The 72,089-nt window shown below is 45.2% G+C and overlaps 1 protein-coding gene across 1 annotated transcript; it reads right to left on the bottom strand.

Annotated features, from left to right (window-relative positions):
- Window positions 1-63,833: 63,833 nt before the first annotated feature.
- Window positions 63,834-71,414, bottom strand: LOC139046884 (submandibular gland secretory Glx-rich protein CA-like). The gene is made up of 3 exons (XM_070520808.1): window positions 70,946-71,414; window positions 69,081-69,426; window positions 63,834-64,316 (listed from the first exon to the last, which is right to left on the bottom strand). Exons 1-3 carry the CDS (start codon window positions 71,315-71,317, stop codon window positions 64,105-64,107), a joined length of 930 nt encoding a protein of 309 aa, XP_070376909.1. The 5' UTR covers window positions 71,318-71,414; the 3' UTR covers window positions 63,834-64,104.
- Window positions 71,415-72,089: the final 675 nt, after the last annotated feature.

Genomic DNA, 72,089 nt, shown 5'->3' with positions numbered 1-72,089 from the left:
CTGTGCCTCATTTATAGCCATTCTTTTTGATGACATACACTAATACCAGATAGAGTCACTGTGCTAGATCAGAAAAGTACGCTCTACACAAACGCGTGTAGAATCTACATAGAAAAGCTTTGAAAGCTTTAGTATTTCTTATCTTCAGTCTGTGTCATTTAACTATTGTAGGAATCTCAGCTATTCCTTCCTCAAAATACTCTAAAACCTACGGACGTCATATACATTCAAGGGCAAATTTGCAGGTATCAGAAGACAATTGCAAGGCTTCAGAGACAGTAGGTGAACAGCCCCAGCACAGTCGAAGTGCTTAATTGGCTGAGATGCCAATATCTTCAAGCTATTGGTCGAGGGAATCACTGTATTGCACGTTGGAGGCGATGATGATGTGGCGTGCCCAATTTTTTATGCAACCAATTGTTTCGGCGAATTGTTATGCAGCGACTCACCTAATTTTGCTACCTTAATTCGTCCTCATTTGCCGAAGCAGAAGAAACACTGTCATATTGTTTCTTTCGAAAACAATCGCACGTTGAGTAAATAATTCGGTGCCCTGCTGGTGTAGCCTTTTTTTTTTCGTTGTCTGAATACTTTTAACACGTTTTGTGTGTTTATGCTCGTGTAAAGTTTCTTTCCATCACGCCATTCATTTTCGGGTATTCTCCATTACTTGCTATTCACAGTTTCGTCCCGTTTTCATGTGTCAGCCATTTTTATCCCATTCTTGCTGCAATAAATTATTTTCTTTTGTTTTTGTGCACTTGGCTTTTCAGGAAGCTGATGGAGGTGGAAGAAACATGACACATTTATTTACCATATTCGCCTTGGTCTGAATTATTAAAACCACAATAACTCAAGCGATGAAGTTCTACTTCCTCATTAACAATTGCCATGATTGCTGCACTAAGTTCAGGCTGTGCTTAGCGCGGCACACGTGCCATGGCAGTCAGCTTTTTCTGAGTACGTATGTTGAGATAGCAGCATGGGCGCTTGCGCTCAGCAGCGCTTCTTGTTCTAGGTTGATATCAGCTTGTTCCTCAATCTCCAGCTCCCACCCTTTGTCTGCACCGACCTGTCACTTCTCTATGCGGCATTTACCGCCTGACTAAGTGGCCAAAGTACCGAAAAAGTAGCACACAGCAACAAGAACATTACTTCTGCCCATTACGTCACCATAGGAAGAAAACTTCTTTCACAAAGGACAGCAAAGCTTGGTGAAGATAGCTGGGACCAATGAACAACCACGAGGTTCATTTTCACGTAACTTGTTTTCTTTTTATGCGAGAAGAACAACTGAGCTTATGAAGCTTGTTACCCCATGGAGTCATGCCTCCCTAATGTGCTTCCGCTCGCGCATCATTCGCTTGGAACGTCAATTGGCTTTGCACTCACCTCGCAGTGAACCAGCTAGACTAATGAGAATGCGAGCTACCCTCAACTGGTAGGGAGAGACAATTCATCACTCTTGGTCCCCCCGTAGGCATATGTTTCCATAACGTGAGGACTGACAACGCGCAGCCTTCTCATGTATATGGCGTCAAAAGCAAGGTTACTCCTCGATCATCTATTTAGGCAGGCAGGCGAATTACTTGACATTTCTAAAATCACATTCGACAGACTTTGAGGCAACGTGTCTTCCTCAGTCACACTGCCGTTGCTGCTGCACGGAATGCTGGCCACATGGCGCAAGCTGCTTTGGCGAACTGTACCGCAACACGAACCTTTCGCAGAAGAGCAGGCGAGGAGTTTTCACCAAGGCATTAATTTTGGAACATACAAAATTTAGGACAAAATAATTACATCTACTGGTCTAATTTCCCAGCAGTGAAGAATCTTAAAATATGGGCTATAATCCCCGAAGTGGTTTATGTTACAGCATTGAAATGAAAAGCTCTTTGAGGCTCTGAATGGCACAGAACAAGGCCACGTGGTTTGCCAGGTCATCCAATTCACGTTTCATAAGCGCTTCAGCACGAGAAGCGGAACTTAACCTAGTTGCGCTTGCCATGCGCAGACGACCTTCTCGGCTAACGTTTTTCTTTTTGCTCACTGTAACAACACGACGTTCACCCAATCGCACATTTTTTCCAGCCCCTCATACTTCAACCCGTATCGATCATGCGCACAAAGTATCGCGCATTTTCGCCCGGACGAAGTACCGAAATTCGCCTTTACTATTCTGTATCAGCGAATGGAACTCTCTGCCCTCCATTATTGCCGATATATCAAATCCTTCAGTATTTCACTCTGCCCTCCTGGATTATCTACAAAATAAAAAACATTGCAACCTCCATATGCCTGTCTCCATTTTACATACAGTCTTGTAACGCTATATGTATGTAGTGTTTTTTAATGTATTTATGATCAGAGTTTTAGTGGCTATTTAAAAAAAAGGGTCTCTTCTCGTCTTCAATATATTTCGTTGATATTTTTGAACTGTGCTAATCTGAAAATCTTGGCTGAAACCAACTTGCTGCTTCTTTTCTCTTGTTTTCTTGTTAGAATTGTTGTCTTCAATTTGTATTGTTCATGAATGATATTTATGCACTCGCTTGAAATCCATCCCCCTCCCCCCGTGCGTAATGCCCATTAGGGCCTTTAGGGTATTGAAATAAAAAAAAATAAATCACCAGAATCACAAATTACCCCTACATCGGTGATTTATAAAGTTAGGAGCCCAGATCTAGGTTTTATAAGCATTCTAGAATTGTAATAATTGTTCCGGTACAGAGAGACAACCAAAAGGATGGAGGACATAACCAGCAATATGTCTGAAAAAGATGTTGCGGATAATCATTCTATCTGCGCACTTCATTAAATACCTGTATTTCTCATAACTTACCCGCTTCCCCTTTTGTTAATAGTAAAAATAAACGAAGAACTGCATTGGCTTCACTTGCTGGACACGTAACACGATGCACAGTATCGCTCTCTCATTAAATCGTGGTAAAGGTTACTATGTGATGATGATTGTTTGCTCACGTGTTTTACTGATTGTTTTTCTTTCCTCTTCTGCTGCAGTGTATGACCTTTCTTGACTGAATTGCACTGAACATAACAAATGCACATTATTAAACTGCTTTTCTTTTTGGAGTGACCGCGGAAACCTCATATTATTTAAATACAGTCGCCCCCGTGCCGCGGAAGTGCCGCACCGTGGAATCGTGGTATGAATGCTGAGAACAGATTCGGAGAACGCGGTCCTGAAAACCGTAAATTCGGATCCAGCCGACCGACAGTCATCATTGGTCCTTGCAAACAAACCCCCATTGAGACTGGAGGCCACGGGGTAGCGGCACTATTTACCAAACCCTTTGGTTTCAAGAGACGCCGCAGAAGTTGTAAATGGCATTTCTCGCCGATACCGTGACGTCAAAATCAAAAAGAGAAGCGTTGCTATAGAAAGGGAGAAACAAGTTTTGTTTTCCCATATCTCTATTTTTAAGATTAGGCCCATCTGCATGGATTGTGGCCTGCCAAAACTTCGAGCATCATCGGCAACCCTATCTGTGGAATGGGCAGTTTGCACTACCACTCGTTTTTCTTTCTCTGTTGGACGTATAATATACCAAATGATATTTATCAGTCTTGGCTCCAATCAGAATCGCAGATCGATCGGCAATAATTTGTAGTCTTGGCTCTAACAACCAATGGGAGAGTTGTTATAATTCCCGTGCTGTATCTTTAATATATTTTCATGAAAACGAATACTGTAAACATGCCGTGTCCTTTCGATTCATATCCATTGCTATCTACGCGGGAAGTTTGCACTCCGACAAAGATTCGAAAAACGAAGTCAGAACCGCACAAACTCTTACTAGAAGCTTTCTTTTCCGGCCGTTGGAGAGCGTGATAGTGCGAATAATCTCCATTTACCCCCCGCGGTAGCGGCAATATGTTTGCTACACTACTTCAGTGCTCATCGCCTGCGAGCAAATATTCGTGGTTATTCATAGTTATATTTCATCGATGGCGCCTTTGACGTGTGTCTGCGTTTCTCTAATTGTGCCATCGAGCTGCAATATCTCCTTAAGCAAACGCAAGCTGCTCATAAACAATTCCTTCTGCTGAATGTTCACCTTGGGATGGTTTCTACTAGTATTTATTTCGCTCCGGTTTGATAACTTACCTTAAAAGACATCAAGAACGTTTTATAATCTCAAATGTCGCAATTCGAATATTACGGTTACACCTAAAGCCTATTACATAGCATGACGACAACTGCAGCTAAACCGGAGCATGCTCAGAGGCTTTTCGAGATTGGGTATGTTAGCAGCTCTAATTATCAGTGGCTCCATTAAAAAGTCCCATGCCTGATCCTTTTCTTTGGGCTTTCGAGATACTAAGGGTCTAGTCTTAAGAGGAACGTTTAGCTCGGGTGACCTATCTAAATACATGTAAAAGCAGTATTAATTTTTCCCGGCAACCCCTGCACCAAAATAGACGAAGTTTCCTGCATTTAAAAGAAAATGTTTGTTACGAATTTTTTATTTAGGCCGTCAATCCTTTATTACAACTGGCAAAAATCGAACATTTTCAGAAAACGAAACTATTAAGTTCATAACTGTAACTCAGCAACGAAAATGACAATGCAATTCTGTTAATTTCACCTAATAGTGCATCGACACTGGACAAAATTGATTTGTTACACATGAATCTCCAAAACATTGGTAATATGCAAATACGGCTTTTGCAGAACCCTTGTAAACAACGTAACGAATTCACATAAGATGTAAAGTGACATATCGAACTTGTCCGCTTTCAATGGTATAATGGATGCCGCTTACAGAACCGCGATATCTGCTCTTGATACAGAGCTATGCATTTGTAAACTTCGTGCTCCTATTTTTTTTTTTTAACATTCGCATTTTTGAAAATTCTGGTAACGAAATTGAGGTCCTAAATTGAATTTCCATTTCGAACAGTAACAAGAATTTAACTTTCTTTCTTAAATGCAACAAATTGCATTAAAATTGGTCCAGGGGTTATTTCAGAAAAACGTTTTTGCGTGTTACATGTATTTCAATTGGCCGCCTCGGATTTGGGCATGAGTTAAACTTCCTCTTAAGTAAACATGCGTTGACCAGGGGCATAACCAGGGTGCTGCGGCTTGTAGCATTGCAGCTCCCTCCCCCCCGCCCCCCGAAATGTTTTAGTGCTGTCATGCACCGCCGACAAAAACAACCCCGGGCGCCGGAAATCATTCTGGATTTTGTCTAGAATGTCCTTTTCACTCTCAAAAAGACATTTCAAGGCGAGCATCGTGAACTGGGGCTAGGTTTCTTGGCAACGACCATGTACCTGGACTCACAAAACGAAATAAGCCCGTCCAAGCACAAAGTTTTAAGGGTGTTTTGATGGCGCGCGGGATCGTCACGGCACCTCGCGGAGGCCGCGGTATGTACTGAGCGCATGGATTTCGATTCGGAAACTTTCTGGGTATAACGTTCTCATAAACTTTTGATGCAAAAGGTTCGTTGACATTTCAAAAGTCCTGCTTTAGATTTTCGATTCCGTAACTTTGTACGTTTAATGTTGTTATAAAGATTTGGCACCAAAGGTGCATTGATTTTCTCAAGTACATTGGACCATACAAAGAGACAAGCCAAATGAACGCACTATGAGACAAGTTGACAAATCATGCAGCGAGGTCCGGCGTGACGAAGCGTTGTGCTGGTTCCTTTGCTACGTCCTGTCACAGAATATAGTATCAACATATTTTTTACACCTGCGCCTAAGGATCCATGTCAAGGCACCAAAGCCAGCAAATGTAAGTACGTGCTTATTTATTTTCTACCTTGACTTTTATTTGCGAGGACACATTGAGCCTCTTCAATTTTTCTTGTTCTCGCTACCCGTGGGCTGCCAGAGGCAGCCACAGTGCATGCATTTTAACTCGATAGCCTTAAGGAGCCCGTGTCGTAGGAAATCAGATGTCGGCGTCGCACGCCGTTTAAGCAAAAAAAAATCGAACCACGCATACTCAGAGCCTCCATGTGACCCAAGGAATTTACTGACCTATTTGTATTTCTCAGTAATGTGGAAAGTTGGGCGGGTTGGCGACTAACTACCATACCTTGGTGGTGAAGCAGCGTACTGACAAGGACAAAGCGAAGGCACGCAAGTGTCCTGCAGCGAGTATAGCGTATTCTTGTGTCTTCGCCTTGTCCTTGTCAGTGCATCACTTCACCAGCAAGGTATGATAAATTTCTCAAGCTGGAAGAATCTCAAGCTCAAGTGGAAGAATCCTAAACTACGACTTACACACAACTACAGACATGATAGCTCTCGAATTGCAATTTGACTATACGAGAAAACATAATTCTCTTACACGAAAAGTCAAAGAAACCCCTTTTCAGCGTTTATACAATTCACAGACCGGTCGCAACGTTCGCCATTTGCGCCCCGCGGCACACGGGTGTCTTGGAGGCCATGGAGCGGCACCCCCGGTTCCCTGCAATGCCTCCAGCTGGCGCTCGCCTCTACCGCATCACGGCTTACACAAGAGGCTGCGTTTCTACCACAAAGCCCGCCTTCATGCATAGTGTTCGCTGCCGGCCTTTCCCGGTAAACATTACGGTTACATACGCTCCAGTTGCCGGGAAGTGTGAGAAGCTGTCGGAGATCTTTGAATGCTGTCGCATTACACTCTTAAAGGCGGAGCTTAAGCGTCCGCCAAATTTTTTCTCACGTTGATTTTTTTCTCACCCCTACCCGAGTGTATTTTTGCCTGGCAGAGTTTTTTACGCTTTCTGGCTAGTAAACAAGAAATGAAACAACGGTCGCTCGCCACTGTAATTGTGGGGACTTGACGGATTGCAACGCGTTCGCTTGAGCGGAACCTCTCCGGAAAGTCTTGTCTCGCCGGTGCAGGATACCGAGCAGTATGCGTATGGTTCTCAGTGGACCAAGCGTCTCACGTTTTGTTTGATATTCCTTCACTAGACACATTAGGTTTACAAGATAGACATTCGACGGTGGCCAACAAGCTTTCCTACACGTTGTTTCATCTCGGTGCCCCCGCCCGCAAAAAAAAAAGACATTGCTGCGGCGCAGCGAATTGTCGCATGGTCAATGTTCGATTTTGTCACTTCTTTTTTTTTGCGGAAAGTAATGGGCCATTCGACGCTTCAGTTGGCGGACACCTTTGTTAAATTATTGCGAGAGCAATTATATGTGCACTCTAGGCGTGATCCTGCCATCGCCGTCACCCTCATGATCTGTATAAAGTCCAAGGGCCATAACATCGTAACCGGGCGCCGCAAGCTGCATGTGGGAGTCACAGCGTAGGGGGGGTATGGGTGATGCAATGATGATGGCTCAGTCCTGTGTGCGCAAGGGTTTTGTATCTGGTTTTCTATTGTACACAGGGATGAGGAGTGGTGGGAGACAAAAGAAAAAAGTAAATTGGCGACGTGTTTGTCGCACACGCTCATCGGCGTTTAGTCGGCATTAAAAGGTGATCGCGCACCACTCATCTCTAAAATGACCTGCACGGCTGTCGTGACTTTCTGTGTGTAAGAGAGTTTCGTCCAGCATCCCATTGTCTTGCATTGTGGGACAGCTCTGTCGTCCTATTTACTTAAGGCATCATCCGGGGATTGTCTGTAGTGATGGAAACAATTATTATTATTATTATTATTGTAATAATAATACAATTCTCCTTTCTTCATTACAATTGCCCCCGTCGAGAAAGGTGGAGCCATCCTAGCGATCTAACAGGTGGGTACAAGAGGGTCGAAGTACGGCTTGAGGCGGTTTACGTGAACAACATCACGTCCACGTCAACGACGGTCGCCTTGCAGCGTAAGAGGCTCAATGACATAGTTTACGGGGGAAGTACGCTCGACGATGCGGTAGGGACCATGATAATTTGGGAGCAGTTTGGACGACAAGCCAGGGGCGCAGGGTGGTACAAGCAGCCACACAAGTGCTCCAGGAGCGAATGTTGCGGCCGGAGAGTGATCATCATCGCGGGCGTTTTTCTGGCGTTGTTGGTCGGCTGTAGTAAAGCGCTTGGCTAGTTGTCGGCAATCTTCAGCGTAACGGGCCGCTGCTGACACGGGCGTGCACTCTGAGGTATCTGGTGCGTATGGCAGCAACGTGTCGATAGTGTGCGTTGGCTGGCGACCGTACAAAAGGAAGAAGGGGGAAAACCCGGTTGTGACTTGCGTAGCGGTGTTATACGCGTATGTCGCAAATGGGAGAACCAGGTCCCAGTTTGATTGATCAGATGCAACATGTGTCGCAAGCATGTCGCCCAGAGTCCGATTAAACCGCTCAGTGAGACCGTTCGTCTGAGGGTGGTAGGCAGTACACGTCCGATGTACAATTTTGCACTGGTGGAGAAGTGCTTGAATTGCATCGGAGAGAAATACGCGGCCACGGTCACTGAGGAGTTCGCGAGGAGGACCATGCCGAAGCACAAAACGCCTCAGGATGAAAGAGGCGACGTCCTGTGCTGTCGCCGTGGGAAGAGCAGCGGTTTCGGCGTATCGTGTAAGGTGGTCGACAGCAATGATAGCCCATCGGTTTCCGGCCGTGGTCAAAGGTAAAGGTCCATAAAGGTCAATTCCAACGCGGTCGAATGGGCGTTCTGGGCATGGAAGGGGCTGCAATGAACCTGCGGTAGGATGCGGTGGTTGTTTTCGTCGCTGACACTCGTGGCAGCCGCGAATGAACTTGCGGACAAAGCGAAACATTCCGCGCCAGTAGTACCTTTTCCGTAAGCGTTCATAGGTCTTGAAGACACCACCGTGAGCACACTGCGGGTCGGAGTGAAAGGAAGCACAGATTGTAGAGCGAAGCGTTCGAGGGATAACTAGGAGCCACTTCCTACCATCTGGCGAGTAGTTGCGCCGGTACAAGAGGCCATCACGGATGCTGAAGTGCGAAGCTTGGCGTCGCAGAGTTCGAGTGGTCGAAAGAGTGGGTGCCCCGGATAAAATGTCAAGAAGCGAAGCGATCCAGGGATCGTGGCGCTGTGCAGAGGAGACGGTGGCGACGTCAAGAGCTGACAATGGAAGGTCTATAGTGGATATGGACGCAGTTTCGGTGGATAGTGGTGACCGCGACAGTGCATCAGCATCGGCATGCTTGCGTCCGGAACGATATATAACGCGGATGTCAAACTCTTGAAGTCGAAGAGCCCAGCGGGCAAGGCGACCTGACGGATCCTTCAACGAAGACAACCAACATAATGCATGATGGTCCGTAACTACATCAAACGGGCGGCCATATAAGTAAGGGCGGAACTTGACAAGCGCCCAGACTATTGCCAAGCATTCTTTCTCGGTGACGCTATAGTTTGATTCAGCCTTGGTGAGCGTTCTGCTGGCGTATGCGACGACATACTCTGCGAACCCAGGCTTTCGTTGCGCGAGAACAGCACCGAGGCCGACACCGCTGGCGTCTGTGTGCACCACAGTTGCGGCCGTAGGATCGTAGTGGCGCAGTATAGGTGGTGACGTCAGGAGACGGCGAAGGGTGGAGAAGGCCTGGTCACACTCAGAAGACCATGACGAGATATTGGAGGCGCTGCTTAGTAGTTGGGTCAAAGGCGCAATTATAGAGGCGAAGTTGCGCACAAACCGACGAAAGTAGGAACATAACCCTATGAAGCTTCGTAACTGCTTTAGAGTCGTCGGTTTGGGGAAGTCAGTCACGGCACGTAATTTAGCTGGGTCCGGAAGCACACCATCCTTTGATACAACGTGACCAAGAATTGTAAGTTTTCGCGCAGCAAAACGGCACTTCTTGAGATTTAGTTGCAGCTGAGCGGTTTTCAGACACGTCAGGACATGGTTGAGGCGTTCTAGATGGGTTGCGAAATCTGGCGCAAAGACAACAATGTCGTCGAGATAGCAGAGACACATGTGCCACTTCAAACCCCGCAGAACCGAGTCCATCATGCGTTCGAAGGTGGCAGGCGCATTGCAGAGGCCGAAAGGCATGACATTGAATTCATATAGACCGTCAGGCGTGACGAAGGCTGTCTTTGAACGGTCGGCCTCTGCTAAAGGTACCTGCCAATACCCGGAACGCAAATCTAACGACGAAAAAAACTCGGCACCTTGTAGGCAATCAAGGGCATCGTCAATTCTGGGTAAAGGGTACACGTCTTTTCGAGTGACCTTGTTTAGGCGCCGGTAATCCACGCAGAAGCGAATCGATCCATCCTTTTTTTTAACGAGAACCACAGGGGATGCCCACGGGCTTTGTGAAGGGCGAATAACGTCGCGTTTAAGCATATCGTCAACCTGTTCGGTAATAACTTGACGTTCCGCGGTGGAGACGCGGTAAGGGCGTTGTCGCACTGGCGAGTTGGAGCCGGTGTCGATGTTGTGAACAATGGTAGAAGTTCGGCCAAGGGCACGTTGGGCAACATCGAAGGAGTCGCGGAACTTGTAGAGCAGCTGGAGAAGAGCAGTGCGTTCAAATGGGGACAGTCCGTCTGCGATGGACGAATCGAATAGGTCAGCAGCTGGAACATCAGAAGGGGTAAGAGCACTGATGACGTCGAGGTCGCGTCGAGCTGAATCTTGCTGCACGGAAAAAATTTCGCCGACATCAATGGGTTGCACGCATCCAAGGGATTCACCTTTAAGCAGTCTGATGGGATATGGAAGAGGATTTGTGAGGCAGAGAGCGCTTGTTCCATTCGAAATAGAGAGGGTCGAATAAGGCAAAAGAAGTGGCTTCCGATTTAGAAGAAGGCATGATGGTTCAAAGAATGCAGCTTCATCAGATATGCTGTTGCAGAATACGGGGAGCAAAACAGCTGCTGTCGGCGGAATTTCTGTGTCTTCTGTGACGACTATTTTGTGTGCGGCTTGATGAGCGGGGTAGTAGGACTCGTCACACAAGGGGAAGAGCTCAAGTTCAGATCTGGCACAATCAATAATGGCGTGATTATACGATAGAAAGTCCCAGCCAAGTATAATGTCGTGCGAGCAAGAGGAAAGGACGATAAGCTCGACAATGTAGTGTTCTTTAGCTATAATAAGTCGAGCAGTGCAGGCAGCTATAGACCGAACAGGGTCTCCATTCGCTGTACGTAAGGGCATCATCTCAAGAGGCGTGGTCACCTTCCGAAGCTTGCGGCAAAGTGTGGCGTCTATAACAGAAACGGCAGCACCGGTATCGACAAGAGCATATGCACGGAAGCCTTCTACGAAAACTTCGACAATATTCGACGGCAAAGTTCGAGGACTTGAGCATTTCGACAGCGCAGTTCTTGCCTCACGAACTGCGGAGGCTAGTTTCCCTCATTTTCAGGGGCTGGTCGACGACGCATGGGCGACAAGGAGCGGCGACGGGGTGAAGGTGAGCGACGAGACGTGGGTTGCGGATTGTCACGTGAAGACGTGCTTGGTTGGGGACCCGGATCTTCATAACGAGAGCGGGGACGATCTATGTAGTTCGGTGAACGGGCGTCTGAATATCCTGGCGCGCGACGGCGGCAGAATCGGGCGATATGACCAGGGCCACCGCACGCAAAACAGATCGGCCGGTTGTCGCGCGTTCGCCAGGGATTTGCAGGGATGGGAGCAGACCATGTCACGGACGGCTGAATCGGGGCTGCAGCATACGACACACCATGGGGCGGTGAGGGCTGTTGAAGCTGCTGCCGCTTTACTACCTCAGCGTAACTAAGAGGCGCGGCGACAGGTTGCTGCTGAATGGGCACCGGCATGGCCTCGGAAATCTGCTCTTGAATGACGTGTCGAAGCACGGGAGCCAACGGGATTGGTCGCTGCAGTTGCTGCTGTTGTGGGAGCTCCTGACGCTGAGCAAACGGCAGGAGAGACAACTGACGGGCCACCTCCTCACGCACAAATTCTTTCATTTGTGCGATAAGGTATGGCTGGGCAGGCATGATGTCCAGTGCAGCGAGCGCTTGATTGTACGTCTGAGATGAACGTCGGGTGAGAGCCCGCTGCCTTCTCAACTCGTCGTAGCTGTGGCACAGAGTTACATCAGACACTGTGCCAGGAGACTTCGCAAGAAGCATCTGAAAGACATTGTCGTCGACGCCCTTCATGATGTGCTGTATTTTGGCACTTTCGCTCATTGAGGCATCGGCGCGCCTGCAGAGATCGAGTACGTCCTCAATATAGGCGGTAAATGTTTCATTCGGTTCCTGTGCCCGTGTGCGCAGCCGTTGCTCGGCGCGTAACTTCCGCACGGCAGGGCGACCGAAAACGGCAGATATTGCCTCCTTGAAAGCAGACCAGTTTTCAAATTCCGATTCGTGGTTCGTATACGACAGCTTCGCCACGCCAGCCAAGTAAAAGTTCGCGGTACTCAACTTAGTAGCGTCATCCCACTTGTTGGGTCCACTAACTTTTTCGTAGGACGACAGCCAGTCCTCGACGTCCTGGTCTTCCGTACCCGAAAATACCGGGGGGTCTCGCTGGCGAACCGGGCCAGGGCAAACGGCGGCCGGGAGAGATGGCGGCGGTTGGGCTGCGTCAGCTTGCATGGTCGAGTGCAACGTACGGGATCGGAGTTCCAGGGTGTCGGCGATGAGCGTACCCCGCACGATCCACCAAATGTAAAGAGGTTTATTGGACGAGTCCAACAAACGGGCGGTAGCTCGGAACAGTGAGCGCGGAGAGCAAGATGGTGGTCTTCGAACGCCGGACTCGTGCCCTCTGTTCTTGATGATGATCGGTATGCCATTCTCCTCCTTTCTTCATTACATTATTATTATTATTATTATTATTATTATTATTATTATTATTATTATTATTATTATTATTATTACTCGCTTCCATTGCCCACTCAAACTTGTTTCACTTTCTTCACTTTCTCTGCACAGCTCTTAATGTATTAATTGTTCCTGCCCACCAATAAATTTTTCGGACTCCGTGAAGTATTTGGGCATATCGTTTGATTCTAGTCTTCTTTTTTCTACTCACTTATCTTACATATTTGCCAAACTTCGTAAAGTCGTCTGTTTACTGTACCGCATCAAAGTATTTTTACCCTTGTCTGTTAGGAAACTTTAGGTCCACTCAGTAGCCTACAGTGTGCTCAGATATGGGATTACAACGTACGTACATTGTTCTGGTACCTGGCATCAACGTGTAGATAGGTTGCTAAAGTGTATGTTAAAAAGTGTTACCCATGACGTATACAGACCACAAGAGATGAACCTTTTTCAGATGCTAATAATGCCGAACATGCGCTCACTGTTTGTTTAAACAGTGGTACTGAAACACTTCTGGACGGATACCTTTAAAGACCGCACCGTGCCTTGCCGTCGTTTACTTAGTGCAGCTGCTTTTTCAGTTCCTCACACACTTACCAGATTTGGCAGATATACTCGAGCCTTTTATGTTCCAGATATATTCAGTGCTCTTGCTTCTGAAATTTGTTCCGGTATGTCTGTACGCGACATTCGTAAAAATTTACAGGCATTGTACACCGATTACTATCGCCGTCATATTTTTATTTTCCCTGTTATTGTGAAACGTGTCTTCGCTCTCTGGCTGTAGTTTTTTTGTTGTTGTTTCTGGGGATTCTTTCTCTATTTTTTTTGCCTTGTACTTTGTCGCTCGCTACCTTAGTTTTCAATGTCACTTTTATTTTTATTTCTTAAAGAAGAAAGAAAGAAAAGTAAGTAACTCAGTCTTCTTGCTGACTGCCGGGTTTCGCGTGACAAGCCACTGTGATGGCTTAGGCGAACCCGATTTCTGTACTTGTACTCGCAGATTTGATAATAGGTTATTATTATTATTATTATTATTATTATTATTATTATTATTATTATTATTATTATTATTATTATTATTATTATTATTATTATTCGTTTTGAAGACATATGGACATGTAACAGGAAAATGGAAGCGTCGAGCAGGCTGGCAACTGCAACCGGAAGGAGCACGACGCATGCCTACTCTTCACAAGGGACGTGACAGCAACACATAAACGGAAACAAGAGCAGCTGCAGACGATCAAACCGCTACGGATACCCTGTGGCTCGATGTTGAGGATTTGATCCCGGTCATGGCAGCCGCATTTCGATTGGGGCTAAACACGAAGAAATGCAAGTGCATTTAGATTTAGGCGCACTTTAAGGAAGCCTAAGGTCCGTAGCCTAAGAAGCCTAAGATCCGTAGTTCCTAGCCGCGGCGTCCCTCATAATTGAGCCTTGGTTCTGGCACGTAAGGAACCCTGAATTTGTTTTTTCAAACGACGTGCAGTGCATGAGACCCCAACAAGGGCAAACATACACCGATCCACACGAGTTTTAAACATTTTGAGTAATTGAGTAATTGAGCAATTGTATGTCCGCTTTCTTGATTCGTGGATGCCGTGTTCTTGCGAAACATGGTAGAATATTGATGGCTTAAAGAATGCCAATCAGAAAATTCATAAACAAAGATAAGAACGATAGAAAGAGAGAACACCACTAAGAAAACGAATAAAAGTGTGCACGACAAAAATGTGTCTAAATATCCTCTTCGGCTGGCTTAATGCCCATTTGCAATGTATCTTGCCTTATTTATAGAAAAGCCCTGAACAATACGTAACGCTCTTAGCATATTTAGAATGAATGGGTAATTATTTATCTTGCGTTTTTTGAGAAGTTACCCCCACAGTGCTATGAGTCCATGTCAGAGTGAGTGTATTCTTTCGTCCTTCAGATCAGACCAACCTTGAATGAGTAAAGATGAGCAATGTCTACGTAAAGGGGCGCTAATAAATAGATGGCTCGTATGTATGTGTCTTAGTGTTCATGCCACTTCTCTAGTTTCCTAGTATGTCATTTATTTTTTACTGCAGCAAATTTTTTTCTCATTTCTCTTTAGCGACCAGCCATGTTTCACAATTTCGTCTTCTCCACATATAACAGGGCTGGAAAGAATACAAATCCGGTATCCGCACTTAGACATGATTTGATAGACGCTTGATTTCTATCCTTGTAGTTATTTTTTAGGAAGATTATTCAACCGGCCAGACTTCATAAGCGATATATATTCAATATGTTCTGTGAATGATGCGCTCCCTCTACGACTGCTGCATAGGTCATTCGCTGATGGTGAGTTTGAAGAGAGACTGGCTTTCTTGTCAGAAATGCTCAAAGGTTTTTCTTTCTTGGTGCTTTAGTTTGTCCGCTTACCAGTGGCGTAGCCAGAAATTGTGTTCGGGGGGGGCTACGCAACTGGCCCCATGTGTGTGTGTATATATATATATATATATATATATATATATATATATATATATATATATATATATATATATATATACATGAGGCCAGTGCCGTAGCCAGAAATTTTGTTGGAGGTAGCTTTAGCTCGGGTGCTCCTATTTAAATACATGTAGAAGGGGAATTCGTTTTTCCCTGCAACCACTTCACCAAATTTGAGGAGGTTTGTTCCATTTAAAAGAAAAACCTTAATTCTAGTGACTACTGGTTTCGAATTTTTCATTTAGGTGGTCAATTATTTATTAAAAATTGCCCAAATCAAAAATTTTCAGAAAACGAAACTATCAAGTTTAAAAGTCCGTGACTCAACAATGAAAAATGATATCACAATTCTGTGAATTGCACCTAATAGTACATCTACAGCGGACAAAATAGATATGTTACACATCAATCTCAAAAAAATTTAGCATTGTGGAAATACGGCTTGTGCAGAACCCTTGTACACAGCGTAACCAATTCACGTAAGATACAAATTGACATTGCAAACTTGTCCAATTTGACTGTTATAATAGATGCCGTTTACAGAACCACAATGTCTGTTCTTCATGCATAGCTATTAGTTTGTAAACATCGTGCTTCTATCTTTTAGGCTTTGGAATTTTTCAAAATATTTTTAAAAAATTCAGGCCCTAAATAGAAGTTGTGTTTCCAACAGAACTAGGATTTAAGTTTCTCTCTCAAATGCAACCAATTTCAATAAAAGCGATTAGCAGGATTATCTAAGAAAAGCGTTTCTGCGTTTTACGAGTATTTGAATAGGCCGCGTCGGATTGGGCCCGAGCTAAAGCTTCTTCTTAAACAATTAGTCAAGGGACCAAATCCATGAATAATAACTGCACTGTCATTGCCAAAGATGCTGCAAACGAATTCTTGAACCCTACGCACAGTCAAAACAACAAAATATGTATTTTTTCATAAAAGAATATACTCTTATGTGCCAAACATTTTGCCCAAAATAACTGATATCAATTCTTCCATATCTTTGTCTATTTATTAAGTAAAGAAAATATCACATGAACTTTAGAACTATATCAGTTCGAAACCAGGAAAGCAGTGCATGCCGCTGATATGAAAAATTAAAAGGCAATGAACTGAACAAGTTGAGGACAAATATGTTAATGAAACTTTGTCATTCAAGAACCGTGCTTACATTCTTGTATATATGCAATGGCCAGTGAAAAATCTCAATGACGCTGTAATTTGTTTTAATGTATTAGGCAGGAGCAGCTGTCACCGGTCGTGTATCGTGAGTAATTGCACCGAAATTATAGTCGCAACAGAGGGCACGTATAAAAAGCAGGAATTATGTAAGATATACGAGGGCAAGTCAAATGAATGTGAGCCAACAATGGGGTACTTTATTTAAAAGTGGTCTTCATGAGAATTTAGACATTTGTCCCATTGACTAACGAGTCGCGTGATTCCCGTCTTATAAAACTCCTTGGGTTGCTGCTTCAAAAAGTCCGTATCTGGTTCCCTTGAGCTGTTTTTTCGGTTGCCCCAAAATGTAGAAGTCGCAAGGTGACAGGTCAGAGCTGTATGGCGGATGCTGCAGTATTTCCCACTTGAACTTTGCCAGTTTTGTATTAACCACATAAGCGACGTGGGGACAGGCATTGTCGTGGAACAAGATGACCCCATTCGTCAATTTTCCACGTTGTTCGTTCTTCATTGCGACGCGCTGCCGTTCTGGCGTTTCACAATATCGGAAACAATTGATAGCCTCTCAAGATTTAGCAAATTCTATCAGTAATGGACCCTGACGGCCGAAAAAAAAGTCAACAACACCTTTCCAGTGGAAATGGTGGCCTTTGCGTTCTTTGGGCGTGGTAAATTCGAATGTTTCCACTGTAAGCTTTGCCGTCGTGTTTCAGGCTCGTAGTAGTGGCACCAAGGTTCGTCCCCGATCACAATTGCAAACAAGAAGTCGTCATCCTCATTGTGATACCTGATCAGATGAGTCAAGGCAGCGCGAAACTTCTCCGTCTTCTCGCGATGGATCAAAATCTTGGGGATCCATTGCGCACCAAAGAGCCGATAACCGAGAAGCTACTGAATTATGGCGTGAACCGAACCGTGACTGATGTTCAGACCGTCTGCCAGTTCATCGATGCTTATCCTCCGTTCTTGTTTCATCAGCTCATGAACCTTTGAAATTGTGTGGGGGCTGATTGCACGATGGTTTTGGCCCGGTCTTGGAATGCCTTTACAACGTCCCGTTTGCTCCAACGCTTCACAGTGGTCAATGAGATGCCGTGTTCAACGTAAACGGCAGCCACACGGCGATTAATTTCTGTTTTGAAAACACCTTTGGCTGTCAAAAACTTCGCGACACCGAGCTGTTCAATTTTTGAAGTGTCCATTATGTGACGCAACCATAATCAACCCAGTGTATGAGAGAATGAAAGAACATTTATCTTCACACCTGCGTGTAACTTTTGTAAATGAGACATGCCGTTCTCCTACGCGCATGCCTCGCAGATAATGAACCGAACCATTATTGCGCGGTTAGGGTAGGTCCACTTTCATTTGACTCGCCCTCGTACATTAGAAATGCAAAGATACAGTGGGATATACAAATGCGAAAATATGGCTTGATAAAGGACAAAAAGTGTCACTGGAAACAAAGTTCACAGCTTGTGTACACAAAACCTCGCAACAAGATATTTAAGTATACGTATAAGTCTCCGATGAGTCTATGTATGTAAGAAAAAGTAACTGTATATAATGCGTCAAACAAGGAAAATAAACATGTTGCACAATCATAGATTCACAGAATCCTAGATTCCGCCCCCATTCCATCCACTCCCCCCGATGTATTGCGCGCGACGGAAGGCGGCGCGCTTCCTGCCCGCTTTTTTCCTTTGCGCACACAAGACTGAGCCACCATCGTAGGCTCACCCATTCCACCTCCCCTCCTACGCTTTCACTCGCACATACAGCATGCAGCGCGTGGTCACGATGTTATCACCCTTGGACTTTATACGAAACATGAGGGCGACGGCGACGGCAGGAATGCGCCTGGAGTGTCCATATAATTGCTTTCGCAATAATATATTAAACGTATCCGGCAACTGAAGCGTCCCGTCGCCCATTACTTTCCGCAAAAGAAGTATCAAAATGAAATTTTCACCATGCGACAATTCGCTGCGCCGCAACAATGAATTCTTTTTCTGTGGGGCGGAGGCACCCAAATGAAAAAAAAAACGCATAGGAAAGTATGTTGGCCAGAATCGAATGCCTACATCGGGCACCTAATGGGGCTACGGAATCAATACCGAAGAAAACATGAGACGCTTGGCCCACTGAGAACCATACGCATACTGCTCAGTATCCTACACCGGCGAAACAAGACTTTCCGGAAAGGTTCCGCTCAAGGAATGCGGTGCAATCCTTCGAGTCCCCACAGTGATGGCGGCGAGCGACCATTCTTTTTTTTTCTTGTCTGCTGGCCAGAAAGCTTCCAAAACTCTGTCAGGTGAAAATCCACTCGGCCAAAGCAAACCGAACGCCCACCGAAGTGCACCGCGCGGTGGTCGGTGCCATACGAGAAAAACGTATGCGCTCTGGCTGGCTCTGGCAGCCCGCGGGTAGGGTAGCGAGAACAAAAAAAAAAAAAAAAAATTGAAGAAGTTCAATGTGTCCTCGCGAATAAAAGTCAAAGTAGAAAAAATAAATAAGAACGTAGTTACTTTGGCTGGCTTTAGTGTCTTGACATGGATGTTATGGCGTAGGTTAAAAAAAATGTTGATATTTTTTATGTGACATGACGGCACAAATGAACCACCCCAACGCATCGTCTCATTGGACCTCGCTGCGTGCTTTGTCAACTCGTCTGCTAGTGTGTTGATTTGGCTTGTCTCGTTGTATGTTCCGATGTAAGACTTTAGAAAAGGCAGTGGGCCTTTGGTGTCAAATGTTTATAACAACATTAAACCCACAAAGTTCCGCAATAGAAAATTTAAAGCACAACTTTGGAAATGTCAGTGCACGTTTCACATCAAGAGCTTATGAGATTTATACCCATAAAGTTTCGCAATTGATATCCATGCGCTCCATAGATTCCGTGGCCTCAGTGAGATGCCGCGGCGATCCCGCTCCCCATCAAAGCGCCCTTGAAACTTTGTGCTCGGATGGCACTGCTTGGCGTTATGTGACTGCCGGTGTATGGGCGTTGTCACGAAATCCAGCCCGAGTTCGCAATCTTCGCGGTTAAATGTCTTTTCGAGCGTCAAAAAGATATTCTAGACAAAATCCAGAGTCATTTCCGGCGCCGGGGGTCGCTTTGGTCGGCGGTGCATGGACAGCACGAAAAAATTTCGGGGGGGGCTCAAGCCCCATAAGCCCCCCCCCCCCCCCCACCTGGCTACGCCCCTGCCGCTTACCCTAGATGAGTTGTCCCAGCTAACGGGTTAGCAAAGCTTGTTGCGTTTTAAATCCGTTTCAAATTACCCGAGTAATTACTTCGAATATTATGTTGGTTGCAAAACGGAATAGATGACCGAACACACTCGAGGTGTCGAGTCATACCATAGAAAGAACATGAATTTCTTTGGTGCTAATTTTTTTTTTTTTGAAAGCTTGGGCAACTTTAGCTGGTACACCCAAAACGGGAAAATAGGCTATGCATTTTTCCTCGCAACGTAGAAAAGTCCAGTAGTGCTGCACTTCTGCCACGCATAGTTTCACAGTGTCGCGAGAGGCCCAAGTGTTAGGCATACGGAGCCGGGGTTCACTCCACCACGAGTCCGGGTGGCAAACGATGGGATTTTTTTGTTGTTGTTTTGGCCGACCTCTCGGCATTTCGTGTCATTAAACTTCTTTCTCTCTCTTGTTGTTGTTGTTGAGTTCTCGGAGAGCCTGCGTTGTGTCGAGGAATTAGTGCATGGCATGGAATCGCGGTACGGATGCTAATAACAGATGGGGAGAACGCGGTCTTGGAAACACCGACTTCGGATTCCACCGACCGACAGTCATCATTGGTCCCCGCAAAACAAAACTCCGTGTGAGACTAGTGCGCCCGGTGTTGCGAAGCCGTCTACAAAACCCTTTGCTTCCAAGAGACGCCGGTAAAGTTCGGAATGGCCTAGCATTATATCGTGTGGGCCTAGCGCTTCTCGCCGATGCCGTGACGTGAGAATAAAATTCGAAGCGTGGTTGTAGCAAAGAATAATATAGTTTTCTTCTCCAATATCCTAATCTTTAAGGGTAGGCCCATCCCCGCGGACGGTGGGCTACCAAAATTTTGGCCCTCATCGGCAATTTTGTCTCGGGAACAGGCCATTGGCGCTAGCACTCTTTTTTCTTTCTCTGTTGGGCGTATAATAATCCAAATGATATTTATCACTCTCGGCTCAAGTCAGAACTGCAGATTTATCGGCAAGGCTTTGTAGTCTTGGCTCTAAGAGCCAAAATCAAATCTGAACAATTATAATCCACGTACTTTATCTCTCATGTATTTAGACAAAAGCGTTTACCTGTAACCATGTTTTTGTCGTTCTGGTCTTTATCGCTTCCTGCCTACGTTCCATCATGGCTGCCGGTTATCATCCGGGGAACTTTGCGCTCCTTCAAAGAATGGAACGAAGCCAGAACCGCACACACCATTATAGAGCCATGAGGTTATTTTTTCCTGCCGCTCAATATCATGACTGTGGACATAATCTCGATTCACCCCGCGTCGTGGTTTAACGGCTATGTTGTTTAGGTATAGTGGCGACATGTTTGTTGCTACTTTACTTCAGTTCTCATCGCCTTGAAGCGAATAATCATCCTCATTGATCGTTATTCATCGCTATAATTATTTCATCGATGTCGCCTGTGGCGTATGCGTGTATTCTTTGTAAATGTGCTTTCGCGCGGCAATATGCCGTAATGCAAAGGCCAAGTTGCCCATCAACAAGTCCTTCTGCCTAATATTCATCGTGGGATGGGTTACGCTAGAATTTCTTTCACTTCATATTGAGACCTTACGTTAAAGGGCTCGAGGAACGTATTATAATCTCAGACCTCGCTATTCGCATGTTACGGTGGCCGTTATGCTGTTTAGGCATAGAGATAACAACTTCAGCTAAGCCAGAGCATCCACAGAGGCTTTTCGGGATTGCGCTTGTTAACAGCTCTACTGTGAAAACGGCTCCATCGACAGAGAAGAGGCGCGTCCTATGACCTTTGTGAAAAGCACGACTCAACTCCAGCATCTACGAATATAAAAATTTGTGGTGCTCCCTTTGTAATGAAATTATACATATTAGCGATGTAATTTAATGGGCGTTATACCAACTTGAGGTCTTGGTGTTTTCGAGGTACGAAGGGCTTTGATTAATTTAAACTTATGTTGCCTATATAGTACACCACTTATTCACTAAATAAATGTAACTTCAAACGGCACTGTGTGTGGTGCCATCTGTTCCTTTGCATGGATGGATGGATCGATGTTATGAGCGTCCCCTTTCGAACGGGGTGGTGGGTTGTGCCACCACGCTCTTGCTATTATAATGCCTAATGTTCTACCGAGGTTAAATTGAACAAAGAAGAAAAACACTATGAACTCCCACAGCGAAATTTTCTGATCCCCAATTGCGAACTTTGCTTTTGTACGTCACCATTTTTCGTCGTTTCTCTACTTTTCTTGCACCAATCCTCAAATCGCCTCTTACTAATCTCTATTGCGGACATGTTTGCCTTTTCCCCTGCGCTCGTTGAACCCAAGGGTTTCAAGGAGGCCAGTGGTGCAGAAATCGACTGCTGCGCAGATGTCTTCACATTCTAATAAATCCTGCTCCATCGTTTCTCTAGCTTTACCATAGTAGGCACGTGCTTCTTCTTCCTTCTTATATCGCGCTTTCTAGGTGCGTGTTTTAAGGCATCCCGATCTCGCCTCGAAAAGTAATGAGCTTCCCTTTGAGTTATCATAAATTGTTTCTTTCCTGATTTCTTTTTTTCCTCCTAAGTAGTTACTTATGGCAGGTTTCTTTTCCAGTGTCACCACCCATGAGATTATTTCAGCCTCTCTGACTTTCTGCTTGACGTTCTTTGTTGCTGTGTTGCCCACCCTACAGGCCGCATGCTTGCTGGTAAGCTTCCGAGTTCTTTTCCTTCATTGTGAATAAATGTTTTTCCTGTACAGATACCTCAACACTTTCCCAGCCCATTTACTTTTTTCCATGTAATAAATTTTGCTGCGAGCTTCCCTCACTTCAAAACTAGTCCAGTCCATATCACCATGCACAGCTTCATTTGTAGTCTTCCCGTGAGCGCCCAATTCGAGGCGAATCACTCACCTTTGGTTCCCATTGAGTCCTGATTTAAAGCAAACAACCGCATTTCCAAACGCATGTCCTGGAATCATTACACCTTTCCACATACCCCGGAGCACCTCGTGCCTATTGTATCCCCATAGTGCTCTGTGCTTCATTAGGGCTACAGTTCTCTTCCGCTTTACTGTTATTGTTTTTTCCTTTGTTTCCATATATATATATATACATATATTGCCTTCATTTGTACATAAACCAATGTATTTATAATTTATATTCTCATACCCAAGGTAATTCCTGGCCCTGTATTTCCACTGTCTGTTCACTGTTTTCATTTAAAACCACAACACCTGGTATTCTAACACTAAATGTTCAACCTAAACTGTTGCCTTCCTGTCCGTAGATATTAGCCAGACATTGAAAATTCCTTTGCTTGTTAGCTAGAAACACTATGCCGTCCGCATAAAATAAACCTGGAAGCAGCTGCTCAACTATTGTACCTCCCTGTTTCTAGCAGAGATTAAACCCGATATTACTTTATTCCAGCTCACTCTCCATCCTCACCATGTACATAATAAACAGCAGCGGGGATAAAGGGCTCTCCTGCTTGGCTAAGCCGGCGCACCATCCATGGAGAGATTCAGCGACGAAGCGCCGGCGAAAGCAGTCGTTAAAGGCGCGTTTTTAGTCCGACGTACTCCGACGCAGGGCGCGTCGGAGCGCGTTGGCCGCGTCCGGTTGCGTCGGCTGCACCAGTGCTTCGAACCATCGGCCGAACTATAGACGCTGTTGTTGTCACCAACATGACGTAACGTGTGCGCGCGCTCAGGCTACGTCAGGCTAAGACCTTTGTCCCTCGCCTAGCCACATGGTAGCGCAGCGGCGAGGCTCCGAGCGAGCGTAGCTGCTACACCTCTCCACAGCGGACCACGAGGCGTGGCGTCACACCTGCCAGACTTGCGCTCTGGCGGCTCAAGGTCATTGCGATGCGATGAATGACCTTTCGCTCAAACATTAACCAATGATTACGAGCGCATCGCAGTATGAAAGTCTGCGGTAGCGAAGAGAGCGCGAACACGAAACTTGAAGTGAAGGTTACAGTGAAAGCCGGAGACGATACGCATATTGGCCTCGAGCTCCACCACTGGAAAAGCTGGCGCCACCGTCGGCGTGACGTGCTAGGAGGGATCACGTGGACATAGCGGCCGCGTCGGCTGCTTCGGGCGCGCCGAAGCGAGCTGAAAACGAGTTTAAATTCCCTCGTACGCTGCGGTCCTCATTTAGTGGCGAAATTTTCCCGCTTCGAGTGTCTCCTTCACAACGCTTCAAAGTGCTACAACAGGTAATGGCTGCCTTTGAAGGCGCGCAACATGGTCGGCTACTGCTCGGTGCCGCAGGGCCGGACGCACGCAACGGAGGCCGGTGTCAGCCTTATTCACATGTAGCCGCAGGACAAGACGCTGCATGAAGCTTGGCTCGCGAAACATAAAACCGGCAAACAGTCATCGGCTACAACTCGGGTATGCAGCAAGCACAGACGCGAGGAAGATTTCTGCTACGGCGCCCGGTCTGCGATGTTCTGAAAACGCGCACTGAGACGCTCGCCCGAGTCCGCTGCCCGACTAATGTCATGACGGTTTGGTCTATGAACTTGTCGATGCTATAGATACTGGCAAGTTCAGTGGAGTGGAAAGGCAGCGGTTAGAAGCACATTTAAAAAAAGCATGGCATATGGTCATGTTTGTGTTATGAATTTATGCACTGGATTACAAAAAAGGAGCAACGGGAAATTGCACGCTGAGAACACCGATAAACATACAGTGCGACGCAACTCGAGGAATAATATTGAAAGGTCAAAGAATTTAGAAGAAAGAGAGATTCAATCGTCACGACGACACATTAGGCGTCGAAGTCTCTACAATGAAATTATTTTTGAACAGCTCTGATAGCGCCCACACAACAAGGTTGCTTGTATACTGTCAAATGCTCATATTCTGCGGCCTAAAGCTCATGACACGGTGAGAAAACGCGCGTGCGGAGAAATCGAAACAGTGCGCGGACAAGCATGCAGACGAGCAGTCGGTCGCTGCGAATCTCCGCGATCGCTGCATTGAGGCTTCGTTCTATTACGCTCCATTTAGTTATACAAACACTATAAGAACCTATTTCACATAGTTTGCTATCAGCGTTTACCTACCTTTCACGCAAGCAGCCGGTTCGGGAGACTCCATATCGCGGCAACCACGCGCAGTGGCGTTCACTGAACGTATTCGGTAAAGAGATAGCGTCTGTACACGATTGTGTGCTTTCAGTTTGCCCAAGATTATTATTTAGACACTAAGAAACTTCTCTCGTTTCGAAAGTACATTACAAAAATGTCCGGGAGAGCTCGCGCGTGGTGTTTTCAGTGACCGCTGACAGCAAAACCTATGAGGAGCATGCCACGTGATCCCTCATACTACGCCAGCGAGGCGCTTCCGATAGATGGCGACTCCGTAACTCCTCGCCGCCAATAGGAAAGATGGCGATAGCGGAGAAAGCGCGATTACGAAAGGGGAGGAGAAGGGTATAGCGAAAGTAGGGCGAAAGTGGAGGAGGGGAGTACGGCGAGAGGTTGAAGAAAGCGGAGTGCCGCACAAGACGCTGCCACGCCAACTACTCGCTACTCGCTGATGGCGGCACAATAGCGTGTGCCATCACCCGGTCGCCGATTACGTCATAACTGCGACATGCGTTGAGCACGTCCACCTGTGCCATATATAGAAACACAGCGCTGGCGTGGCCTTCGAACTCAATGCGCATGCGCGAATGCGCCGCCGCCACCACAGAATGCAGTACGCGGGAGACACGCGTGGCCGTGTTCACGCTTTCTTTCTCAACAATGGGCGACGCGCAAGTGGTTTTTTGGCCGCTGCTGTTATGCGAGCTGCCCAAGCAAACGCCCAGCGCCGCCGACGCCAGAATCAAGAGGTTTGCGCCGCCGTTGCAGAATCTAAGCTACGCGGCCGAACATACATCGTTCCATTTCTCCGACCATTAAGGACAGGGAAATGAACGTGTCTTGAGGAAGGAGTGTGTGTGTAAAGTAAAAGTGTGGCCTCCGTATGCATACCAGGGGCTGAAGGGGAGGGGGGCTGAAGGGGCTTCAGCCCCGCCTCCCTCCCCGAGTTATGCGCCGCCGACCAAAACAACCCCGGCGCTGGAAATCATTCTTTTCTTTTTCTAGAATGTCTTTTTTATGCTCGAAAAAAGATTTCCGCGCGAACATTGCGAACTCGGGCTGAATTTCGTGGCAACCCCCATGCACCTGGAGTCATATAACGCAAGGAGCTCCATCCGAGCACAAAGTTTGAAGGCTGTTTTGATGGCGAGCGGACTCGTCGCGGCATCTCGCGGAGGGCGCGGAATCTACGGAGCGAGCGAATTTCGATTCTGAACTTTATAGGCATAAAGTTCTCATAAACGTTTCATGCGAACGGTGCACTGACATTTCCAAAGTCGTGCTTTAGATGTTCAATTCCGGAATTTTGTAGGTTTAATGTTCTTATGAACATTTGGTGCTAAAGGTGCATCGACTTTTCTAAGTATACACTATCATACAAGTTGGCAAAGCACGCAGCGATGTCCTATGAGACGAAGCATTATGGTGGTTCATTTGCGCCGTCATGTCACACAAAATAATATCAGAATTTTTTTTCACCTGCGCCAAAGCATCGATGTCAAGACAGTATAGCCAGCAAACGTAACTACGTTCTTATATATTTTTTTCTACTTTGACTTTTATTCGCGAGGACATATAGAGCCTCTTCAATTTTCTTGGTCTGGCTATTCGCGGGCTGCCCGAGACAGCCAGAGCGCATGCGTTTTTCTCGTATTGCCCCGACCACCGCGCGGCGCACTTTGGTGTGCGTTCGTTTTTCTCTAGCCGAGTGGATTTTGGCACTGCCAGGGTTTTGGACGCTTTCTGGCTAGCAAGCAAGAAAAAAACAATCGTTGCTCGCCGCCATCACTGTCGTGACTCGATGGATTGCAACGCGTTCGCTTGTGAGTACCGCCTTCACTTTGATGTTATTGCCACCCCACAGGGAAGTCTTTGTCTCGCCGGTGTAGGATGCCGAGCAGTATGCGTATGGTTCTCTGTGAACCAAGTGTCTCACGTTTCCTTCGATGTTCCTTCAGTAGCAATATTAAGTGCCCAAAGTAGGCATTAGATTGCGGCCAACAAGCTTTCCTTTACGTTCTTTTTTTGTCACTTCGGTGCCCCCCCCCCCCCCCTCCCCACCAAAGAAAAGAAGGCATTGTTGCGGCGTAGCGAATTGTCGAATAGCGAAAGTTCAATTTCGTTACTTCCTTTTTGCCGAAAGTGACGGGCCACGGGACTCTGATACCCTCATTACATTATTGCGATAGCAATTGTATGGACACTTCAGGCGCATTCCTGCCGTCGCGGTCACCATCATGTTTCGTGTAAACTACAAGAGCTGAAATGGAAAGCTTGACGACAGCCCCTCTGATCAGAAAAATACACGTTGCATAAGCGCGAAGCGACTGCATGATTTCAAGGGCGGAACGACTACTACTACAATCAAGAACATCGGAGTGCAAGGCTAAGGTCCATATGGTGGAAAATTAAACCTCCTATGCCCGTCACCGACTAGAGTTCCTGTTCCCTGCAAAAGAGAGAGAGAAAGCAAAGACGGGAAAGGTAGGGAGGTCAACCAGAAGAGCACGCGGTTTGCTACCCTACACTGGGCGTGTGGGGAATGGGAATAGAAAGAGGGAAAATGGAGAGAGTAAGCAGTGAGTGCGTGTGGGAGGAACACTATACAAAGGGACACTATAAATGGCCTCTTAAGCCGGTGCACTTCAAGTATTGAACGAGCGCACGAATCGCTTTTCGTGCCACTGACGGGTGTGGCCACTGTCCGAGTATATTTGACTTGGTGAACGGTCTTGAGTTCACTCAGTGTAAAGTTGCCCGTATAGAGAAGAGTTGTACATCGTAGTGAGGGCAGGTACACAATAGGTGCTTGATGATTTCCACGCACCCACAGGAGTCGCACATCGCGCTGTCGGCCATTCCCAATTTGGTTCAATACAGTTACACGCTAGCTTTCAAGCAAGAGTGAGAACATAAAATAACGACGTCATGCACCATACCAAGCTGGAGAGGCTGCGACCATCCTGAAACGGTACGTCCCAAAGTTTACCAAGAGAGGCTATAGATGATCTTTTTTCCTGTAAGCCCGACAAAGTGGAACTCTCGGTACTGAGCCATGGTCTAAACTTCAGCGCAGTGCCTACACGAGATTCTAAATAGCTGATTATTGCCATTGAAAAGGCTGTAAACCAAGTCGATGCCACTAGACGTGAAAAAGTTCGCACGCGTTTTATTAACGTGCTTTCTAGGCTTCAAAACCATTCTTCAAACTCCGCGCTGTCGCTGGAGGAACATGAAGCTAACGACCAGCTTCAAAATAATCCAGTCACCGTCATTCTTCCAGTTCATAAAGGAAGCACAACTGTTTTGCTTGATATTGGTGACTACACTAAAAAGATGCTGGCCCTGGTTAGTAACGCGAACCTGTACTAAGCTGACGAGGGATCCCACAGAAAAACTGCAAAGGGACTTCCAAAAACTTCTAGCTGACGTCTTCCATTTGGTCAACACCCAGCAAAAATCGCGCTATTACCGACTACGTTGTCACAACGGATCAGCTCCTGCGCTTTATGGCCTACCAAAGATACAGAAACAAGGTGCTCCTGTGCGACCCATTGTCGACTACACTCGGTAACCTCTGTACAAGCTTTCCGGTTTCTTGCACTGGATCATTTCTCCACTCGTTGAAAAAGGCGGCACTCACGTACGCAATTCTGGCGACTTTATTGAAAACATACGGCATGTGCTTCCTGCTCATTATGACGTCATGGTCTTATTGGACGTTAAGTCACTATTCACAAGCGTTCCAATAGAATTGTCTGTGAAGGTTTGTACCACTGCCTTCGAAGCTTACAGATCGCGGCCCGATAGGTCTCCGATTGACGTTCCAGAATTGCAAATTACATATCACAAAATTAAGAACCAAATATCAGAAGGGTAGAAAGACAGACCACCACTAAGAAAACGAATAAAAGTGTGCACGACAAAAATTCGTGTAAATATCCCCTTGGGCTGTCTTAGTGCCCATTTGCAGTGAAGTTTTCCTTATTCATAGAAAAGCCCTGAACAATGACGTAACGCTCTTAGCATCTTCAGAATGAACGGGTAATTATTTAATTTGCATATTTTGAGAAGTTCTTCCCACACTGCTATGAGTCCTTTTGAGAGTCAGTGTATTCTTTCGTCCTTCAGATCAGACCAACGTTGGCTGAGCAAACATAAGCAACCTCTACGTAAAAGGGCGCTAATGAAGAGATGGTTCGTGAGTATGTGTGGTAGTTTTCATGCGACTTCTCTAGTTTCTTATTATGTCGTTTATTTCTTACTGCAGCACATTTTTTTTCTCATTTTTCTGTAGCGGCCAGTCATGTTTCACTATCTCGTCTTATCCACATATAACCGCGCAGAAAAGAATAAAAATCTGGTATTCACACTTAGACGCGATTTGATAGAAGCCTAATTTCTAGCTTTGTAGTTCTGTTTTCTGAAGATCATTCAACCGGCCAGTCATCACGAGACCTATATTCTCAATATCTTCTGCGAATGAGGCACTCCCTCTGCGACTTCTGCACAGCTCAGTCTCTGTCGCTGAGTTTGAAGGAAGTCTGGCTTTGTTGTCACAAAAGCTCAAAGGTATTTGTTTCTTGGCGGTTTAGTTTGTTCGCTTACCTTGCATGAGGTGTCTCAGCTAGCGGGTCAGCAACGCTGTTGTTTGTTGTGTTCTAAATACGTTTCAAATTAGCGATTAATTACTACAAACATTACGTTGATTGCGAAATAGAATAGATGAACGAACACACTACAGGCGTCCGGTCATGCCACAGAAAGAACCAGGTTGTCTTTGGTGTTCATTTTTTTAAAAAGCTTGGGCAACTTTAGCTGGTACAGCCATTACGGGTAAACAGACTGCATTTCACCTCGTAACATAGAAAAGTCCAGTAAGGCCGCACTTCTGCTACGTATACTTTCACAGCGTCGTTAGTGGCGCAAGTGTTACGCATAGGGAGCAGGGTTTCACTCCACTACGAGTCCGGGATGCAAACGGTGGGATTTTCTGTTGTTTTTGTTATTTTGTTGTTGTTGTTGTTGAGCACTCGGAGCGCCCGCGTTGTCTCGAGGAATTAGTGCATGGCGTGGAATCGCGGTACGGATGCGAAGAACAGATGCGGAGGACGCGGTCTTGGAAACAGCGACTTTGGATTCCGCCGACCGACAGTCATCATTCGTTCCCGCAAACAAACTTCCAGTGAGACTGTTGCTCACGGTGTTGCGGTGCCGTCTACCAAACCTTTTGCGTGCACGAGACGCCGTTCAAGTTCGGAATGGTGAGCCATTATATGGTGTGGGCCTAGCGTTCCTCGCCGATGCCGTGACGTGAGAATAAAATGTGAAGCGTTGCTGCAGAAAAGGATAAAATTGGTTTGTTTTCTAGTACCTTTATTTTTACGAGTAGTGCCATCCCCCTGGACTGTGGGCTACCAAACTTTTGGCCCTCGTGGGTAATTTTGTCTTGCAAACAGGCCATTGGCGTTACCACTCTGTTTTCTTTCTCTGTTGGAAGTATAACAATCGAAGTGATATTTATCTGTCTGAACTCAAATCATTATTGCAGATCGATCTGCGAGGCTTTGTAGTCTTGCCTCTAACAACCAATAGCAGACCTGAAGAGTTATAGACCACGTTCGTTATCTCTCATTTATTTACACGAAAACGTTTGCCTGTAAACACGCCTTGTCCTTCTGGTCTATATCGCTTGCTGTCTACGTTTTATCCAGGTTCCCGATTATCATCCGGGTAACTTTGCACCCCTTCGAAGAATGGAACGAAGCCAGAACCACACAAACCATTATTAGAGCCATGACGTTTTCTTTCCTGCCTTTCGAAATCATGACAGTGGACATAATCTCCATTTGCCCCGCGTGGTGGCTTAACGGCTGTAGTGTTTAGCTAGTGGCAACATGTTTGTTGCTACATTACTTCAATGCTCATCGCCTTCAAGCGTATATTCATCCTGATTAATCGTTATTCATCGTTATATTTCATCGATGGCGCCCGTGACGTATGTGTGCGTTTTCCTTGTAATTGTGCTTTCGCACGGCGACACGTCGTAAAGCAAACGCCAAGTTGCCCATCAACAAGTCCGTCGGCTTAATGTTGATCATCTGATGGGTTCTGCTGGAATTTCTTTTACATTATAGTGAGACCTTACGTTAAAGGGCATGACGAATGCTTTATATACTCCGACCTCGCTATTCGAATGTTACGGTTACCCCTAACGCTATTTAAACATGGAGACGACAACTGCAGCTGAACCAGAGCATGTATGGAGGCTTTTAGAGATTGTGTTTGTTAACAGCTCTAACGTAGAAATGGCTCCACCAACAACCTTTCGGTATAGGTCGTCGCGCTTGTGCAAAGCATGGCTCAACGCCATTATGAAAAGTAGCAATGTAACTTAATGGGCGTTATTCCAACTAAATGTCTTTATGTTTTCAAGGTATGGATGGCTTTGATTTAGGTAAACTTATCTTGCATGTTATGTACACCACTAGCCAATTAAATAAACGTAACTTCAGATGCCACTGTGTTGTGCTTTCGAAGTACGAAGGGCTTTGATTTATTTAAACTTATGTTGCCTATAATGTACACCACTAATCCAGCAAATAAATGTAACTTCAGACGGCTCTTTGTGTGGTGCCATCTGGTCCTTTGAATGAATGGATGTTATGAGCGTCCCCTTTGGAACGGTGTGGAGCGTTGCACCACCAAGCTCATGCTATTTACTACCTAATGTCTTACCAAGATTAAAAAAGAAAAAAATCACTATGAACTCCCACAACCGAATTTTCCGACCCCCTATAGCGAACTTTGCTTTTGTACGTCTCGGTTTTTTGTCGTATCCCTACTTTTCTTCGACCAATCTACCAATCGCCCGTTACTAATCTCTATCGCTGACATATTTACTTTCCCACGGCTGTCGCTGGACCGAAGGCTTCAAGTAAGCCAGTGATGCCTATATCTACCGCTGAGTGGACGTCTTCACAATCTGATAAAACATGCTTCATCAAGTATCAGAGACGGTCAGCGCCCTCTGTCGAGCATGACCGGTAATTCTGTGTGTGCTCCTATCACTTGTCCGCACTTTCACCTATTCACGTCACACTATTGACACCGTTTTGCCAACTGATGTTGCGTCGTTTCTTTACACCTATTAATAATTTGTACACGATTCATAAGAAAAGTACCAGGTAAACCTGGCGTATTGAGCGCTCTTTTTTCAAGTATTGACGTTTTCATAGCGAACAGCGTCAACTGTTTCTCTAGCGTGTGGCGTGGAAGTACGATGCCACGCGCGACCGCGTCTGCAATGATCTTGCGCGGGAGTTCACGCACAATTAGCACAGCCCAGCGAGAATTAGTGCGAAGCCCAGAGTCCTCACGTTGAAATGGTGCGTACACTTCTGAAAGATTTAGCTCGGGGGATGGTACATGAATACATTGAAAAGTAGAAATCAATTGAGAGTGCAGCTCTTGTGTAACCGCTATAACGTTCATCATCGGCCTCGGCGTCGGCGTAGGGTAAAGAATGCAAAGGATGAAAGACAGCAGAACGAACGAGCCCACGGAACCAACCACAGTGAAGCACGCATGTTGCAAGGTTCCTAGCAGCAACACCAGATGGCTCTCGCGTCCGCGCATCAGCGGCAGTGGCGCAGTCGGCGGTAGGAGCTAAGACAAAAAAAAATTAGCTGAGGTTTAACTGTTGTAGCTCTAGTTCTGACGAGCGAAAAGACCCTTTGGCTTAGTTTTTCAAGCGCTCTGCGCACAGTGTTCCGTTAAATTTACGCCACTTTCTTTCTTTCTTTCTTTATTGATTTATTTAAGACAATGAACAGATTGTCTTAGGGGACACGGCTAAAGGCAAAACATTTGCCTGACTAGGCCGTGCCACCCGTACATTGGCAGCAACATGGCAGTGGCAGGCTTTCAGGAGGTCACACATGAAATTAAAGTAGTACACATTTTCAACACTTGAGTACACAATTCGCGTAAGAAGAAAGAAAAAAAAAGGTTAAAGTTTATACAGTTTTCTAATCAATTGAAGCACAACAACGACAGGAAAAAAAAAGTATTTACGAAATTTTGCATACCTGTAGCTTAAAGGTTAAAGTTTACACAGTTTTCTAAAAACAACAACAAGAAACATGATCAAAATTTTCTATACCTGTAGTTCAACATTTATATTATTCTACGGATAGTAACAATTCTTTTACCGTTTTCTTAAAGCTTTGCTTCGAAATTCCAGAATTCAGCAGGTCCAATACCAAGGGGTAGTCGTTTAGAAAGTTAGGAAGTTGAACTGCTAGTTTTTGATCTCCGTATTTTCGTCTCTCGCAAACGTTTCACACGCTGCCGAATGGATTGTCCGTGAAGTCGCGGGGAAAGCTGGCCGTCGCAGTCGAGCTTGCCGCCACTCGAAGTGTGAAGTTCAACGAACGTTCGTTGTGGGTGGCGTTGCTTGCCCCGACGGCTTCGTCTCCTTCTTGCTGTAGTTCGTGTTGCCAAAGGAAGGAGGCGGTTGCAGTAGCTTCGAACTCGGCATGCTTCCGCGCTTGGGAAGCTTCTCTATAACGTGCTAATCTGGCCTCCTTTTGCTCCGTGCTTTCGGCAGGTAACTTTGCCTTTGCTTGAGATTTCTCAGGATGCCGTCTAGCTATATCTACTGGATGAGTGGGCTCAGCCTATCGTTTGCGTGGAAGCGTATGCACAGACGGCCCAGCCGGAGCGCCATCCATGGAGACATTCAGCGACGATGCGCCGGCGAAGCAGTCGTTAAAGGCACCCGTATAGTCCGACGTTAGAGGCGAGAGGGCTAGCGTCTTTCGACGCTGGGCGCGTCTGAGCGCGTTGGCCGTGTCCGGTTACGCGGGCTGCGCCAGTGCAATCTTAGGCAAAGTTACACCCATTGGTGTGTATCTCTGCCACACAACAGCAATCATCATCTGCCTTGCTTGTGTTTCCGTTCTTGAAAACGCCGCGCCTGCTACTTTCCTGTCGGGCATGCCATGTTATACTGATAACGCGCATGCACGTTCGTTACGGGGAAGTACCGGGCTAACCGCGTCAAAGAAAGGAAATGCGGACAAGACAGATGACGATTATCGGGCAATATTCAAAAATGTGGTATAAGCTATGTGTTATATAAGAGAAGGAGAGCAACCGATATTTAAATATAAATTATGTGCATATAAGAGAAGGAGGGCAACCGAGGAGCTTGATATGGTTATTCATGGGCACACAATTTATGGTTACGATATATATGATATGATATGATATATATAAAGTTCGCGTGTTTGTATGATACCATAGGGCAAAGGAGGCTGAGCCACATACGGCCACTATGGCTGTGATTGGCACATACTGGCTAAAACTCCCAGGGATAGGGCCGCTGTCTTGTACACGCTCGAAAAGCCGATCTTCGATTTCGCCTCGCGCGATTGTACATGCTGCGCCGATATCTCGGCCTGGGCCAATCTAGTCTAATCGCGTGGGGTGAAACCGAACGTCGGCTTTTCGAACGTGTACAAGACAGCGGCCAAGATCTGTACTAAACATGAACGCCCAAGTTAGCGGATGGATTCATAGAGGCCGCGGTAGCACACCTGGTAGTGCAACGCACGTGTTTGTCTGTGTAACACCGCGCAAGTTCACATGAAAGCCTCAAAAGACAGCATACAGCCTGCCTATCCTACGAAATATCATTTCAAGCTGACATTGAAAAGTTTTGTGTTCGCCTCTAAAATAAATAATAATTGTCACCGGCCGTGACAGCCCAGCGGTCATTGCGGTGTACCGCTTGACTCGAAGTCGGTGCGTTCATCTCCTGCTGCAGCGGCCACACTCCGAGAATGTAAGCACGCTCGCTTACAGCGCGTTGGATGCACGGGGTCAATAGAGACTTTTAGCGTGTCCGCTATTCCGGTAAACCGGGGCGGTTTTGGCGGATTACCGGATGGTCGGGGGCGTAAAAGTGAGCTGCCGGAGTGGTGCAGCCGCCTGGTGTTGTAGAGCTCAATCAGACATACACAGAGCTAAAATTGCAGTAACCTACTTTATTCTGCTTCGCTGCTGGTGCACATTTTCGGCAGCGGCGTAATTCTCTTCACAATTACACCGCTCTCGAAAACTTACACCCCAGCTAAGAAGAACATGGTAATTGGCTCTGTGTTTAGGTGGTTGACCTTTGCACCACCAGCTGGCGCCACCAATTAGGCCGCTCACGTTTACGCCCCCAACCAACCAGTAATCCGCCCAAACCGCGCCAGTTTGCCGGAATAGCGGACGCGCTAAAAGTCTCTAATATGATCCGCCGTTCCCGGTACGTCGCGCTGCATGATCAGATCATGCTATTCCCACGCAAACTCGCAGAACTTTTTTTTTATTTATTTCGAGGTAACTGTCACTCTCAATCTTAGAGCGCAACTGGCGGTATGCTTACTTCTTGCTTCAAGCCGTTAATGTGAAACCAACTATAGGCGAAACTCTCCTCTTGGGAAAATCTGCCCGTAGAAGGGCCGCTTACCCGATAGAAACAAAAGAAAAAGAATTTCCAGCAGCTAAGGAATTCACAACGCAAGAACACACAGATCTTAACGAAAAATTACTATTTCTATCTGTGCTAAATTACAGTTATATATATAATTATATTACTAATATAATTACTGTATAATTTTAACATATCTTACGTTAGTTATAATAATTATATTTTTAATTGTAACACGTTCCTGAAAAGGTAGGATAAATGTAATCGTATATATATTCGCCTAATTTACGGCAAGTACCTTATAAGATACGTATACCTCAAGATTGGAATAATTGCTAAAATTGTACCGATTCCTAAGTCAGGGCATGCTCACACCCTTACAAAAATTTTTATAGAAAATCCATAGACAGTCCATAGACATTTGTCTATGAAGTCTATAGACTGTCTATAGACATTTCTTTAGACTGGTCTATAGGCAGTCTATAGATTTATGGCCGCACACTTTTTATAGACTGGTCTATAAAAAGTCTGAGTTTATAGACTGTCTATAGACATTTCTTTAGACTAGTCTATAGACAGTCTATAGACTTATGGCCGCACACTTTTTATAGACTAGTCTATAAAAAGTCTGAGTCTATAGACTGTCTATACACAGTCTATAGACTGTCTGTAGACTTATGGCCATACAATTTTATAGACTAGTCTATAAAAAGTCTGAGTCTATAGATTGTCTATAGACTTTCGATAGACTTATGGCCATACACTTTTTATAGACTAGTCTATAAGAAGTCTAAGTCTATAGACTGTCTATAGACCGTCTATAAACTTATGGCCATACACTTTTTATGGACATTTTATAGACAAGTCTACAAAGAGTGTATAAGGCCATAACTCCATAGCGGCTATCTACAAGTTAGTTTACATTTTTCATTACATGCGGTAGCAAAACGTTTTGAATGTATTTCATTTCATTTTATAGATATGAAATGCATGGAATGCAGATATTATGCATGTGCACCTGTTCCTTTTCATCTGCACTTATGCATTACCAATAGTAGATTAATAAAGCTCCTGAACCAGCTGTACTTTCATATATGTTGCATAAACAGAAAGAATTTATATAGTGCTGAATCATGCAGTGCAAAAAATAAAACAAATGCACCGGCAATACATTAACCGTTTTTATTGCTCGATATAATACATGAATTCCTTAAATTCTTGTCTTATGCTATTATGGAAACAGATTAAATATTTACACTACTCCTTGGCAAGCATGGTCGCCAGGCTGGCCTTGACCTTTGTGTCATTAGTCCCAAAGGTGCTGCAGGTGTATGCTGCAAATAAGTACATGCAGCAATATGAGGAAAAAATAACAGATGTGTATTCTTTGTGTGTTCATTAAGCAGCTGAATATATTTACTCAAACCATCTAAGTCAATACAAATCAGTACCTTTATGCAATGTTCTATTGCATGGTATGGTGAACAATTAAACAGTCACAACTGCTGCTCGTGTCAGCAACAGTATGTTCCCTTTTATGACAAGTTCATATATGATGCATTAATGTACTTATCCCAAATGGTCCCTATATTTATTGCGGAAACGTTACCCAGTTGGGCTGTCTGTACAGTTTTTTTGGCTGTTAGTTAAGTATGCCCGTGCAGAGGGATGTTTTCAGGAGACGTGACTGGAATATTCCCAGTATCATGCCTAAGATTGTAATTTATTTTGCTTAGTACACATTGAAATGTATTTCTCATACTTTTAAATGAGTGGGTCATTGGCCATAACTTCAACAGATGGCGGATGGGTTGATTGTATTGATATGGTACCTTAATTTCTTGCAGGTAATGAGGCCTCTTGGGCATGCTAACAGGTTTCCAAGTTAGGTATACCACATGAGCACCCGAAATACCACAGGAGCACTTTGTGTCATGGCACGACAGATATGCACCTCCTAGGAAACAGAACTTATAGTATAGTTCAGATGAATTCTATCACAGTAAATTATTTAAGGTGCTTTGAAAGATGAAAATTTTTTCTAGGCTATCGAGGTTCAGGACGTTTAGTTAACGCAAAAAAAAAACGTATTGAGTAAGAAATGCCTTGTCAGTGTGCTTGACTTTCTTTTTTTTTTCAATAAATAGAACCAATTTCCTTCAATTTTTATGAAGTGAAACGTTTTAAAAATATATTTAACACAGAGACTTTCTGGAAACTTTGACATGTAACAAGACAGCATAGCTATGTGGCCAATTTAAAGTTTCCCGATCTTTTTCCAAGCCTTTCCTGGCTGTTTTCATGAAAATTTTCTGGCAATCTATGACGCCTGCAGCTTAAGTGCAATAAAAAATACTATGGTTTAATGCTTGCCAAGTAGTGCCAGTGCATAATATTTAGATAAAACGAATAACACGTCAGTCACTTAACATGTAGTATTAGATGCAACTGACTTGAATCCCTTGTTTAATAAAGCTGACAAGGGCTTCGGCAAGTTCGTAATTGATGGCCACACGAGTACAGCACGGAAGACACAGAGACACGCGTAAAACAAATGCAACAATGTGAGGGAAAACTATACAATGAGTTATTTTTACGGTTCAATAGTAGTTTTCTATATAATTTGCTCTCACCACTTATGCCTCTAGTTGACTTTGTTTACCTATGACTAAAGACTACATGGCAATATTAATCGGTACCATTATGATGTTTCGTTATATTATAGTATGATAAGCAGTTAGACAACCATAATGGTAGCCGGTGTTAGCAACGGTACGTTTCGTTTCAAGACAGGTTCATGTGACACACAGTGTACTCATAAAAATGAAAGAAATGTGAGACTCCCAAACGATTCCTATAATAATTGTTGAAACAAAGATACCCTGCTGGACTGTGCACATTTTTCAGGTGTTAATGCAATGTGCCCGTGCCGATCGAACATGCTCAGCATACTGACTGCAGTTTTGAACAATCACGTTAACATTTGCAATTTATTTCCGCTTAGAACAGTCTGCATTGTCTCTTTTCTCATACTTCGAGATGAATACATTTGCCACACTTTCAGTAGAATGCGCATGAATGGGGGCGTACTGATCAGGTCACTTATCAACTAAAACATGTTACGATCTCTTAGGTGTGTTAATAAGGGTAGAACAAATGCAATGTCCACTGAATTATTTGAATAATCTGTGCGTTATCTACTAAGAAAAGACCACCAAATTGATAATCTGGCTCTTTTTTCTTTTGTACAGCGCATATAGTATGCAGTCTGTCCAAGACGACGGCACTACATGCAACAGTAATGAAAACCGGAACACTTAATGCGCACGACAAGGGCTTCATACCGTGCACGACTGGCACAATGCGAATCTGCGCCAGCAGCTGCCTAGAGATTAAGAGCACGTAAACTGCATAACCCCAAAGCATCGAAAGGCGCTTAACGCTTTTCATATAGCTCGAAAGATAACTTCTGCTGCTAAACTGTTTAAAAAAGAGACAAAAAACAAATCTTCCAACTACCGTCAAACGCAATGCCTTCAGTCTGAAACGTGTAAAGGTGCTTCCCGGAGCGACTAAGTTATTGTGCTCCAATTTTTTCGGCTAAGTTGCGAAGCTGCGAGTGACTGAGCTTATCGCAGGTTTCATGCTCCAAAAGCGTTTGTGGTTGCATATAAATCGATTGGGTGAATCTAGAGATTTTCGCTTGACATTTCTTCAAGTCTCGTGTTTTGCTTGCGGTAACTTCCCAAAATTATTTAGATTGGTTGCCAGAAACCTTAAAAATACTGCTACCTTAAAAACAATGCGAAAACGGCAATGCACACACTGCTGATGCATGCCCCGCAAACACGGCCTTTCATCCGAGTACGTTAGCAGTTATTTAACTATACGTGTCTGTCAGAACATTCTTGATGCTAACACAATTTCGAGATATATACGTAAAGCGTGTCACGAGAATTTCACTACACATGCGGCGCAGCATTCATCGTGGCCGGATCAAGCGCCACGAAATGAGATCTACCACACTGGCTGCCCAACATACACAATCCGCTTAGTGGTAGCTCAATATCAAGTTAAAACATGGTGTAGCTTCCTTCTTTACGCACCTAAACTATTATGCGAAAATCAACAAGCCCGAGCGATCGCTCGCCGTAAAACATTCCGTATAGTAGAAGCGAGAACAAGAGCGCGTTATGAAACCATGTCAACGACAAACCGACACTATACCCGAGTCGCCTGCGCTACATGCAGCCGCTTCGCGCTACGAAATGCGCTCACATAATCATGAGCTATTGACGCAAAACATCTTTGCTAAAGCTTACCGTTCAGTGTAGTTGACGTGTGATGCCACAAAGATGACACGCATACACACACAACCAACGTTGAGGCGGACACCGCACACCGGTACAACCGTATACGTGCCTGGCGCACTCGTTGAGATGGCGCACCGCCGCGCATGCGCAAGATCTCCGCGCATGCGCAGGAGCTCCGCGCACGAGAGCGCGCGCGCTCGGAGAAGTGTGAGCGCCTTTTCCTCCTTCATTTTTTTTTTCGCTCTCTCTCTGCGCGCCATGCGCGCCGGAACGGGTGGCTTATTCATCTTTATCACCATTATTCATCTTTTTTCGTGGACGAAGGAAATGCGCTGGCAGGTTGTATGACAAATGCTGTGGGCTATCGTATGAGACTGGAACGCTAACTTGAATGCGCTGTTAGTAAAAGCCATTACAGGGCCCTTCAAAGGTTTCAGACGCATTATTACCAGCGTCGATTAGTAATACAGCGTACTTGTAGCATATCTTCCAGCGTACCACCAAATGTGATGCCCGCACGTATGTTAGTGCTAATTTTCTGTTCCGGTGATAGGTCAAAGCAATCAGTACAGCATTGAGGTACTCATATGCGTGGCTGCCCAGGCATACCGCCGGCGAAATACTGGGTGGGCTCTGATAATTTGGCACCTATTTTAAGTGAATGAGAAACTTTGATGGGTTTATAGTGCAGGATATCAGTCAACAAAAAACCGCCCTATGTTAGTGACGCAGCCGAGGTATGAAGAAAATGTGAAAAGTATCCGAGAATCGGACGACACACAACGCGAACACCACATGCGCGACATCGGTTCATCGCACATTCACAAAGTCCGCGTTGTCAGCTACAAAAATTACGAGTGTCCTTGCTGTTAGCTCGATGCCTGTTTGGAATCCACTTGTAGCTGAAGCTGGCGTTCATAACATCTATTATAACAATTGGATCGGCGTTTTGCTTTCTTTATTCTACTGCCGCAAAAGTGATGCGACAACTGTGAAGACTGTCTTGGGATTGCCGAGACCGACTACGTAGATCATATCATGTGGTCAACAAATGCGGAGGTATACACTATGTGTATACTAATGTCTACAAATAGGCTCTACAGCAATCTCAGCAGTATACAACTTCAGTGGCTTATATCAAACGCAGCTACGTATTATCCTCCGGTACCTGCGCTTGGTTACAGCGTACACGGGTTGGGCCCAGATTAACGATGTTTGTCTATTGTTAATCTATAGACATGCAATACCACGACAACTCAGAGGCAGACCAGGTGGTGAATTCACCACCTGGTCTGCCGGCTTTCGCGACTTATTCACCACCTTTGCCACATCATCACCATCTGACCTTCACCAGCTGGTCTCGCGAAGTGTACGTCCGGGAAGCAGCCAGGATTAGGGCCTTCGGGTGCCTGGAAGACCTTTCTGACTCGGACGTTGCCTGTTCCGCCGCGATCCTCGTTCGGTGCAGCTGCACCGAATGACGACTAGCAGTCTGCACGGTTTGCCCGCCGCGCCGGGGTTGCACGCGGTGCCGGTCGCGCATGAACCAGTGCCATATCATCGCCTTCGCAGAGGGCGGGGAGTATGGGAACTCGGCATTACATATTATCGACTCTCTTATATAGACATTCAATACACCAGGAGAGAAAAAGAAATAGAAACCTTAGCCGACTATTATTATTAACTGTCTAATATAGAGAGTCTATAGACAGAGTATGGACAAAAATAAATAGAGACTGTATCGGCTTTCGTCTATAGGTAGTCTATATAGAGGGGAAGCAGACAAAAAAGAAACAAACACCTTATCGACTTTTTTCTATAGACCGTCCATAATCTACGAGTAGACGAAAACAAATAGAAACCTTATCGACTTTCGTCTTTAGAAAGTCTGTAGACAAAGTATGGACAAAAATAGATAGAGACCGTATCCACTTTCGTCTATAGGTAGTCCATAGAGGGGAAGGATAAAAAAAAAACACCTTATCGACTTTTTTCTATAGACTGTCTATAGACTGCGAGTAGACACAAAGAAATAGAAACCTTATCGACTTTCGTCAAATAAAAGTCTATAGACAAAGTATAGCCGCCGTGGTTGCTCAGTGGCTATGGTGTTAGGCTGCTGAGCACGAGGTCGCGGGATCGAATCCCGGCCACGGCGGTCGCATTTCGATGGGGGCGAAATGCGAAAACACCGGTGTACTTAGATTTAGGTGCACGTTAAAGAACCCCAGGTGGTCGAAATTTCCGCAATCCTCCACTACGGCGTGCCTCATAATCAGAAAGTGGTTTTGGCAGGTAAACCCCATAGTTTAATTTAATTTTATAGACAAAGTATGGACAAAAATAGATAGAGACCGTAATCCACTTTTGTCTATAGGTAGTCCATAGAGGGGAAGGATACAATAAAGAAACAAACTCCTTATCGACTTTTTTCTATAAACTGTCTATAGACTGCGAGTAGACAAAAGAAATAGAAACCTTATCGACTTTCGTCTGTAGAAAGTCTATAGACAAAGTATGGACAAAAATAGATAGAAGCTGTATCGACTTTCGTCTATAAGTAGTCCATAGAAGGGAAGTAGGCAAAAAAGAGCAAACACCTTATCGACTTTTTTCTATAGACCGTCTATAGACTGCGTATAGACAAAAAGAAATAGAAACTTTATCGACTTTCGTCTATAGACAGTCTACAGACTTTGTATCAACAAAAGGCCAAATATATAGAAAGGAAAGGTCGTCTATAAGAAGTCTATAGACTTTCTATAGACAGTCTAAAGTCATTTTTGTAAGGGATATACCATCTAACTACAGACCAACTTTACTTACCAGGACGTCATGTAAAATTTTGGAACACATTGTTCTCAAGCACTTAACTACATGTTTCGAAGAAAATTTTCCAGAATATGTCCAACATGGTTTTAGAAGAAGTCTATCGACAGTCGCTCAACTAAAATAGGTGGTACAGGGTCTTGCTTGAAGTATTATTAATCGTAATAAAACTGACCTACTTTTGCTAGATTTTGGTAAAGCGTTTTAGTATGTGTGCCATACTAAATTAACCGGCAAAATTACACCCGTAATTGGCAAAGGGCCAATTACTGCATGAATAAAAATATTCCTATCTCACAGATCGCAATTTGCAGTGATCTAAAGCATCTCGTCTACTCCTGTGCCTGCTATTTCAGTTGTCCTACAGGGCTCAGTATTAGGTCGCCTGTTATTATTGGTTTTCATCAATGGCATTCGAAATAACATTTACTGTAAAATAAACTCCTTTCTGACGACTACATAATATGCAGAGGAATACGTAGTCTTGAGGATCACTTTCTGTCGAATAACACACAAAAAAAATGAACGAATGCTGCGACAACTGGCAAATGACCATTAATACAAGCAAAACGGTTTGCATGAAAGTAACGAGAAAAATTAGCGGGTCTTTTAAGATTTCTCCTAAGAGGGTGAACGGTGAAAGTTTACTCTTCCTCCTCGTACCATTAGCCTCTTTCTCTTTGCCTCTTCTCTTTCTCTTCTTTCTTTTAGTCATTACTCCCCACTACTAAGCATTTTAGTCATTTCTAATCGATTGCGGTCATTACGAGTCGTCGTTAGACATGTTGGTCATGTCGTAGTCATTAGAAGTCATTTCAGTCACTATTGGTCATTACTGGTCATTACTAAGCATCTTAAGTCATTTGAATCAACTGCGGTCATTACAAGCCGTCGTTATACATATTGGTCATATCGTAGTCATTAGTAGTTATTACAAGTCATTAGCAGTCATTATTAGTCATTACTAGTTGTCATCAACCTCTACAAATCTCCATTATAACGTTATCATTCACTAAATGTCACTATCAATTATTTTTCATTCTTTAATCTGGCTTCATATGGCGTGATGATGCTTCGGCTGACACTCCAGCGGTCAGGTCTGCTCACACAATCTTCACCATGAGCCTAGAAAGGCTTTCACCTTAAAAATAGACCCATTGCTTCTTGCCTACACACTTAACGGTGGCCTCTTGACTAGAGTTCAACGGCCCAAGTATGTTAGTCTAACAATAACGCCTGTCTAACTGGGCAACGCATTTTAACATTACTTTTTTATGCATTACAAAAATGTTTTTTCTCTCAAAAGGTGCCTACGGCTGCCATAAACTAACGTCAAGCTTTTAACTTGCACAGCACTCGTGCGAAATTTTTTTTAGTATGCTAAGGTCGTACGCTTCCCATACACTAAAACTAATAGATCTAAAGTGAAAAAGATCCAGAGAAAAGTAATTAGGTTTGTCCGCACAAAATAACGTCGCAGTGTTTCACCTACTGTTCTACCGACACACTCAGGGCTTGTAACGCTGGCGCTTCGAGCACAAGGAGCCGGTCTAAAATTTTAGCAGGCAATACTACACAACCGAATAAAAATAGGTGCTTCTGCATACCTCACCTGGTCTAAATCCGGTGCAGGTCGTATAAATCGTCCGTATACAATAAATAATTTCCTTCGTAATAACGATACTTTTTCAGTTTTCTTTTCTTTTAGTTCGTGTTGTTCGCAAGCGGATTAACCTAGATGCATATGTAACTAACACAGTATCGCAGTCTGATTGTTTAAAGTTAATGTAAGATGCAGTAAGCCGTCAGAAAAGATACATTTGATGTACTTCTAATCGCCACAAGTTCACAAGTAGATCTCAAGTTCACCAGTAGATCTAAAGTGAAAAAGATCCAGAGAAAAGTAATTAGGTTTGTCCGCACAAAATAACGTCGCAGTGTTTCACCTACTGTTCTACCGACACACTCAGGGCTTGTAACGCTGGCGCTTCGAGCACAAGGAGCCGGTCTAAAATTTTAGCAGGCAATACTACACAACCGAATAAAAATAGGTGCTTCTGCATACCTCACCTGGTCTAAATCCGGTGCAGGTCGTATTAATCGTCCGTATACAATAAATAATTTCCTTCGTAATAACGATACTTCTTCAGTTTTCTTTTCTTTTAGTTCGTGTTGTTCGCAAGCGGATTAACCTAGATGCATATGTAACTAACACAGTATCGCAGTCTGATTGTTTAAAGTTAATGTAAGATGCAGTAAGCCGTCAGAAAAGATACATTTGATGTACTTCTAATCGCCACAAGTTCACAAGTAGATCTCAAGTTCACCAGTAGATCTAAAGTGAAAAAGATCCAGAGAAAAGTAATTAGGTTTGTCCGCACAAAATAACGTCGCAGTGTTTCACCTACTGTTCTACCGACACAATCAGGGCTTGTAACGCTGGCGCTTCGAGCACAAGGAGCCGGTCTAAAATTTTAGCAGGCAATACTACACAACCGAATAAAAATAGGTGCTTCTGCATACCTCACCTGGTCTAAATCCGGTGCAGGTCGTATTAATCGTCCGTATACGATAAATAATTTCCTTCGTAATAACGATACTTCTTCAGTTTTCTTTTCTTTTAGTTCGTGTTGTTCGCAAGCGGATTAACCTAGGTGCATATGTAACTAACACAGTATCGCAGTCTGATTGTTCAAAGTTAATGTAATATGCAGTAAGCCATCTGAAAAAATACATTTGATGTACTTCTAATCGTCACAAGTTCACGTTTTCTGGACTGTAGCTAATTTTTACTTCCTAAATTTGTTTCTCTGTTTTTCTGACATTATAATAATTTTTACTGACATCTTACATGAAGTGCACTATTTTGATGACTTGCTGTTTTTACTGATAGTATTACTGGTGTAAATAGGTGCACTGAAATTGTTTGATATATTTCCATGTCGAAAAACAGTTTCTCATGTTTAGATAATTTTACCGTTTGTCATATAAAACATGCATTGCATGCATAAACATATGCCCACTTGCCATGGTGCAGATATCAGGCTGGCAGCTTTATAGATAATAATAAATAGCGAGCATTGAAGGAGGCGGGGGAAGACATTTGACCCAACGACACCTCAAGGAGCGCCTATTCGACCCATAGCTCCTTTTGTCGACCCTGTGCCCCACCACATTCTTCCCGTATATCCTAGGCCCGATACTAACTACATGTTAGAGCGCGATTCTAAGACGGCCGCTCCTAAAGGTTGAGCGTCGACGTCCCTCAGCGTAACCGGGCGAACGCGGTCGTGCCACTGCTCGCGCATTCGTCGTCGTCGTCTTTTTCCTCAGCTGGATCCGATGTCACTCATGATGCTGGCGTTCCCATACTGCTCCTTTCCCTGCGAAGGCGCTCACGGCCAACTGCCTAGCCGTGCGGTGACCAATTCGGTGTGGAATTCTTTGCATCAACACATGGCGAAATGGAAACACGCAGACAGCTGGGCTCAAATTTCGCATTAGGGTGCACTGTAATCATCGGCATTTTCTTTAATTTTTATTTTGTTTTCAGTAAAGACGGTCGTGTCAATATTACAGGACCATATGGTCCTTTGATAAGTGCTGAAGAATGGTATAGACAACGAGCTTATTGGGATTAGCCACCACAACATTTCAAAAGGGATGCTCCTAATATCTATGGAACCGTTCGCCCATCAATAATAATAATAATAATAATAATAATAATAATAATAATAATAATAATAATAATAATAATAATAATAATAATAATAATAATAATAATAATCATGATGATGATAATGATGATGATGATGATGATGATGATGATGGTGGTGGTGGTGGTGGTGGTGGTGATGATGATGATGATGATGTCTTTCATTTCAACAGAACGCACATGAAAGGTTCCATCCATTCATTAAGCCTACGTTGAGTGTCCAGTGGACGAACGCTCTCGACTACGGGGAGTTAATCTCTCCGAGTTAATCTCTCCCGTCCGGGCGACGCAATTTCGCAACGAGTCAAAACACACACACTCACTACGTGGTCCTGGGAGGCGAGGCTCTCCGAACTGGACCTGGGAAGCCAACTGGCGACCCTCGACCAGGCCCGGCGAGCCGCGATCGCCAGTGGAGCCCTGTCAGAGGGAACCACCCAGGAATAAACCGCGCAACGGTTTCTGCAATAATAAAGTTCCTCCTCCTCCTCCGAGTTTTACGCGAGCGACGAAAACAGAAAGTGGCTGCTGCAGACTCAGCGCTCAGTGCAGACGAGGAGCGAAACAGACGTCGAAGACGAAAAAGAAAAAACAGAAGACGGAGCGGCGAAAGCAATTTAGACGCACAACGAGTTCTGCTGATGAGCTGCCGAGCACAGACGTCGAGTCAGCGACGCTCGACGTTGAAAGCGATCCGCACTGATGAGCAGCGTGGTTAGTGGATTCCACGCCTACAATGTGGTAGGCTCCACGTGGTGTGGCAAGAGCTTAATTTACGCGCTCGCACGTTATGGCGAAGCATTCTTTGCCCGATGCCCTACATTCTACGGGACGATGGTATCTGCCTCATTTGGGATTTTTTTTTCGATAAGGACGCTTACGCGTCCAATGATGAAATTTTACCGCGGGTCACTTGCTCGTAAGCCCGATGCTCCAAAAGTTTCAGGCCATATACACCCGCATACTTTGCCCCAAGGCAGGTGATGACACGTTGGTCGTGCGGAATTTTAATGAGTTCTAGGAACCGTCGACTACGTTCAACTGGCTCCTGGCTCGATAATATGCGTGCCCACTGAGGCGTCGAGGTTTGAAGAAACGCTGTTGCACCGACTGTGGCTTGGCGTCGCGTTTATCGAGTCACGCTCAATCTCAATCAGATGGACCGCGAGGCGTAATTGTGATATTTCCGGCTCTAAAGAAACAATCGCGCATCTTATTAATTTTTTTTTCAGGCTTGAGTGCCCGACTATAGACATCCTGCACCTAACTTAGTGCATGTGAAAGTGCGGTATTGACCCATGTATTTCTCTCTCTCTCTTTCACTCCCTATTCCCCTCCCACGTGCAGGGTAGCAAACTGGGCTCAGCCTGGTTAGCCTCCCTGCCTTTCCTTCTCTCTTTCTCTCTCTCTCTCTTCTGCGCAACTGCCATCGTTATAGTGCGGAAAGGCAGGGGCTGCATACTGCGTTAGAGGCACTGGACAGCCGGCCACTGTCAGACTAAAAGGCACCAGGACATAGGTCCGAACTGACGTTTAAGTTGAAGGCAACTAGAGCGCCAGTGGGATTCTTGTGGTCTACGGGCGCGCGAGACGGGCTGCGATAGCGATGTGTGCCACCACAGAATATCGTGTGCGGATTTCCGTTTCATAGCTCATCTCTCTCCCTTCCCATCTCTTTAATTACTTTAGCCCCACGCAGGCTGGCAAACGACACTGTATTTTTTTCAAATCAGGTTCATTTTTTCTATATAGAAATGGAGGGAAGTCTACAGAAAAAGCGAAAACTAGTTCACATGACAAAGGTTCAGTTGCCTGTTTACGTGACAGACAGCTGTGGTGACTAAGGAAAAAAATGCAAATAGTAATACAATCCAGTCGCAATTATTATACAAGTTATGAATAACATAACGTTACTTTATGAATAACATAATGGTATGCAAAAAGGATATCAAGCATATGGCAATGTAATTCAATTTAATTCGAGACAATTATACAAAACATACAAATATATAACACAAGGTGCCCTACTGTTGCATAACAAGGTCCTAAAGTATTTTTTATTTACATTTGCTATTTCAGTCTCATTCTCATGCCCATAATTCAGGAGAAAAGGAAGATTGCGTCGAAGAATCTGCGTGCAATAAGATGTTCGGGATTGCGGCATGCTCCAAATATCTGTGAAACGTGTGGGTTAAATGCGTGTCTGCAATGTTAAGTGAGCAATAGAATCTAGCGTCTTGTCAGGGGTGATAATATTATGGTCATATGTAATTGCCGGCGTATATGCGCGAAGAATGCGAAACATTAGGCTCCCTCTCTTTCCTTCTTTTTTTCTCTCTCTCTCTTTCTCTCTCTAGAGTTAAAAGTGCTTTAGCTAACACGAACTAGTACTGTATCCTCGTGTTTTCGTTAATGTGTATATAAGTAACACCTAATGAATAACTTATTTTGCTACAAATCGATCACACGTATTCGTTACACTATTGTTCTGATGCTTTAGCTACGTGTCTTGCTTATGATGGCGTTCTAATTCTGCATTCTCGCTTTCAATACTCTCCTTCTTTATGCTGTACCCTGTCACGTTTATTTCATCCTTCCCTCCATAACGATAAATTAGTCAACCTTTGCTGCTAGAGGCGAAAAGTGTCAAGCACCTAACAGTGGTGCTTTTTCCTCGATGTGAAAAAGATCTTACGGGAGTTTCGCCCAGGAAGCTATCGTATAAGTTTGCTAGAAGCTACTGCAATCGGGGGGCGAATGTTCATGCAGCTTCTTCGAGCAGAATGAAACGTGGCCCAACCACACTGCTATTGCTCCTCTAGCTACCTTCCGCAGCATTAGGCCCCACCTTATTCCCTTCGCCCTCGTCGGACTTGCTGAGACTCTATCTGCCACAGCGTGGCTTTCCATAAATACGCTGTGTGCAGCGTTTTCGTGTGCTTCTGAAACGTTCTCATTGGCAGCGCTTAAGAACCCCACCCACTCCTTCCGCATGTCATCTACATTAACGGCCAGGTCATCTATAGGAAGTGCCTTCGCCTCCTAAGCGTGGTCGTCGATCGCGATCTCCTCGTCTTGTTATGCGTCCGTAATAAATATCGCAATATGATTAACTATTCGGGATTTCTTATTTCCGACAAATACGCGACAGCCTCCTCGACCGATGCCCCATTTTACAAGGTTGGAATCTTTCAATCAACTACATGTGCCAAGAAATACTTGCCAACTGGTTTCAAAAATGCAAGAAAGGTTGTCGCATACGGTGATTGTTTGTTATAATATTATCCTAACTTGCGGTAGCACATTGCTATTGGTAAGAATAGTTATTGCCAGCACTTTTACGCTACAGATTTGTCCGATGATTTTCTTCACTTCTGTTGCTATTTTTCACCGAAGTAAATCTATGGATTGGTGTCGAAGGTGACGTGGACATGTCTTGATACACTGGCAGAAGAAACAAACAATAAAAAAGCAATGAAAGCATACATTGAAGGTACGTATTTTGTCACGTATCGTAGCGTCTTTTATGTACCAGGTGTCCATTTTATTAATTTAATTTAAAAAAATGGCCTTCCCAAATCGAACATTTCTACTCCTTCAGCTGTGTTGCTCCAAGACGTTAATTTCACTTGCATGTGTAGTCTGAACACACACGTGAATAGCTAACACATTTTTGTTGAATAACTTGTAACTAATCGCTTTAGTGCACATATTACAAATTGCGAATTAACGATGGCATATTCCTAAAGTACTTCCTCGTGAGACAATCTTTTTAAGCACGCCACTGTTATGAGATGGGTGCCACGACACTAATGGCAAGACGCACTGTTTTTCATAAACATTTTTTTTTCACCAGCTCAATTTTTAAGCACTGCAGGACAACTTTGCCTGCATGAAGCACCAGCGCGTTAAATTGCGCATGCAAACGTCGAACCCCGAGCCTGCCTCAAAATTCTTTGCGTCTTCTGAACTCTCCAGTTGCAATTCGTAAACCGCAGTATTTGCCCGTGCAATAAATAATGTTTCCCAATTGGTCAATTATTCGCCTATCAGGCAGGTCATGTCCACCTCCTTTATCAATACGTGTAAAATAATACGTGAAAAGCAATACGACTGCCCCATCTGTCGCAAGCCTTTTTTTTATGTTGCTAAAAAAGAAACGCCTGGTGTTGTAACAGAGGGCAACGTAAGGCATTACACGCGATTACGCATTACGCACGATCTCTATAGTGTACTCTGAGCTATTCGTTCCTCCCAGAAAAGTAATTTGAATTAAGTCTAGGCAGAGAGAGGCGGGTAATGAAAGCTGGAAGGGCCAGTTTGAGGCCGTGGGTTACGCTGACTACGCAATCCGCGCGTGCAATCTTACTCAACTGAGTTGAGCAGTCGTGAAGAGCTAGATGCAGTGACTTTGGCTTGTCAAGCTGAGCCTTTCACACCACTCGTATAGCGTTCTAAAGCAATCGTCAGAGATAACCGCGGGAAAGCTGCATACGTCGTCTGAATATATTGCAGAATTCTTGAGAGCCAATGTGCCTCACTGAAAATTTAATCAGCGAGCGCAAGGGTTCTGTAAACCACTAGTTCGTTTGCTTGGTGCATCGGCCTCCTTGTCGAGACAACCGGATAACTTGGTTGTCCAAGTGATTCTATTCCTCTGGCTCTAACTCGATGAAGCCACCAGCCACTTCCCGCAGGGAAAGTAATCATCAACATCAAGTTCTTGGTGAGAATCATTATTCTTTATTTCATTTTTCTGCAGTGGAGGTGATTGCGCAGTTGATGGTCGCAGTCAGAGAGAGAGAGAGACCGACTGGTCCGAGCACAAGTGTCTTTGTGAAAGCCCGCTTACGTACGAGTTCCAATTCAGCCTGCACTCAACATTTTTTTTCTCGTTTCTTTCTTTTCTTTTTTTTTGCTAAGAATTCTCGCCTCGACGACAAGTGTCTTGTTTCGTGAAACACGTAAACCATTCGACACGTGCAGCTGATGTCAATTTCGCTGATGTCTTCGTGCTGACATCTTAACCTTTCAATACAGAGCCTGTAGACACGAATCACTTCTATCCATTGGCTGTCGAGCACAAATTGTTTGAGCATGCGATAATCGTTTGAGCATGCGTCATGCTTGATTCATGTCGAAAAATAAAAGGAATTGCTATATTTGTAATAGCGTTAGGGTCTACTCGAGAATGATCCCGCTCTGCTCCGAAATTTTTCACAACGCTAGTAGTAGCCGCCCATCGTGGACGCGGCGCACCTCTTTGTTTGCTTCGGGCCTTCTCGTCTGCTTTTCAGACTGCGTAGCCCAGGCAGACAACTGACTGACTGACCATCATCTGCTTACCCGTCCCTTTCCATCAAATCTCACAACAGAACTCGCCAAATTCGACATAGGTCAAAGCGCCAGCCTTTCTAACAAAATTGACATTCATTCATTCATTCATTCATTCATTCATTCATTCATTCATTCATTCATTCATTCATTCATTCATTCATTCATTTTTTAATGCGGGCGCACACAATAAATATGGAACCTGCGAAGCGTGGTACTGTGTCTGGACTACATAATGAGAATATAAGTTTATCGCACTGACTAGCCCTTGAAACGAGCATAAAATAGCTACTAGTATGCACGTAACCTATTTCTGTTATTTTTGTTTTCTCAGAAATAAATTTGCCGTTTTTTAAGAGCCTGCATACTTCTAGAGACGCATTACTGCTGGGTACGTGCCCACGCATGCATACATGAACGCTACGCTCCGTAGCACACACACGCCACAAAGACATTAACAGTTGTGCAATAACGTTAAGTGCAGAATGCTTATATCACATAGAACAACCATTCCCTACCAAAGCGAACATGTTTCGCATTGCTTAGGCGTCAAATGGAGTTTCCTCTATGAATTTTTATCTTATTTTAGTGGACACCAGTGCGAACAAGCCGGATGTAGTTGTTCTAGTGTTCCACTGTTTCGAACTTACTCGTGATGTTGGCGAAGACGACCTCACACTTTTATTTCTTGTTTGCATTTGTTTGTGCAAGAGGCTCGCGAACGCCTGGTGGAACTCTCTAAAGCGAACTATACGGATTTCGACTCTCTCCTTTGTTGACATTGCGGTCAGCTTATTTGCTTAATAATGTACAAGCGATCAAATGAACACAGCCTGACAGCAAGGTGTTGTCGAGTCTCGTACTAAAATTTGCAGTGGGCACAAGACGCAGTGATCGGAAAAATTAAATTATACGGTTTTACGTGCCAAAAGCACTTTCTGATTATGAGGCACGCCGTAGTGGAGGACTCCGGAAATCCGGAAAGCTTCAACGCGGCTCGAGGGAGGCAGGTTTAGATCGGCGTGCTTTCCCTCATGGTTTCATGTAGCCATGATGCACAGGAATCGAGGAGCCGGCCAGTCGGCATCGTCTAACAGAGTCTATGAGCTTAACGAGGCTCTATCTTATCGCGGCACCAGAGAACGCCGGCTGCTCTCACGATTCGAAGCAGTGCAAGCGGCATACAGGCAAAAAAAATTACATATACAAAAAAAAACGTCAACTGCTGTTCCGAGCGGTCGTGGAACAGCTGCTGCTGAAAATCGTTGACCTGCCGGCGCTTCCTGCGCTGGCTTTCTGCGTAGAGCACGTCTATAATATCACGGACATGTTGCCCATATGTATTCCATGTCCTTGGCTTCAGTCTTTCAGCAGCCGAAATAACACACGCCTCATGCGCGCATTTGTGTAGTATATGCAAGAGCAAGTTGAAAGTACACATGCACTGCACACCCCTGTTCCACTGCGACCAAGGGCTTTATTTGTCATAGGATTGCGCATGTAGAATTTCAGACGACCAAACGTCGACGATCGGGCTCACATTGTGACGTCATCCCGATACGCCCTGTGTGTACCTGAGCCACAGACACGCGGCGAGATAAGCGCAATGCTTTCATTTTCTTTAACCAGTTCTCACACAAGTTATGTGACCATTTTGGCTGTATATATTTCACGACTGTACATTACAATGGATCATTCTTGGTCATGGGACGACGCGCGTCTGTCTGACTGTCTGAAAGAAATAAGTAGATAATGAAAATAGCAATATTTTTTGCAATGTACCTGAATCTATTGATTCCCTTTTTTAATGCTGTCAGCGATTTCCAAGTCAATGAAACATTTTAGAAGTATGATTTCGACAACTGCCCTACCTCTCACTGACAATTATTCTCTCACACGAGAAATTGTCACTGTGATTCTACAACAGGGACGCCTTTATAGTAATTTACCTGTTTATTAGAGACACAGAACGAGTACCTTAATAAACGTCCAAACTTATCAATGTATTCTTTCATTCTATTTCTTCATTTTAGGTTATTTTACAAACTTATTCTTGCTTTGTTCACAATTATGCATTTTTCTCTTATGTACATGGTAGTATTCAAAACATTTTTGACTTTTCATACTAATAAAAAGGTCACAGTTTCGCCCGAAAGGCGACGCATCGATCGCGATAGCTAATTAGTAGACCGCCATTATAAGTAAGGATAGTAGATTTACCGGCCGCATAAACTTATAAACACTCGCTTACTAACTAAACTAATAAGCATGGTGTCAGCGCACACAAACATGCAGACATCACACTCGATGACACGCGGACACTCACTGTCGGAAATCTGGCGTGAGGAAGCGGGGCAGCAGCAGCGAGCGAAGGGACCTTCGTGCCGTGTATCGCTTCAATACAAACTGAGCGGCGAGAACACAGCCCACGCAAAGCTACGAGTCATCGGCCCACCTTGACTGTGCCCCTAAGGCAGATCGCTTTCAAGATAAAACCCGCGTGACCGTGTGTGGCCGCGCCATCGCAGTTGCTTCCGATATACAACGCCCCACCCCCTCCGGCTCCTCTCCTCCCGGTTCTTCGCGCGCGATCATCATCATCATCATCATCATCATCATCATCATCATCATCACCACCACCATCATCATCATCATCAGCCTGGTTACGCCCACTGCAGGGCAAAGGCTTCTCCCATACTTCTCCATGCCATGCCATACCTGCAAACTTCTTAATCTCATCCGCCCACCTAACTTTCTGCCGCCCTCTGCTACGCTTCCCTTCCCTTGGAATCCATTCCGTAACCCTTAATGACCTTCTTTCTTAATGACCATAACGCTTAATGACCATCACCCTTAATGACCGTCTTCCATCGCGCGCGAAGGAAGACGGTGCAATTCCTCCTCGCTTTCCTCGCTTGCGTACGCGAGATTGATCCGCGATCGTCGGCTCACTCTCGCGTGCTTCCACTCGCACGTACAGCATACGGGGCGCCACGACGGTGTTATCGCCCTTGGACTTCATACGGAACACCACGGCGACGGCAATGACGACGACATAAAATGCACCTGGAGTGTCTATATAATTACTGTTGTAATAAAATACAGCTATATTTATCGCCAGCTTCATGGATAATTATGTGAAATTGGTGAGCCGCCGTTGCGAAATAAAAATAAAGTCGCAATTTCGCCCGAACGGCGAAGCATTCATTGCAATATCAAATTAGTAGATAGTTATACGAACCAATGATAATACTTTTATCAGCCGTGGTAACAAGTGAACATTCGCTTCTATACGCGCTTACGAACATTCGCTTCTATACGCGTCTGCGAACTAGGGGGTTTTCCTGTGATGATAATTACTATATTCAAGCTAAATGTAGAAATTAAGAAAAATTGAACAATAAGCATGGAAGATTATCAATTATAGGTAACGTTATTGGTCACTCACCAACGAAGACGACGGTGAGTGATCAGCGTGACATGTTTTGGAGGATTATCATCACCACGCCAACACCACTGCGGCCACCACCACCACCAACATCATCAGCAGCAGCGGCAGCAGTGGCAACGTCATCATAGTCCTTATCGTCATCCTCAGTGTGGGCAATCTGACTAACGCAGGCCTCTATAACTGCTGCAGTGAGAAGAAGTAGCAAATGTTTGTGCCTGGACTTCCGTAGTTCAAATAGTCTGTCTTACAGAAAAACAAAACGTTATTTTCCCTTACCGCTTCAGTTCTTTGCCATTTGATTTGAAGACCAACTGGGTGAAGCTTTCAGGCAGAAAAACGTCCACTGAGCAACCACGGCGGATGCCGAACCCTATAATTGATATCAATGGGGAACGGCTTTCTGTGAGCCGTGAATATAAATTTTTAGGTATCATTTTATACTGCAGGGTAACTATTGTCCCGCACCTGAAATATCTCAACGCGAAATGCCTTAAGACTATGAACCTCCTGAAGCTCTTATCACGCACCGCCTGGGGAGGCGACAGGAGATGCCTTATAGTCTTCTATAGAGCCTATAGTGCAGGGGAAAAGAAACTGAGCGTAAAACGTACTTTCATTCTGCTTATCATCAGCATAGTCCACTTTTCCCTGCATTTTTTTTTTGAGTATCGAACCAATTGTTATCTTTTTAGATGAAGTTAGCATGCATCTTAGGAATCATTTGGCCGGGTCATGTATACCACAGCCTCGTCTTTGAGGCTGTAGCTGCACGGACAAAAGTTTTTAAAGCACGTGCCTCTACGCTCTTGCTTTATTTCAAAAGCAGTGTAGTGGCAGCAGCGGTTGTATGCATCCTAATATATCACTTCTTCGTATACCGAAAAATTTGTCCTTCCTTACCATCAGTCATGGTCATTATTTTGATGCTTACATATATTACACACTTTACAGCGACCCGTTTTCAAGCCTCCTTACAGCCATATCACAGCTACATTTACAACTCATGTTGATGACTTCATATGTATTACTTACACATTTCATTACCGTACGTCAGGGCGCTCTTTGGCCATATCTGGCCTTGGCGCCATTAAACACCACACATCCATCGATCGCGCTTCTATGTGTTTATTCAGAGCTCCTAGCAAATTCGGCGCAGTTCGTGTTGGAACACTCCTCTGTTACTGAGACGCGCGTTATTTTAGGGTATTGATCACGTACTGCCGAATGCCACAATTCACTGAACATTTGAACTAAAGCAGTCAAGTGTTGAAACACCGCCTCTAGCGTTCCCAGGACGCCATAGTATTTCTCCGGAAACGTGCTGATGAATGACGTTTTCTCCATGACTTCTGCCATCTGGCTGACACACAAAAGGAATGAGTAAGTCTCCCCCGAAAAAAAATCGTTCAATAATGCTAGCATTTTATTTATTCTAGATTATCTTAGATTATCATTCTACTGCATGACGCCGCATATCGTTATTAAAACGCCACTCGTGTTCAGAACCAGTGGCGTCGTCCCTTTGAGGACGTGTCTCCGTAGGCTCATCAGCGTCTGAGTTTCGATATCGCACGGGTATGGAGATTCGCCGCGCTAAAAAGACGATAGGAATAGCAATTCTCGTAATCGCTCATGTAGCATGAAAGGCAGGAGACTTCAATTTATTTGTCGCGATCCGCCGCTTAAGTGCAATAATTTAAAAGGTTACTTCCGTGATTCTGGTTTATTAGCCCTGTAATTACCATGCGTTATCGTACCTGTCATGTCCGGCCATCGCATTTACGATTTCACAACACAATTACGATTTCGTTCCGAAGAAACGAAATCGTAATTGGCGGGGAACAGGTGGGGGGTGGGAGGCGTGGAGGAGGGGATAGCTGCGGTGAATGACGTTTATAGTTTTCGAGTAGGAAAACTTGTTTGTCAAACTGGCATCATGTACCATGAGGTAAATTTGCCTATCAGTGTTAAGCGAAGATGACTAATCGGGGAACGCACGGAGGTGTTGTGACCAAACAGCCTCCACGTACGGTGGCTTGCAGCTCTGTGCGGCTTGAGCGTTCTAATTTCCGGCCCACGTGCACTTTGCGTGGACTCGTCTGACACCTGCAGCTGTTCGCTCAACGACAGCGCACGTTGTAAAGCCCGGAAGTGTGTCGCGCAGCCTACATTTGCTTTAAAGGCGGAAACAGTAACGAAACATTTGTTCAAGGACATACTAAAGACAAACTTAAGTTCAGCTGTACGAGTAAACACCGCTTCTGAAACACCCCCCCCCTCAACGTCCCCCCCCCCCCCAAAGAAAGCAGCTCTTATGGCGAGAAGAGCCTTGCTAAACTAGAAAAGACGCAATTACGAGTCATGCGGCGCCGCCGCCTTGAAGTTGCCGCACCAGCACGTGTTGTGACGTCATGGATTTTCATGGTGTGTGCGTGAGTCGGTTAATAATGTATGAATAAAGGTGACCAACATTGTATGCTAAAGGAGCCAAAGACTGAGCTCGGTACGGTCTGAGTTTTTTTTTTGTTCTTTTTTTACTGAGCCAAAAATATCCAAACACGAACAAACATTTTGAAATTCCTGACGTCAACACTCACGTGCCCGCACAGGATTCCGAAGCGAAATGACAAAAGAAAAGTTTTCTTTTTCTGTTTTATTATCAACCTATTGCTGCAAAATTAATGAAAATTAAGTTATAATATAATACTTTCTCAGGATACACTGATTAGGTGTTTTGCGTTAGTGTTATTTTACAAAAAGGGGGGGGGGGCACTAAATAGAAACACTTAATAATTTTACAGTAATGAAGTCATCATTAGTGTCCTCTTAAAGTATGATTTGATATACCCCGTCTACAGCTAAGCACTTCCATGACACACAGTGAATAGTTTGCAAAGACTGAAGTAAAGGTGGGGTAGTTCAATGCCTAAAACGAAGGTTGTGATAGCTTCTTCGTAAAGGCTTCGCTGTATTTGGTGCCTTAGTTGTAGGGATGTTTACATATCTGTGAAAGTTTCTTTCCTTTTGTTTAGAAACACTTCCAAAAGAAAAGAAATCTTAAATAGGAAATATAAACCAAAATTATGTATACAGAAAAGAGAAGGCGAGAAAGAAACGACGACTCAAAAATAAGGCTTATGGAGGTTGTGCGAGCTGTGAACATAAAGATCAACGAAAGAGGACGTGATCAGTGCTAAAGCCGACAGATGCATTTAGACCTGTTGAGCGATCGGCGTGTTTGCGTAACGGAGCGTATTTCAGTGCATATGATGTTGGTGCACATCAGCCGAATGGCCTATTCTATCATATTTTTTTTATTTCAATATACTGCAGGCCCTTCACGGCCCGTGCAGGAGTGGTCCAAAAATGTAGTGGTAAATGCGAGCACACATTCAGAAAAGAAACTTCATGGTGAGAAGTCAATGCGCTGAATGAGGTTCATAAAAGAGTCCATGCCATTGCGACATGCAATATCAATTGTCAACATGTTGCACTGGGAAATGGCCAACGGAAAAAGGAGTGTTTATGAACGCCAACACGACTTTGGGGTAGATTGATTGTATTAGAATGATTGAGTCTGGTAGAGCGTCTAGAAGGATCATGCAGGTAATGAGAACGTATTACCTGAAAATGACAATGGTATAACTGATAAATAAGTTTTAGTCGAGAAATTGTTCTTGTCCTTGAGAGGGATTTTAGGTTTGGCCTTGCGATCAGACCTGAGACACTGATTTCCTTTTGTAATCTCAGTGTACAACCCTGCCTGCAAATTTTTGTATCCGTTCTATCTTACTGATAAGGTATTTTTGATGAGGACTCCAGATTATATGAGCGTATTCTAGGCATGACCTTATTAGTGTTTTGTACGCGTTTAGTTTGAGTGTGGTGGTGCAGTGTGCAGTTTTGTTTTTAAAAAGGATAGCTTACGTTCGGCTTTTTGACAATTTTGGTTGAGATATGTGGCTTTCAGTTAAGGTTAGGCGTGACTTTGAAGCCTAAGTATTTTACCTGGTGCATTAGAAACAGGTGGATTGCTAGATAAGTGTACAGTAGCAAGCTGCTCTTGTTTTGATGAGGAATGGAGCCAGAAGCCGTAAGTTGAACCTGACATGGCTGCTTTCCATGAGACTGTACTAAAACATGTGTAGTGCGTGATCATATGACCGGGCGCACGAAGCTGCTACTCTGGCTGTAAAGCACCTGCGTGGAGAGAGAAAAATAAGGTAGAGAAAAAAAATGGCTGTGGCTTAGGTAAGGTTAAGCCCAGGATGCGAAGCATACTAGCCTTTATTTTAGTTGTTGAACCACTGTTTAGCCTGGTGAACTGCTGTTGCTTGGCTATATTTTGTTCGGCTAGACGAAGAAACAACTCATGCATTACTGCTTCGCCTTCAAGAGTGGAACGCGACAGCGTTCCCGTCGACCCGCCAAGGGGTGTAAGACAATGGGCTACAGGGCAGCGACTACGCGCCCCGCGTTGGACGCGGTGAGCGTCGAGCAAAGCAGCGTTCGGAGCGGCAACGAAATGTGCGCCTGAGCAAGAGACGCACGCCTTAGAAACAGCTCGTTTCTAAGGCAACACCGCATTCACTAGAGGCGCTTTTGTACCGCTTTGAAGCATCGTACTCGTGGCTCAGTGGTAGCGTCTCCGTCCCACACTCTGGAGACCCTGGTTCGATTCCCACCCAGCCCGTCTTGCAAGAGTTGAGCCAATGCCACTTCTCCTCTGTCGTGACGTCACGGTGTCACGTGGTTTCAAGGCGACACCGCCGCGCCTGAGGAGCTGGGTTGAGCTCTCGTAATATGCTTCGCATAAAAAAAAACCTTAAGCGATTTAAAAACGGCGCTTTTTCCGGTGAAACGGCTACGCGTAGCGGGAAAAACTAATAAATATATTTTGACTTCTTGTGGCAATTTTACGATACGCATGAATTCCAAATCGAAAGTTATCGAGTTCGACGCAGAATGTTATTCCACGGTTATATTCTGCGAAATAGATGCGTTTCAGGTGCAGCCTTCGGTGGCTCGGGTATCCGTATAAATCGAGAATTGGCTCGGTTCGGCTGAACGACATTAAGCGATGACTTCATAAAAAAACACAGCGACATCAGAAAACATATCTATTTTAAATGTCGCATGGTCGCACAGTGGCATTTCTGAAGTACGGGAATCGAAAGCACTGCTCAGCCTGTTTCGTCGCTGTTTGTATTGCACACGGCCCTACTTGAAATGTGGAACGACAGCGTGTTCCGGTGCTGCGTTCCAGTGCGGGGCGATGCGGTACCCCGTCTCACCCCGAACTGGGTCAACATCAACACTGGGCCCGCGCCTCACTCCCCGCACCGCAGCCAACCAACAGGACACCACCGTCGACACCCGACCCACAAGCATACATATGGCTCAGCATTTACCATCGCCATTCTGAGTGTCGCATGTGAATGGTCGCACTTCCGTTGAATGGTGTTGGCCTGTGAAGGCCTAACGTTCTTGTCAAGGTTCCCGCTTGGAGTACTCCTTGGGGTGGGTGCCACGGCTATCCAACCAAAAGTTAGCGTGTCAGTATCGTGGGCGCGTGTTAGCGTGTCAGTGTCGTGGGCGTGCGCCACGTGTTAAAGACGACAACGAGGACGGCGTTGCGAAGCCTATCGGGAGGGCTGGCTCTTCTTTAGGCGCACGAAGCCCAGAAGATGGACGGTGGCAAAGTTGGCCTCGGTGTGTCGACCCGTGCGCAGCCGGGTGAGACTAGCGACGAGCGACGCGAGGCCAACTCCCTGCCGGAAGACGGCGCCGGTCCTTCGAGTCAAGACCGGGTCGCCGCCGACGTTGAAGCCCAGCGCCAGAAGCCAGCCACCGACGACGCGGGAGAGACGTCGAAGGAGCGAGAGCCACCCGCTACACCTGCACCGATCGGTTCCAAGCGCCAATCCAGGGATCGGCCACGGCGGCCGCATTTCGATGGGGGCGAAATGCGAAAACACCCGTGTGCTTAGATTTAGGTGCACGTTAAAGAACCCCAGGTGGTCAAAATTTCCGGCGTCCTCCACTACGGCGTGCCTCATAATCAGAAAGTGGTTTTGGCACGTAAAACCCCAAATATTATTAATATTATTAATCCAGGGATGGTCGTTGCGACTCACCTTCCAGGAGGAAGGTCAGACTCCAAAAATACATTCCCGAGTCTCAGGTCGTCGACTACGAGAAGCTGGACACGCGCAGGGTGAAGTTGTCCTGCTTCGCCAAGGGCGTTAAGACGGAGGACGTCCTGCGCATCTACTGCCAAGACGCCGTCGAAACCAAGCACCTCACCAAGGGCGATATTCTGATCCACGTCTTCGCGGTATACGACTCCGTCGAAGAGGCCGTCGTGGCTGCTGCAACGCTGGACGGCTTTGTGATCAAAGGATCTCCCATCAAAGCTACGTTTATGGCCGAGCGTTGGAACGACCCGGGAACGCGCCCGAAGGTGTCGTCCCGCACGCTGGACATATGGAACGTGCCGAGCGAGTTCCTCAACAAGGAGAAGCTGGCAGCTGTCTTTAAAACCGGCGACGTAATCAAGGTGTCCTCTACCGGGCCTTGCAAGGTTAGGTTCTCGTCGCCCAGTAAGCTCATCGGCGCTGTCAAGGACCCCGCTTGCCGCACTCTGGCCGGGCAGAACTTGAAGTTTGCGATGGCCATTGACTCCGTGGAATCAAAAGGTCGTGCCAGAGCCAACGCCAAGCGAAATGCCAGGGCAGCTAAGCGACCTAAGAAGAGCGCTAAGCCCGGAACCTCGAGGCCCAAGTCGTCTGGTGAGAATAAGAAAGCCCGAAAGAAGTAAAGCACAAGCACGTGACACCGCGCGGCAGCTTCGATGCTGCTGAGCTTCAGCACGTTGCTGCAGCAGGAGTTCGTTTTTCTTGCAAAACGCGCAACCTGACACAAGTACCCGAAGGCGGCTCTGATCAAGCATTGAGTTGAAAGATGGTCTGTGGTGGAAACTTCACTTCCATAGGCCGACGCGCAGCGGTCTCACAAATGAGCACATATAGCAACGGACACCTTCATGCAGCAGCCGAAGGTTTGCTTGAAAAGACCAAGCTTCACGTTACTGCTAAATAAATACATCCGATGATAGTCGCACGGGATTGTCTTTTTCAGCGACAAATGCTTTCTTTTTTACTTATATTGGCTCACAAGTTTCTGTGGTGATATGGTCACGCCAAAGCCCAATAATTGCTCCCAGAGCAGAGCAGCTGCGGGAAAGTGCGGTTTTATGAGTTGACCACTGCGCTGGCGCTGGACAGCAGCACAGAAGCTGCTGAAAGACAGCAGCCCCGAAGAGTTCAACGCCAGGCCGAGCTGTTGCTTTATGATTTGCAATGTCCGTTTCCTGAATGAGGAGAAACGCCGATAGTGCAGTAAGTAATGTTCAATTGCTTCTATTTGTTTCTACTTCGTTGCAAAAGTGGCACAAAGAGAAATCACCAAACCAGATCGGTGCATGCATAAATGTAGGGTTGACGACTCGACACCGCAGCCTTTCATGCTCTAGGACAGTTGGATGAGGGGCGCGCTGCATCCTTGCTTATTCTTCTATGAGCAACTACATCATACCCAGTATTATCACCAGACGACGTCAGCATATCTTGCTCTGTGTCTTAAAGTCACGACATTGTCACCAACCCCAAACCCAGTACTTTGAGGCCAACTTTATTATCAAACTAGAATACCATGTCTCTCAAACATTTATGCTTCCTATGCCACCAGTGTAGTAGACGTGGTAAAGTTTCGAATGTAAGTGTCGCCACTGCTTTAAAGGCGAAAGTGGTGAGTGCTTGGTCTGAGGAATATGCTTCTAGCAATTTGATGTCGGTTTCTCTTCTTGTTGCTCTTAGCCACCCGCATCACGGCCAATCCCCCACTGTGGTTATGTGCCATGAATATTGAGAACAGCAAAAATACTGCTCGTGCATTGTCCGCTTCCCCGTAGTGGGTTTAGCCATAGTGGGCTTGTGCCACTGAGGCATAATAATAATAATAATAATAATAATAATAATAATAATAATAATAATAATAATAATAATAATAATAATAATAATAATAATAATAATAATAATAATAATAATAATAATAATAATAATAATAATAATATCCATAGTCGAAGAGCTCGGTGTCTCCTTTAAAGCCGTTCGCTCTTTTCCCGTTCCCTTTGCTTCAACAAGTGGGGAAGAAGTGGGTAGCTTCCCAAGCAAGTTAACGTCATATCAAAGCCATATCACATCAAATGCCACGTCCATGTGCAAAGGAGAAAACGATGCGCTCGTCGTTTATCAGCCGCTACTGGCCCAAATCAGAGGGTGCGCTGAATTGATCTTCCAGTAGCGTAGCTCGGCGGCGATTTCCCGCTGTGGCCGCCGAATTTGTGCAGAATGCTGCATAATTAGAACAAACCGCTTAAAAAAATATTTAAATTATGGCGTTTTACGTGCCAAAGCTACGATCTGCTTATGAGGCACGCCGTAGCGGGGGACTCGGGGTTAACTTGGGCCACCTGAGGTGCTATAAGATGCATTCAAATCCAGAGAGAGAGAACAACTTTAGTGAAAATGCCTGCAGAGTCGGTTAGGCTCCCTCCACGCAGGGAGGACAAGCTTTTACCGCGACGCGGCCACTACGTCAGTCTCGTGCGTTGTGCTCCTCGAGGTCTTGGTTCCTCGCTACTTCCGTGGAGCCGAGAGGGCCACCGCCCCCTTCCTGGGGGTGCTGCCCCCCTTCTCCTCGGTTTCGCGAGGTCGCTGCCTCTCTAGAGCTGCCGAGACCTGCTGGACGGCCTTAAGTTGCGTATCTTGGTCATAGCTCCTCGTTGCAGCCTCTAGCTGCGGCGGGATCGTCGTCTTCTCGCTGGCTCAAATCCAAGTACACGGGGGTTTTCACAAATCAAAATATTAAAAAACACTTCATGGCATGCGTTGTGCGGCAAATCCTTCGAATTACCACAGATTCCAATAATACCTAACATCTGCGTATATTGTTGCCACTTTTTTTTATTATTTCACTCCCACCAATCATCTTTAATTCGATTTCCTCGTTTCACTTGCGTCGGAGGGCGTATCGCGAGATGGCCTTGGGCCAAAAGTTTCCTCTTGCAGCGCTTGGCAACACGGTTGAACGCAGTGCTAACTCGATGCCTATACTATGTGAACCAGTGCCACGTGAATGATTTTCGCTTCATTATACATGTATATATATAAAAAAAAGAATTGTCGCTGTCTCAGAAGTGAAACGCGTTGACGGACGGCATCGTCAGTTGTGCGGCGCGTAGGAAGCACTCGAGTCGCTGCAGTTCTGCCCGCCGCAGTTGGACATGGGCGAGCGCGGGCCCTTGAAGAAGTACAGGACCACGATGAATAGCATGGAGCTCGCCGTTGTGCCCACCGCGAATGAGCAGAGATCCAAGCCTCCCTCGGGAGGGTTCGGCCGGCCGGAGGTCCGCGCTGCAGCAGGCTTCGGCTGGGCTGGGAACCGAAACACTTCTGTAGGTCGAATAGCCGTAAACGCGAAAGAAGCCGCTTTGCTGCGCTGAGTAGTTATAAGTAGGGTTGTGTGTTGGCTGTATTTACTTTTCTTCAAATTTCGGAGTTATATCTATCGGTGTTTATCATTAAGATTGCGATCATGTGGACACTCCAGCCACATCTTTGCCGTTGCCATCGCCGTGATGTTTCGCGTAAAATCCGAGGGTGATATGACCGTCGCCCCGCGTCGTGTGCTGTACCTGCGAATGAAAGCTCGCGAGGGAAACCGACAATCTCGGCTCAATCTGGCTCGAGCGAAGGCGGAAAGCGGGGAACAAACGCGCTGACTTCTGTCGCGCGAAAGGCCTTGGGTGAATGGGAGAGAGAAAGGGAGGGAGGGAGAGAGGGAGGGGTTGCGTGTGGCGCTGTGCTCCGACAGCAAGTGCGCATTTCGCAATCAGGGGCGAGGGCAACTGACGATCGCGGCTCAATCTGGCTGGCCATATACGGAAGAATGTGAGGACTCAACGCGAGAGGGAGGAGGGGAGGGTGGGGGTTCGGTTTCGACTCCGCCAACAAGTGCGTACTTTGCGTGGTCGGGCACGGTTGCGGGCGCCGTATATTGAGAGAGATCCGCAGACGGCTGATACCTTTGCGTGCGCTGTGTTAATTCTCACCGCATTGACCGCGCTAATCGAGCGTGATGTGTTCATGTTTGCTTACGCGCGCTGAACACCCTGCTTGTTAATACAGTAAGCAATTTTTTTCGAAGTTTACACGGCCAATAAAACTACTGTCCTTATTTCGTATAGCTGTGTACTAATTTGTTATCGCAATCGACGCTTCGCCCTTAAGGCCAAACTGGGACATTTTTTTCTCCCTTCAAATCGGTGTTTTTCGACGCGTAATTTGAATGCCGGAGAGAAATGGATCTTTATTGGGGCTTCGAAAACGTCGAAGGGTGAGGAGGAATCCGTCCTGCTCGCGTGCAAAGAGCTTTGCGAGGAGAAGCTTGTCCTGGGAACTATCTAGTCCTCTTTTCTTGTCACGCGGACACTTATGCCTGGCCTAAATATGTGGAAACAGCAATGCTGCTAAAGACATAAGAGAAAAGAGCGGGTCGTAGAATTGAAAATAAACTTAAGACAATAAATGCTCGCTTTTTCGTTTTTCACACCGATTCAAAGAAAACGGCTGGTGTTTGTCGGTATATACCGAAAACAGGGAAGGCTAGTTATGAGCTAGGCATAGGGATAACCCTGTAATTCACGGTTTATGTGTAATCACAGTTCCTTGCAATATTACGCTTGAAGTCACGGAAAAAAAGATAAATAAAGCTTAGGATGAATTTTTCCTCTTGCAAGGGCACAAAATGACAACAGCGCACAGTGGCGCTCAAGTTAGCACGTAACTTGAGCGTATGCTTGTGCAAACATTCGTTCGGTAGTGGGATTGGGGTAACTACGCCATGTGAAAGGCTATATTGCGATGGAGCTGCTTAATGCTGTCGTTCAACTGGCCACTGAGTGCATCTTTTTTAATGCGTAAGCATTCCTTGGCAAGCACCCGAGCAAAATATGTACGCGAAAGTTGTAATGTAATGCACAAAAATAAATAATTTGCGAGGTCAAGACATTTAATCGTTATAATATCGTAAGTGTAGGTTACTGGTAGCTATATAAGCGACAAGGAAAAAATGAAAAAAAAAATTGATCAGAGAGAAAACAGTTCTCGTCAGGCCGCCTTGAAAGCTTGCTTTCTCGCATTACGAGTCTCTGTGCAGAGAAGCCTAATGTGGCGCTGCTGAGTATAAATATGGGAATAACTGATTGGTTCAAGCGACAATGGTATAAGAGTAATATTAATAAATGATTGGTGGCCTTCACAAAAAATTGGTGACGTCGGCGTCACCGTGTCAAGGTCGTGAAAAAAGAAAGAAGAGAATATAAACTTTAAAAATTGGAAAAAAGACAGCTGTGGGGAAACGGGTTGTAACGTCGTTCCGGCTCAGTTGATACGATCGCTTTGAAGGGGCCATGCGGCTTCCAGGAAACTCATCTCCACACCGTTCAGTCCACGAATTTCAAAACTGATTGGTATATGCAATAATAATAATAATAATAATAATAATAATAATAATAATAATAATAATAATAATAATAATAATAACAACAACATTGCCGTAGCCGCGTCAATGCGCGGCCGTGCAAAGTACGAACTTGTTGGCGGAGTCGAAGCTTAACTTAACCTTAGCCTTAACTCGAAATTCCGCTTCCAACAGTCACTAGAATTTAAGTTTCTCTTTCAAATGCAACAAATTTCATCAAAATCGGTCCAGGGGTTATCTTATAAAAACGTTTTTGCGTTTTACATGTATTTGAATAGGCCGCGTCGGAGTTGGGCCCGAGATAAAGCTTCCTCTTAAAAGCGCAACAAGGGTCAGGTTAGGTGCCACAAGAAGACAAAGTGAAGCGCTTCACATTCTCCGTGTTCTTTTATTCCGGCCGCTCACTTTGAAGCCAAACTGCAACAAAATTTGACTTGACTAAATTGGTTATAAATTAGTATTGCGCATACAACTGACGCAATCTTGGCAAAGCTTCTTGGACTGGTAATGGTCTAACTGACGCATTAGCCACCCTTAAAAAAAAGCGTCCAAGCGGACAACGCGTGCCCCCGGTTGTTAGCGGATGCGACGTAAGTCCCAGAACATCGCCTCCCAGAATCGAGTGACACCCAATCTCTGAGGTCATGCTGTGGAGCCGCGCATTCGAAGTTATGCGCAACTTCCGGCGAAAGATTATTGCGGCGTTGCTGTCCGGTTCTTTTTCTTCTTATTTGTAAAAATTTTGGTATCAAAAAACGTCTACTTTTATGGCCCTTTCGTGATGCATCTGCTCGTATATAAAACCTCACATCTTCCACGGAGGTTGCTCTATGCCGACACTACCCGAAGCTAGACTTCTTACGCGACACATAATATCGTGGCAGTTGGCCTTTAGCTATTCGAGACTCTTCATATTAGCGCAATAACGTTAACGCTCCGTGTCGCAGAAAATACAGCGTCGGCGTCCCGCGTCGGGCACGTTGTTTCGGCAAAAAGATGTTCGAACCAGCTATACTCAGGCCCTAGCCCACGTAGCGCAAGACAGCTACTGAACTATTTAAATTTCTCAAGCTAGAATACGTAGAAAAATCGTAAAGTACGACTAACACACACCCTACAGACATGATGGGCGTGGGTCTGTAATTTGACTACACGATAAAACATAATTCTGTAATGCGAAAACTCAAATAAACCCCTTTTCCAGCGTTTCTACCAGTCATAGACTGGCTACGGCATCCGCCATTTGCACGCGACGGCGCTTGAGCATCTCGGAGGCCACGGAGTGGTGCGCCCAGTTCCTTGCAATACATCCAGATGGCGCTCACCTCTGCCGCATCGTGGCCACGCAAAAAGCCGCGTTTTTACCAGAAAGCCCGCCTTCGTGCATAGCGTTCGCGGCGAGCGTTTCCTAAAGCTTCCTCTCAAGAGGAAGCTTTAGGAAAACGCAAAAAAAACATGTAAAACACAAAAACTTTTTCCGAGATAACTCCAGGACCGTTTTTAATGAAATCTGTTGTATTTGAGAGATAAAGTTAAATTCTAGTGACAGTTGGAAACGGAATTTCAATTTCGGGCCTGAATTTTATTAAGAATCTTTTTTAATTTGAAAGCTTGAAATAAATGGAAGCACGAAGTCTACAAATTAACAACTCAGCATCAAGTACAGATATCGGTTTTCACGGCATCCATTATATTGTTACGTAAGAAGACGCAAATGAAAAGCTATATACAAGTATATTTACAACGTAATACGCCGCACTTGGCCAAGAGGCAACAGCCCGCGCTAGCCTCCAATCGTTGTCGTCGTCTTCGTACTGCTCGCCTCTTCGTCATCGGTAATACTATTCCGTAGCAATATCACTGAAAGCAGACAAATTAAATATGTCTATTTATATCTTACATATATTTATTACCTTGTGTACAAGAGTTCTGCGAAAGCTGTATTTCCCTATTACAATGTTTTAAGATTCATGTTTAACATATCCATTTCGTCCGCTTTAGATGTACTGTTAGATTCAATTTACACAATTGTGATATCTTTTTTCATTGCTCAGTGACAGAGCTGAAAACTTGATAGTTTCGGTTTCTGAAAATTTTCGACACTTGCCACTTTTCATAAAAGATTGACGACTTTAATCGAAACTTCGAGACTAACAGGCACTAGACTTTGAGTTTTCATTTTAAATGCAACAAACTTCGTCAAATTTGGTGCAGAGGTTGCGGAGAAAAACGAATTCTCCTTTTACATATATTTAGACAGGAGCACCCGAGCTAAGGCTTCGTAAGCTTTGACTCGGGTGCTCCTACCTAAATACATGTAAAAGGTGTGCGTGTGCTTACGTACGTACGTACGTACGTACGTACATACATACATACATACATACATACATACATACATACATACATACATACATACATACATACATACATACATACATACATACATACATACATACATACATACATACATACATACATACATACATACACACACACACATACATACATACATACATACATACATACATACATACATACATACATACATACATACATACATACATACATACATACATACATACATACATACATACATACATACATACATACATACGTTACTACGTTACTACGTAATGCATTAGAGAAATGGAACGAACTTGTGGTCCCAGAGGACGTCCTGGACGCCCAGAACGGCTTCGTGGATGGCCGGCTGGAATCCGCGGAGGCCGGACCCTGCCGACGCCCGGCGGCCTGCGTGCCGCTGGACGACTCGTCCGCCGCCTGCTTCGATGGCGCCTGCATCGCGGCTCCCTTAGGGTCGCTCCGCGAGCTCTTCTTCACTTCCTCGGGCATGGCCGGCGCTTTCTTCTGGCTCGAGCTCGTAGGTCGCGTTGGCAGCGGAGGCAGCTGCAGGTCGTCGTTGCTCACCTCCTTCGAAAACGACACGAGAGAATCGCTCGGCGTCGGCGTCGGCGTTGACGTCGCCAGCGGACCGGCTGGGACCTGCGTTGATGACGTAAACGAGTGGTACGGTGAGGCGATAAGTGAAGTAAATGAAATGCGGTATAACCACGGACGTGCTTGTAGAGCAGAAGACGGCAACCACCAAGTGACTCAAGTGATTCGTTCTTTCATTGCGTCCGCGAGGCGGAAAGGCCTGAATGCCAGGCCAACGCAGGCCAACAGGGCGTCACTATGACCGGGGTTGAAGTTTATTTTGGTTCACTTACAAAAGAACCAAGCCACACAGAGCGAGGCTAAAGGTGTTATTCACACCGAAGTAAGGACTACCCTCCAGGAACAATAAAAAGCATACATTGGCAGTTCATAAGCACGTACCTGTATGCAGTAGTAATGCAAGCGCATACAGGAGTTGTAGATATAGGCGCACGTTATCGAGGAAACACAAAGTACAAATGCTAACAAAAACTTCTACAGCGCAGAAACAAAGCTATAGCGTACTTAGGGCTAGATTTACTACGCATAAATACCCAAGACAGTCACTGGCCGTCGCCGCAGCACCGCCACCCGTGCGCATTTTAAATCAAGGATCCGGGACCTCAAAGATGTGCGACGTATTCCTGACGCATTTCTCCAACATTCACCGCTAAATCACCAATGGACATATTTGCATCGAAGACATTTATGTACCGTTCGTTCTTTCATTGCGTCCGCGAATGACAGAGCCGTTAACCAGTATATCTGTAGCGATGCCGGAGCCCTCTCAAGCCTGCGCCACAGGTAACTAAAGCGACTATGGTTACTAGCGTTACTAAAACTTCAGACGTCCCTAAGCTCTCGCGCGAAAGCATTTGCCGGCAAGCTCAAAGGGAAGTTTATTTGGACATCCCGAAACGTAAATACACACAACCAGAAGAACTGCGACTTAGAATTATTTCTTCCACATAACAAAAAGACGTTATGCCATCAATAAGTTTATTTCCACAGTGATGTGTCGCTACCGCGGAACGAGAACAGTACCAGCAGCCACAAAATTATGAACAAACAGGCAGGACTGACCGCACGTCAACAACGCAGCGGAGTTCTGCCCTTGCTTTGTCACCGATTTACTTATCTTCGCGAACCCCGCAGCAGCACGGGCTGTTTAACAAAACATGACGAAATATTGATCTTACCGTTGAAAAATGCTGTTTCTAGAACCTGTATATATCTGTGAGAACTACGTTCTCATCATTTTTTTTTTGTATTGGGCTTACTTACTGCTGCCGTTCGACGGTGAACGTGCCCTGCAACTATAGGCGGCGCGTGAACGCACAAATTTTTGCACGGGCGCCTTTTTGTACGACCAAGAAAGTCCGACCACCGACCGCGAAAGCGTATATAAGAGTAAAAGAATGTTACTATCTTTTAAATGTAAGCCTCTCTTCTTGGTTCCCTCGATTGTTTCGCAGATAAAAACGCAGCGCACTCTTTCCATGGCCTCCGACATCCGGCGGCGCGGGCAAACACCGTGCGCTGCCCGATCTCCGAGGCCGTGCTTCGCTTATGTTCTCTGTCTTACCTCTTGCGCCTTCAACTTAGGCGGAGCAAGCGAAAGAGGAGGAGGAGGAGGACGCGACGGCGCAGGGTTCCTGGCCTGCTTACTGTCCGTGCTTCTGGAGCCGCTCAGCTTCGACGCGCTCGTCCTGGAGCGCGAGCGATCCTTGGACGGGACGGAACGCTGCCTGTCGCCCTTGGTTTGAGCGCGCGCCTTCTTCTCCTTGGACGGCTTGGCCTTGTGCAACCGGGAGGCCCGGGGGTGCAGCGGAGGCGTGGAACCCGCTGTGGCCCGCAACGCTTCCGAGTCCATGGGTACGCTGGTCGTCACCGTTTCGGTCACCGCCGCGTCGGCGTTCTCTTTGGACGCCCTGTCCTCGTTTTGCCGCGCACTCATCTTCGCGAAGGCCGCACTTGATCGTGATCCTTGAGGACAACGGTTGGAGCTGCTTCTCGCCCTGTCTGGTCTTCTTCTTCATCTGCCCGCGCGCCTGCTTATGTGCTGCCATTCGCGTTCTGGGAAGCTTTAGCTCGGGTGCTCCTACATGATGATGATGATTATGATGCTGATGATGATGATGAAGAAGAAGTCTTAATTAATGTCATAAACCCACTATGGGGGATAGGCCACGAATCGGGTGTTAATATGAATAAAAAATGAAATTCATTAGTTAATAAATGAATAACACAGAAAAGGAAAGTGAATGTATAACCCAAGATGAAAAATAAACTGTGATGCTTCTATCTGAATTCATGCAAAAAGAGAATTCGTTTTTCTCAGCCACGACTGCACCGAATTTGACGATGTTTGTTGCATTTAAAAGAACTTAAAATGTAGTGTCTGTTTCGAATTTTTTTATTTCCGCCGCAAATTTTTTTCTTAGAAATTGGCAAAAATCGAAAATTTTCAGAAAATGATACTATCAAGTTTACAACTCTGTAGCACAGCAATGAAAAATTATATCAGAATTTAGTGGATTGCATATAATAGGGAATCTAAAGCTGCCAAAACTGATATGTTACACATAAATCTAAAAAAAAAATTGTAGTACTGAAATACACCTTTTGCAGAAGCCTTGTACACAACGTAAGAAAATAATGTAAGACAAGGCGACATATGAGATTTGTCCGCTTTGAATGATCTAATGGATACCGTTCACAGAACCGTG

This window comes from Dermacentor albipictus, chromosome 6, assembly GCF_038994185.2.
Source record: "Dermacentor albipictus isolate Rhodes 1998 colony chromosome 6, USDA_Dalb.pri_finalv2, whole genome shotgun sequence".
Lineage (NCBI taxonomy): Eukaryota > Metazoa > Arthropoda > Arachnida > Ixodida > Ixodidae > Dermacentor > Dermacentor albipictus.
Note: the sequence above shows the minus strand (reverse complement) of the source record. Positions and strands in the feature narration are given on the sequence as shown.

Coding starts and splice junctions, on each gene's coding strand:
- LOC139046884 (XM_070520808.1), bottom strand. CDS start 71,317: ATGAGTGCGCGGCAAAACGAGGACAGGGCGTCCAAAGAGAACGCCGAC. Junction 69,427..70,945: donor CTAAGTTGAAGGCGCAAGAG/GTAAGACAGAGA, acceptor TCATCAACGCAG/GTCCCAGCCGGTCCGCTGGC. Junction 64,317..69,080: donor GACGTCCTCTGGGACCACAA/GTTCGTTCCATT, acceptor TTCGGTTCCCAG/CCCAGCCGAAGCCTGCTGCA.